Source organism: Vulpes lagopus, chromosome X (assembly GCF_018345385.1).
Source record: "Vulpes lagopus strain Blue_001 chromosome X, ASM1834538v1, whole genome shotgun sequence".
NCBI lineage: Eukaryota > Metazoa > Chordata > Mammalia > Carnivora > Canidae > Vulpes > Vulpes lagopus.
The window spans coordinates 77170074-77242162 of record NC_054848.1 but is presented as its reverse complement, the minus strand read 5'-3'; the positions used below and the strand labels follow the sequence as shown (position 1 = coordinate 77242162).

The 72089-nt window shown below is 42.0% G+C and overlaps 3 protein-coding genes across 3 annotated transcripts; all 3 read left to right on the top strand.

Moving 5' to 3' along the window:
- The first annotated feature begins 20359 nt into the window (after positions 1-20359).
- On the top strand, positions 20360-21589 carry TMSB15B (thymosin beta 15B). Its single transcript, XM_041740323.1, has 2 exons — positions 20360-20459; positions 21555-21589. Exons 1-2 carry the CDS (start codon positions 20360-20362, stop codon positions 21587-21589), a joined length of 135 nt encoding a protein of 44 aa, XP_041596257.1.
- Positions 21590-24657: 3068 nt separating this feature from the next.
- On the top strand, positions 24658-27605 carry LOC121482599 (late histone H2B.L4-like). The gene is made up of 3 exons (XM_041740454.1): positions 24658-24708; positions 27110-27208; positions 27381-27605. The coding sequence occupies exons 1-3, from the start codon at positions 24658-24660 to the stop codon at positions 27603-27605; spliced, it is 375 nt and encodes a 124-aa protein (XP_041596388.1).
- Positions 27606-37964: 10359 nt separating this feature from the next.
- On the top strand, positions 37965-40862 carry LOC121483620 (histone H2B-like; the record flags this gene model as incomplete). Its single annotated transcript, XM_041742322.1, has 2 exons — positions 37965-37982; positions 40587-40862. Coding segments are annotated over 2 exons (294 nt in total), but the record flags the coding sequence as incomplete, so codon positions are not given.
- Positions 40863-72089: the final 31227 nt, after the last annotated feature.

The window sequence follows — 72089 nt, the reverse complement described above, 5'->3', positions numbered from 1 at the left end:
TGATATTTTTACTATCTCTATAGCTTTGCCTTTTCCAGAATGTCACATAGTTGAAATCATACAATATGTAGCTTAAGATTGACTTCCTTTAAAAATATTATATTTAATATGTAAATATTAAAAAACACATTACTGCACAAACAATGGGCCAAATGAAAAATCAAACGGCAAATCAAAATGTATCTCAAAACAAAAGAAAATATAATATTCCAAAACCTATGGGATGCAGCAAAAGCAGAAGTTAGAGTGAAATTTGTGCTATAAATGCATGTATTAAGAGAAAAGGTTCAAATAAACAACTTAACACCACAAGTAAATAGAAAAAGTAAAATCTTAGCAGAAATTTAGTAGAGGAAGGAAATAACAAAGAAAAATCAAAAATAAAATAGAGGCCAGAATAAACAATAACATAATATTGAATGTAATGACCAGTTTTTCCAAGAAAACAAACAAAACAAGCTTGGCAATAGTTTAGTTACATTTAGTAAGAAAAAAAAAAAAAGAAGACTCAAAACCCGAAATGAGAAATGGAAAGCAATGCAACAGATAATCACAGAAATACAGTGTGACAATAGGTTACTATGGACAATTATATACTAATAATCCAGATAGCTTAGGAAAAAAAACAAATAATTCTTTAAAAAGCACAAGATACCAAGATTGAATCATGAATCTTGAATCCAAGAAATAGGAAATCTCCTTAAATGAATAATAGGAGTGAAAGTTGAATTAGGAATCAAAAGTCTCCCAACACAGAAAAGCCCAGGACCACATGGTTTCATTGGTGAATTCTACCAAACATTAAAAAAAAAGGTTAATGACAATCTTTATCAAAATCTTAAAAATAATGAAATAGAAGGAACACATACAAATCATTCCATGAGGCCAGTGTTACCCTGATACTAAAGTAGGATAAAAACAATACAAGAACAAAAAAGTCTAGTTTGTCTGATGGAAGTATTGATACTCTGACTTTCTTCTGACATCCATTTGTGTGATAAATGTTTCTCCACCCCTTCATTTTCAATCTGCAGTATCTTAGGTCTAAAATATAGATAGGGGTCTTGTTTTTTTAACCATTCTGACACCGTGTGTCTTTTGATTGGAGCATTTAGTCCATTTACATTCAGAGTAATTATTGTTAGATATATAATTATTTTATTACTTGTTTTGTAATTGTTTCTGGAGATTTTCTCTAATCTTTTCTTGTCTTTGTCACTTTTGGTCTCTCCTTTCCACTCAGAGTTCCCTTTAATATTACTTGCAGGGCTAGTTTAGTGGTCGTAAACTCCTTTAGTTTTTCTAAAGGAGTCTGGGAAACTCTATCTCTCCTTCTATTCTGAATGATAGCCTTGCTGGATAGAATATTCTTGGTTGCAGATTTTTCCCATTTAGCACTTTGAATATATCATGCCAGTTCCTTCTGGCTTGCCAAGGTTCTGTTGGGAAATCTCCAGGTAGCCTTATGGATTTTCCCTTGTAAGTTAAGGACTTCTTTTGTCTTGCTGCTTTTAAATTTTTTTCTTTATCACTATATTTTGCAAATTTAATTACGATATATCTTGGTATTGGCCAGCTTTTGTTGATTTTGTTGGGAGTCCTCTGCCTCCTGGATCTGGAATGTCCATTTCCTTCCCCATATTAGGGAAGTTTTCTGCTATTATTTATTGAAATAAATTTTCTGCCCTCTTTACCCTCTCTTCTTCTTCTGGGACTCCTACAATATAAATGTTATTATGTTTGATGGACTCACTGAGTTCCCAAAGTGTATTCTCTTGTTGCATAATTCTTTCTCTCTTTTGTTCAGCTTCATTATTTTCCATTATTTTGTCTTCTAGGTCACTAATTCATTCTTCTGCTTTTTCCAGCCTGCTATTCATTGCATCAAGCCTGTTTCTTTTTTTTTAAACTCTTATCTTTTTTACTTTTTTTTTACTCTTATCTCAGTGGTAAGGGTCTCACTGATGTCTTCTATTCTTTTCTCAAGCCCAGTGAGCCCTTATGATTGTTGCTTTAAGTTCTCTCTGACATGTTACTTGTATCTGTTTTGATCAGACCTCTGGCCATGAACTTATCTTATTCTTTCACTTGGGGTAAATGCCTTTGTCTTGACATTTTGCCTAAGTTTCTACCTTCTTCTCTGTGTTAGAAAAACCAGTTATATCTTCTCCTGAAAATAATGGCTTCATGAAGAAGTCATGTAGTGCCCAGGGCCTGGAGCTTCAGTGAATGTCTCTGGTGTGTGTTTTATGGACTCTGCTGTTGCATTATGGTTGCTCTATCCTTCAGGCCAGTCCTCTGTAGAGGCTCTTTTTGCCTGCTGTGGGCAGTATTTGCTCCTTGGCCTGAAGGTGGCAAATTTTAACTAGGTATGCTCTGGTCTACTTGTGAAATGAGACCTGACACCAACTGCACCAGAACTGAGGCCCTGTACTACTTTCTGGTTGGGAGACATGGTGTAGCAGGGCTTTGTGCTGGTCTTCTGGGGGAGGAACCCACTGCACTGGCACTGAGTCAAGCTTGATTGAGAAGGGCAATCCTGTCAGACCACAGAAGGATGGGGTTTGGTGCTAGCAAGTTAGGCAGCCAGCCCATGCTGCACTGCCTCCCATGGGTGGGTCTTTGTTTATGTTGAAGGGTAAGGGAGGGAAATGACACTGGCCAGCTTCCCTGTCCCTAGAAAGGTAGCTCTGTGAATCCTGCCTCCCAGGGATTCTTTCCAAGATTAGTGAATAACCTCCCCACTGTGCGCCCCATCCAGATAACTGTTTCCACACTGTCTACTCCCAGGTTGTTTGTCTCCAGGTTGGGCAATGCCCAATCCTAGTTCTATCCCAGCCAAACCTACTGACCTTTAAAATTCCAGGCTTTAAACCTATTTGCAAGAACACACGAAATTCAGCCCCTCTCATTTTCCAAGCCAATAGCTTTGAGAAAATGTTCTCCTTGTGTGTTTTCCTGTGTGCTCCTCTCTAGCCCTTCTCCTCAACCATGGCTCCTTCCCCTCTGTAGCAACCATGATCCATTTCTCCCTTAAACCATTTCTTAGCACTTCCTACCTTCTTTGATGTGGCCTCTTCTATTCCTTTAGTTGTGGAATTTGTTCAGTCTTCAGACTGATTTCTGGGGTATTTAGGATAATTTGATTGTTATCTAGTTGAGTTCATGGCACAAGAGGACCCTAGGTGGATGGTGAAGAGGACTCCACCATCTTGGGGATTGTCTAGACTGACTTCTTTCACTTAGTAATGTTCATGTAAGTTTCCTCCATGTGTTTTTGTGGCTTGACAGTTCACTTCTTTTTAATGCTGAATAATATTCCATTGTCTGGATATGTCAGTATACTTATCTGTTAATCTACTGAAGTACACCTAGGTTGCTTCCAAGTTTTGAAAGCTATGAATAAAACTGTTACAGACATCCACATGCCGGTTTGTGTGTGAAGATAAGATTTCATCTCCTTTTGATAAATACCAAGAAAAACAACTGCTGGATTTTATGTAAGCATATCTTTAATATTATAAGAAATTGTCAAACTGTCTTCCAAAGTGGCTGTACCATTTTGCATTCTTACTAGCAATAAATGAGAGCTCCTTAAAAAAAAAATGAGAGCTCCTGCTGCTCCACATCCTCATCTACATTTGGTATTATCAGTGTTTTGAATTTTAGTCATTCTAATAGGTGTGTAGTGATATCTTGTTGTTCGGTTACTTCATTTTTATTGTTGTATGTACCATTGTGTGAATATACCACAACTTATCCATGATAACTTTGAGGGGCATTCTGATTGTTTCTAGTTTTTGACTGTTGAAAAACAGTGCTACCATGAATACTCTTGGTAGTATACATAAACACAAGCATCTCCAGGATATTTACCTAAGAATGGAATTGCTGGTTTATAGAGTATGGTCACCTTCAACGTTGGTGGATTGTGCCTCATTTTTCCTAATGGCGTGTACCAGTTTACACCCTTACCAGCCATATTTACGATTTCCTATTGCTCCCCCTGCTGACCAACATTGGGTATTATCAAATTTTAATTTTTACTGATCTGTTAAGTATAAAACGGCCTCTCATAATTTATCTCTCTTGATTATTAATGATGTTGTGTATCTTTTCATATGCCTATTGGACATTAGGGTTATTATTTTGTGAATCATCTGTTCAAGACATTTGCCAATTTTTTTCTATTGGGTAGTGTGTCTTTTTAAAATTAATTTATAGGAGTTATTTATAGATCTTTACTTTAGTCCTTTGTTCTTTATATGTGTTGCATATATCTTTCCCCACTTTACCTCTATGTTTTGATAACTTTCTTGATGGTTTCTTGCAATAATAAGGGGTTCTTAATTATAGTATAGTCAAAGTTATCAACCATTTTTTTAATATATAGTGCTTTTTTTGTGTCTTTTCAAAGAAATCATTCTCTATCCCCAACAGAAGATATTCTGATATGAATATGAATATATTTTCTCTATATTAACATTGAAAATTTCTAAATTCTTGCCTTTGCACTTAGGTTTTTTAATATACATGGAATTATTTTTTGTGCAGGGTGTAAGAATATAGGCCCAATTTTATTTTTCCTTATTGCCCCAATTATCATTTGTTGAAAAATCTCTCCCTTCCTCACTCATTCACAGTGCCAACTCTGTGAAACATCAAGTGTTCATATACTCTTAGTACTATTTGAGACCTCGCTATTCTAATCCGTTGATCTATTTTTTCTAATCCTATGCAAATATTACATTGCTTTAATTATTGTAGTTTTGTAATAAGTCTTGATACCTGCTAGGGAAAGTCTTCCTACCTCCTGCTTATTCTTTAAGAGTTTCTTAACAGTTCTTATCAATATCTACAAGATAGATGCTTAGATTTTATTTTCTATAAAAATTATCATTGAGATTTTAATTTTATCAAAAGTAACTGTTGAGTTTTAATGCAAGCAAAAATTATGGTCGATATTCCAATTCTAATGTTTCTCAAAGTTTCACATTTTTCATAGTGTCTAGCATATCTTTTGTTGGATTTTTTAAAAAAGATTTTATCTATTCATTTGACAGAGAGAGCACACAAGCATAGCAAGTGGCAGCCAGAGGGAGAGGGAGAAGCAGGCTCCCTGTTGAGCAGGGAGCCCAATGTGGGGTTCGATTCCAGGACCCCGGGATCATGACCTGAGCCAAAGGCAGAGGCCCAACTGACCGAACCTCCCTGATGGCCCACGTTGGATTTTTATTAGTTGCTGAAGTTTTATTTATTTATTTTTTAATTTTTATTTATTTATGATAGGCACACAGTGAGAGAGAGAGAGAGAGAGGCAGAGACACAGGCAGAGGGAGAAGCAGGCTCCATGCACCGGGAGCCCGACGTGGGATTCGATCCCGGGTCTCCAGGATTGCGCCCTGGGCCAAAGGCAGGCGCCAAACCGCTGCGCCACCCAGGGATCCCTAGTTGCTGAAGTTTTAAAGAATTGCTAACAGTAAAGAGAATTCTCAGGAATGGGATTATAATGAGTTTCTTACAGGTAATACTCTTTTGTTTTATTTTTTTTCTGTTTTGTTTTAAAAGAGGTTACATACCTTGTATTAATAGCTTCTATGTGTTGATCCCTCATGTTGACATTCTTAATATGGTATATACCAATTAGTATAATATGCCATTATCTATACAGATGCCAATACTTTATTAAGTTTTCAAAAAAATATTTTTTAAAAAAGGAGGACCTGGGTGGTTCAGCGGTTGAGCATTTGCCTTCCGCCCAGGGTGTGATTCTGGAGTCCTGGGATGAGTCCCGCATTGGGCTCCCTGCATGGAGCCTGCTTCTCTCTCTGCCTGTGTCTCTGCCTCTTTCTCACTGTGTCTCTCATGAATGAATAAATAAAATAAATAAACAGTACACCTAAAGCAAATTATTATGTTAATTGAGAACAACTGTGGGATCGAGCACAAAAAAAAAAGCTCAAGACATCCATTTGCAAGTGCCTACTTGACATTTCTAGAGGTATCTTATTGGCATCCCAAAGTTAATATGTCAAAGATCAAACTCGCTATTTCCTCTACCGACCTGTCCCTAGTGTTTCCACTTCCAGTAGTATCATCATTTTTTGATACTTTCAGCACCAAGAGTCCTAATATATGTTAACAGCAGCATTATTTACAATAGCTATGGAAACAATCTAAGTATGTGTTGATAGGTGAATGGAAAAGAAGATGTGGTATATGTACAATGGAAAATTATTCAGCCATAGAATATTAAAATCTTGCTATTTGCAACAAGATGGATAGACCTACAGGGTATTATGCTAATTGAAATGTTAGACATATGAGGATCTTGATCCTCTTATTCACCACTGTATTTTCAGTGCCCAGAAGAGTGTCTTACACATAGTAGGTGCTCAATAAATGTTTGTGGAATGAATGAATGGTCCCTGCCCTCAAGAAATGTTTGATTAAAAATTATTCAACAATATATAATAGTATATAGAAAAGCCAAAAGATCTCTATCCTTTTTTTTTTCTACTGTTAGACCCACAGGCCTTGCTTAAGTCTTCATTATTTTATACCTAAACAACTGCCACAACTCTTTTTAACAGGACTCTTTATCACCTTCCAATTTGAACAACTTATAGGATAAAATCCAAACCACTTAACATGACATTCCAGGTTCTCCATGATCTGACATCAGTTTCCACTTTATTTCTCCCAACTTAAACATTATAAATCCTGATGTTCTAACCACACAAGACTGCTGAGAATTCCCTGTGTATGCCCTATATTACCTTTGTTCTTATTTACTCTCTGCCTGGAATTCCACTGCCTCATTTCTTCATTCACCAAGTGATACCCATATACCATGACACAACTCAATGTCATTTCCTCTATGCAGGTACCCTCGACTCTTCCAGGTAGAATTTTGTTTAATCTCCTTTTCACTTTTCCATGGTATTTAGTAACCTTGGTGTATGACTTACAATCATAGAAGTCATGGAATCTTAATATTAGACTTGGAAATAGTCTTGGTGATCATGTGGCCCACCTTTTTAATGCTATAGAAGGCCAGAGTGAGAATCCAAGACTTTTCATTTGGTTTGCCTCATGATTTTTTTGTGTACCTGTTTTATATTTTCTACTTAACAGGTCAATGGGGGCAGAGATAGGGTCTTATTCATCTTTGTTTTCTTCATGATACCTAATACTACCTATTACACATGGTGGGTATGTAATAAGTGTGTTTTAATTGACTTGAGAATTAATTCCAGGGAGATGGTTAAAGTAGAGGTAGCACTCATAATAGTTAATGTTTATTGAGTGCATGCTCTATGCCAGCTACTATACCAAAGCTTTACAAAAATTATCTCACTTATAACTCAGTCCTATGAGATAAGTACCATGACTAATTTTCATTTGTCCCAAATATCATAGCCAGTAAGCTGTAGTCCCTGGGCCAGAATCCAAATTTGTCTGATTCTAGATCTTTCACTTATAATCATTGTGCTATAATGCAAAGCAACATGGTGGAAACTCAAACAATATGAATCTGGAAGATGGTTAATGGATGAGAGGCTAATTTTTAATTTTTGAAGAACTTAACAGCTGAGTTTAGAAAGGTAGCTTGGAGCTGAATTGCGTAAGGCCTTGAATGCCAGGCATGGTATGAGAAGTCATCTCCTTTTCCCTGTTTTCCATTTGTACCAGTTTTGATCCTAATTATATTTTGAGGCCCAACTCAAACACTACTTATTGTAAGAGAACTTCCAGAATCCTCCAAATCACAATGAATTGCCCCTTACTCCATAGTACTTTGTTTATATATCTGTGATACATGATATTACTTTCTTTTTTTAAAAATATATCTTTTAAAGATTTTATTTATTTATTTATTAGAGACACAGAGAGAGAGAGAGAAAGAGGGAGGGAGAAGCAGGCTCCATGCTGGGAGCCGGACATGGGACTCTATCCCGAGTCTCCAGGATCAGGCCCCAGGCTGAAGGTGGCGCTAAACTGCTAAGCCACTGGGGCTGCTCCGATATTACTTTCTTAATATTTTGTAGATGTGTCTTTCTTCTTCACATTTTGTAAATTCCTTTAGAGCAGGCACCCTATTTAATTTACGATTATATGCCTCTCATTCCTTATTTAGCAACTAATGGATAGTAGATATTCAATAAATGTTAATTGAATTAAATGTTTCACTGGAAGAATATAGACATGAATAAGGCATAGTTTCTGCCCTTAAGAGAAGTCAACAGTCTATTGAGGGAAACAACACATTTGAGTAGCTACACTAGTGACATGTAACAAGGATGTAGAATTCAAAATCAACTGGGAAATTCAATAGAAAAAAAGTCCATTCACAGTAGTCCCCAAATCTATAAGGCAGCTAGGAAGATAACTAATGGACAAGCCATTATGCATAAAAGTGTAAAATTACACTAAAGCAAAACTTTTGAAATATCTGAAGGTAGAGAAATATGTTTGTTAAGAACTACACAGGATCTGGGATTTCACCCTATATACAAGCTAACACATGAACTTGTCATAGTTTTATGAATTCTGACATAAGACATGAGAATCTTGGGTGAGAGATGAAGGATGTCTATTACTCACAGCAAAAGCAGTAGTCAGAGCTTCATGCTAGTTTGTGCCTGTTCCCAATATCCTCCAAGTCCCATGAGGGACTCATACAGGAGCCATGATGGATCACTGTACATATAATGAATTGCATTACAGGAGAGGAAAAATGAGTTTGCTTTTGTACAAAGGAAAAGCAAGCCTACTCTTTGTCTGTGGAGAGATGTTTCCTCATCCATCAAGATTGTTTACAGCAAGCAACTCAGATAAAGAGTTCAAGGACTTGCATTTTTTGTATATTCAGCAAGAACATGTAGGGATGCTCAGGGCTCATGATGGATTGTCTCTCTCAACAATACTGCATTCGTGCATGGGAAGACTTAATGTCAGGAAATTAGCAATTCTTCTCAAATTAATCCATAAATCCGATAATATTCCAATCAAAATTAAAAGGCTCATTTTTTTGTCAGACTTGACAAATTGAGTATAAATTTGGAAAAGGCAGATATGAGAAATTGGTATATGAAAGATGTGACATTGCAAAGGGGTGAAGAAAGGATGGATAATTTAATAGATATGATTGACAATTGGTGTCCCTTATCGGAAAAATCTAGATCCATGCCTTACACAAAACAAAGTCTAGATGTATAAAAAAAACCCTAAAATATACAACCAAAAATTTAAAGTCAATTAAAAATATAGGCAAAAATCATATGTCCTCATAGCAGAGTTTCCTGAGCAAGACAACTTTTGAAGAAAAAGGTTGACATATTTGGTTTCATAAAAATTGTGTAATAAAAGACATAAACAAAGTTATAGTCAAAAGACAAGCAACAATTGGTATATTTTTTTGAAAATTAGTTGGCTATATCTACTAAAGGTGAACATATGCATGTTCTATGACCAGAAACTCCGCATCTAGATATATGCTCAAGAAAAATGCATATGTATGTTTATTAAAAGGCATGGGTGAGTATGCTTGTAACAGCACTATTTATAATGACCCACTATTTATAATAATTGTCCTAAAACTGTTATAAAAACCCAAATGTGCATCAATATTAGCATTAATAAAGTGTTATATTGAAATATGGCACATAAAAGAGAACAAACTAACTACAAATACACATGACAACGTAGATGAATCTCACAAAACTAATATTGAGCAAAAGAAGCCAGACACACAGAAGTATATGCAGAATGATTTCATGTACTTAAAATACAAAAGAGGCAAAACTGTCAGGAGAGTGGTTACCATCCTTGGGCATAGTCACTGAAAGGGGACACAAGAGAGGCTTCTAGGGGGCTGGTCATGTTCTGTGTCTTGATCTGAAGGCTGTTTATATGGGTGTCTTCATTTTGTGAATATCCATGAAGAGGTATATCTTAAGTATATATGTCCATTTTTTTCTGTATGCATATTATACTTAGATAAAATGTTTTGAAAACCTAATAGTATACTTTCTTACATACACATGGTTCTCCCACCAGTTGCATGAGTACCAAAAGTCATTTTTTCCTCAAATAGACTTATTCCATTTACACACACTTGTTGTAAACCAACAAAATATGAATGCAGAAAAAATTTTGCAAGATACACTATAGACCAATATTTAGGCTATAGAATATGTAAAGCACCCGTAAGAAGCAATACTAAAAGACAGACACAAGAAAAATGGGTAAAGGATATCAGAAGGCAATTCACATGAGGAAATATGTATGCCCAGAAAACCTATAAAAACATGCTAACCTCATGAAATAATCTGGAAAATGCATTCAAGAACCAGGGAAATGCTCATTTTCACCCATTAGATGGGTAAAAAGAAATCAGGAAATACTTATTTGCAAGAATGTGGGGAAAGTGGAAACTCTTCTACATTGCAGATATGCATGTAGATTAGTTCAATTACTGTAGCAAGCTATTTGGCAATGTAGCCAGGTTGAAGATGCACATATTCTGTCATTTAGCAATTTCACTTCCAGGAGATGCATCTTTAGAAATAATAGGAAGCTATAGCAATAATATCAATTGCAGCATTGATTGTATAGAAAAAAGGGAAACAATTTAAGTGTACACAAAAATGTCAATAAATAAACTATAGGATATTCATTAAATGGAATATTATATATCAGTTAAAATGGTTGTATATATCTTACAGTATAACCATGGGTAAGTTTAAACTACCATAATATTGAGTGAAAAGAGTGAGTTGTAGAAGATTATACACAGTGTGATATAATTTATTGTGATGCAAAAATCACCAGAAAATAGAAAAAACTATTAAATAAATGCTGATTTTTTTAAAAGATTGATTTATTTATTTTAGAGAGGGAGAGCATCAAGGGCGAGGGGCAGGGGAGAGGGAGAGAGAGAATCTCAAGCAGACTCTCTGCTTAGCACAGAGCCTGTCATAGGGCTCGATCTGATGACCCTGGGATCAGCTGAAATCAAGAGTCAGATGCTTAACTGATTGAGGCACCCAGGTGCTCCAAGCTGATTTTTATTTTTTTAATTATTTTTTAAATTTTTATTTATTTATGATATTCACACAGAGAGAGAGAGAGGCAGAGACACAAGCAGAGGGAGAAGCAGGCTCCTTGCACCAGGAGCCCGACGTGGGATTTGATCCTGGGTCTCCAGGATCGCGCCCTGGGCCAAAGGCAGGCGCCAAACCGCTGCGCCACCCAGGGATCCCCAAGCTGATTTTTATATAACAACTTGGAGTGTAAATTCCAGAATAATCAATTTTTTTAACTTGTAAAAAATATTATTTTAGTAATAATATTTAGTACACCTTGGGGCTTGAACTAATGACCCAATAGCAGGTGAAAAGATCAAGATCAAGAACCACATGCTCATCAAACCAAGCCAGCCAGGTGCCCCAGAAGGATCAAATATTTAAATATAAATAATAAAAACAAAAAAGAACTAAAAGAAAATGAGTAAATATTTTAATCATCTCAGGTTGTGAACAGTTTCTTGGAGCATGGCAGGAAAGGAGAAAAAAACAGCAAATAATTCATCTAGTAAATCTTCATTTTGTGCACAATTCTAGTTACTTGGGATCAGTGAGCGAAATAGAGATCTTTGCCTTTATGGACTTTACATTTCAATGGGGGAAGATTGAAATAAAGCAATAAACATAGTAAGTAAGTAAGTTACATAGTGTGTTGGTGATGAATGCAGAGCAGAGTAAGGCAGATAGAATAGGGATGGACAGTTTGCAGTATTAAATAGGATAGTTCAGGTAGGCCTCATTGAAATGGAGAGATTTGAGCCTTGAAGGGGGTGAGAAAGTTTAACCCCTTTGGAAAAGAGTATTCCTTCCAGAGGTATATTGCAAAGGACTTATTGCAACAATGAGCCTGGCTTGTTTGAGGAACAGTAAGGAGACCACAGATGTAACATGATGAAGTGAGCAGATGGAAAGATCAGAGATATAATGGAGAGCCAGAAAGTGTAGGGCTTTTGTAACGACTTTGGCTCTCCCTCTGAGTGGAATTGGGTACCTTTGCAGGATTTTCAGCACAGAAGTACAAGGATATGATTTATATTTTAAAATTATCACCTTCATTTTTGTGCTAAGATGCACCATAGGGGATTGAGGATGAAAACAAACTTTTTATAAGGCTATTGCTGCTATTCAGATGATATATGATGGTGGATTAGACCTTATGTGTAGCAATGGAGATAATGAGAAGTGATTGGATTTTGGATGCATCCTGAAGTACAACCAAACTGACTTCCTGATGGATTGAGGTGAGGTTTTTCCTTCTAGTCATTTTGCTCAGTGCAGAATGGCCAAAAACAAGTTGTATTGGGAAAAGGAGAAAAAGAGAGCGAAAGAAGGAAAGAAAAGAGAAAAAGAAAAAAGAAAGAAGGAAGAAAATAAGAAAAAAAAAGAGAAGAAAAAGAGAAAGAAAAAGAAAGGGAAAAAAGGGTGGGGGAAGCAATCAGAAATCAAAAAGAAAAAAAAAAAAAAAAAAACACGGGGGAGTATCTTCTGATTCTGTATACTTTAAGTCCCTTGACTTCCCCTGGAACTGGTCCGTCTAGCTGGTCTTCTGGGGGAGGGGCCTGCTGTGCTGATTTTCAGGTGTTAGCACTTGGGGGAGCTGCTCTGCCCCCTGCCTGGTGCAGGGCTCAGTGGGGGTTGTTTACCCCGTGAGGCCCCAGGAGGAACAACCGCAGTGGCGGCGGCAGCTCTGGAGTCCTGGATTCAGCCCCCACAGGAACTACAGAGCTCTCCGTCTGCAGGGCCTGGAGGCTCCGGGACGGGGCCGCTGATCTGCTCAGCTTAGGGCAGGAGCGTCCTTGCTGTCCTGGGCCCTCCTGGCCTCTGCCTGTCCCGGGGGGAGGCCGGTTCGTGGGCTGTGTCCCGGCGCCCTGTGCTCCGGCGCCTGCGCTGTTGGATTCGCGCTCCCGGCCGCGCAGCCCCCTCCGCCGAGCCTCCGCCCGAGTTCTCCCGAGCTGCTCCTGGAGCCGCGCAGCCCCCTCCGCACGGAGCCTCTTCCTCTGCCGGAGCCGCCTCCGAGCTGCTCCCGGCCGCGCAGCCCCCTCCGCGCGGAGCCGCCGCCGGAGCCCCTCCGAGCTGCTCCGGGTCCAGCCGTGCGCGCTGCAGTCTTTTAGGGAGCTCGGCCGCGGGATGTGGGGCACTCTCCCCGGGGCGCAGGTGTCTGTTAGTGTCCCAGAGAGCCTGAGGGCATCCCCGCCCTCCTGGGGTCCTGCTCTAACTCCCTGCGAGCCCCTTTCCGCCCGGGAAGATTGGTGAAGCTCCCGCTTCTCCAGGACGGAGCTTTCCTGTCCTGGGGGCACTCGCCCCGGCCTCAGCCCGGCTCCTCGCGGGGCCCCTCCCCCTTGGATGCCTTTTGTTTCTTTATTTCTTTCCCCCCCGTCTTCCTACCTTGATAGAAGCACGAACTCTTCTCACTGTAGCATTCCAGCTGGTCTCTCTTTAAATCTCAGGCCGAATTCGTAGATTTTCAGGATGATTTGAAGGTTATCTAGGTAATTTGGTGGAGACAGGTGATTTGGGGACCCTACTCTTCAGCCATCTTGCCCCTCCTCCCCCTTCCTGATGGATTGGATGTGTAGTTGGAGAGAAAGAGAGGAATTGAAATGATGTCAAGATTTCTGGCCTGAGCAGAAGGGCTGATGGAATTGCCATCAATTGAGATAGAGAAGGCTATAGGATAAAAAGATTAGGAATTCAGCCTGGGACATTTTTTTAATGTAGGCTCCACACTGGGCTTGAACTCACCACTGTGAGATTAAGGCCTGAGTTGAGATCAAGAGTCAGATGCCTAACTGACTGAACCACCAGGCACCCCTGTAGTGGACATTTTGAGTTTGAGAGGTCTGTTAGGCATCTGTGTGGAGGTGCTAACTAGGTAGTTGAATATACTAGACTGTAGTTTGGGATACAGACCTGGTCTGCAGACATGAATTTGGGGGTTGTCAGCATAGAAATGGATCTACAGACATTGGACTGGAAGAGACCACCAAGGGACTGTGAGTAGGTTGGAAAGAATAGGAATTGAGACCTTGCCTGGAGGCACTCTCATATTAAGAGGTCTTGGAGAAGAGGGGAAGCAAGTAAAGGAGACTGAGAAGGAGCAGCCAGTGAGATTAAAGGAGAATAGGGGAGTGTGGGGTTCTAGAAGCTAAGTGAAGACAGTGAACCAAGGAGGAGGGGCTCACCAGCTGTGCCAAGTGCTGCTGATAGGTCAAGACAAGGACTAAGAACTGACCATTGGGTTGAACAACGTGAACATTATTCATGACCTTGACAAGATAAATTTCAGTAGATTGGTAGAGGTGGATCCCTGACTGGAATGTGTTCCAATGATAATAGCAGGGGAAAAATTGGTAACAGTAAATAGATACAGCTATTACAAATGAGTGATGGAGTAGTCTAAGTGGATATCTGTGGTAAGAACATTCCTGACAGATGGAACAGACATTGAAAAGGCCCTAGGCAACAGTGAATGTGGCTTGTTTGAGGAACGGTAGAGAAGCAATAGCTGGGACAGAGTGAGTGAGGTGGAGAGCAGGCAGAGAGACCATCCTAGGAAAGGATGGTCAACTGGGGCTCCCTCTTGACACCAGATTGAGGTAGGTAGAATGAGGAATGCAGTTTTAGACCAGGAACATTGGTTCAAATGATGCACTCAAATATTGCACATGGAAATGTATATCATGCTGTAAAGAGATTTGCATCAAAAGAGAGCAAAGAAATGGGGTCATAGGTGGGGGAGTGGAGTCAAGAGAATGAATATATAAAAATGCATATATAATGATGAAAATGTATGTATTGTGTAAAGACAAGAAATAACTGCATGACTGTATCCTGATAGAAATGACTTAGTATAGAGCACAATATTGATGATATTGGAGATAAAGGGAAAAATATGGTAATGGTATTGTGGACTTGTGAAAGAAAGAAATCTAGTGGGAAAAGAGAGGGGCTGGCATTAGAGGAGAATCTGGAAAATGTTATATTAGTTTGCTAGGGCTGTCAAAACAAAGGACCACAAAAAAAAGAACAAAACAAACAAACAAACAAACAAAACACAAAGGACCATAGACTGGGTGGTTTAAACAACAGAAATTAATTTTTAAAAATATTTTTTAAAAATATTTTATTTATTTTAGAGAGAGGTAGGGGGCAGAGTGAGAGGGAGAAAGAGTCTCAAGCAGGCTCTGCACTGAGCATGGAGCCTGATGCAGGGCTAAATCCCAGGACCCTGAGATCATGACCTGAGCCAAAACCAAGAGTTGGCCACTCAACTGACTGTGCCACCCAGGCACCCCTAAACAACAGAAATTAATTTTCTCACAATTACAGAAACTAGAGCTCTGAGATCAAGATAACTGCAGGTTTGGTTTCTAGTGAGACCTTTCTCCTTGGCTATCAGGACTGTGTCTTCAGTCTGTGTTATCTGTGTCCTAGTCTCTCCTTAGAGAGATACCAGCTATATTGGATTAGGGTCTACCAGTAGGATCTCATTTCACCCTAATTACTTCTTAAAAGAGGTAATTGAGTCACATTCTGAGGTACTAGGGTTTAGGACTTCAACATATGATTTGGGAGGATATAATCAGCCCATAACAATCATATATGATATCAACAGGAAGGCCATATTTACAGATGCAGGTACTGGTGAATGAAGCAATATGGTGATAGGATTCTGTGGAATTATGGCTTAAATTTTCTAGTGAAATAAGAAGCATGTGAAGAGTTGGGATGTTGAGGTGGTGCTGGAAATAAGGGACAGAATAATTATAGAGTGATTGCTTGGTAGCATTCAGGGTCTGATTAACATTTGTGGTCATGCATTTAAACTGAAATTAGTCATATGGTTGTATATTTTCCTCCAACTAGGTTTAGCTGTGTGGGTTTAGGCTTCTTGAATTGTATTTGGACGTAGCCAGAGTTATGATTTTCCCAGGGAAGTAACACAAAGTGAGAGAGGGGTAGGAGAGTAGAGGGCATATGTAAATCAGTGATTATAAAAACAAGGCATGACATCTGAACTACAGAAGGAGGGGAGAGAAGACAATAAGGGAGCAAGAGATGGTGAAAATACAGTAAGGCCACTGGACTGGAGATTCTGGTGAGGTTGAAGGATAGTGGGGTCTGGATACCAAAGGGAGTGAGCTAGAAAAAGAGGAAGTGATGGTCATCGAGAGGGACGTTTGACATTGAGATTACAGAGGGGTTGCTAAAATTGCTATGACAAGGCCTAGGGTATGGCCATGTGAGTGAGTAGCTGAGATAGAGTAAAGGACAATGTCACAAAGGAGAAATGTTCAAGGAACTAAAGGTGTCAGTGTGACAGAATGATCATTCTTGAGCTCACTGGGAATTAAGATGGGACTACTACCATTGAGAGTGACTGTGCTCCAGGTGCTAAAACTTTTGAGAAATTGGGGAGGGGGTGAAGTTTGGTAGATGACAACAAAAATGAAGGCAAGTTGGTGACAAGCTGTCAAAAACTAGATGTTTTCAGGGATGTGGGAGAGGAACAGCTAAAGGCAGCAATGAGAAGGACAACCAAGAAAGACTTGACCTTCAGACTAGTATAAAGGTGTTGGGAAAGAAAAATCATCTGCTCCTCTTGAGTGGGCTTCAGGGGACATAGAATCCTCAGGAAAGATTGATTTCTGTTAGGGGAAGACAATGATGGGCACATTCAGAGAAGAAATCATAGTTATAGAGGAATTTCTGAGGGTGCATTGTGTTTTAGGAGTAGAAGAGGGGTGTGAGAAGTGAACTAAAGAGGGGATGCGGTCACAGCCTTATGGATATTAAAATGCAAGAGTTGAAGGGTGTTGTGGGGATCTTGGAGTTCTTTTGGTGACTAGCACAAATGGGGATAAAATCATTATTAAATGAGTTCTGATGGATTCAAGGTAGTTAGATTCAAGATAGATTTTGAAGTCTGGGCTACAGAGGGGTGAGTGGGTGCCTGGGACTTCCTGTTTACCCCAAGCAATGTAGAAATTCAGTGTAATACTAGAGCACTGGTCCATACAATGCTCCATATAGTTCCTAGGAATAGAGGCCACATAAATCTGTAATGATAAAAAAATGATCTAGAAACTACACTTCACATTCAGGATAGGACTACCCGTAGGGAAGTGGGAAGGTGAATGGACATGTGGTGAGGGTCAAGGGAACCTCAATTTTTTTTACAGTTTTTATTCTTAAAAAAAGAGACAGTAGGACAGCCTGGGTGGATCAGTGGTTTAGTGCAGCATTCAGCCCGGGGCATGATCCTGGAGACCCGGGATTGAGTCCCGAGTCCCACTCGGGCTCCCTGGGTGGAGCCTGCTTCTCCCTCCGCCAGAGTTATGTGTATCTGTGTGTATCTCATGAATAAATAAAATCTTAAAAAAAAAAGAGAGAGACAGTAAATACACCCAAATGTTAGCAATATTCAAATCTGAGTGGTAGAAACATAGATGTTTATTATATTTAATGCCTGGGACACTGTAGGTGCTCAATAAATATTTGAATGAGGGTGGCTTTCTGCTTTAAAAGTTTCTCCAACAAACATGCAAAACTCTCAAATGAACACAAGAGCATACAAAAGGGAATGAATGGAAAGAGGTGGGGAGGGCTTGAGAAATCCTTGTGGAAAGAGTGGTAGCTAGCTGATGATGTAGTACCACCATACATGAGCCACATGGAAAATATAGGGTGTGAGGTAAAGACATAGTCCTATCTCCCTATTACTTTAATACTCTAAAGTTCTGGGTGAGGATCCAGAAAGTGACCTTGAACATTTAGTCCTGTCAAGTAACTGCTAGATCCTTACTTTTCTCCCCCAACATGGACACTGGGTGGGGCTGCCGTCCAAAATTTCTGCTCTATCACAGATGTATTACCTCAATCTATAGATTGGTATTTATCTAGTGTCTCCTGTGGGCCAAGCAAAGTGCTAAGGATTGGGGAGATAAAGATGGATAGGTTCAGTAGATCCTCCTGTGATCACCCTAAACTGACTACTGCCATGTTCAATGGCTGAGAAAATTGAATATGTGACTTTTACATAGGAGAGCACCACCGTCACAGAAATGCTCAGCTGTGGGGATGAATGACTCTGAACTGCCCACCCTCTCAATGAGCAACTCTCCTCCATGACCTGGCCAAGGATTAGAACAGATGCCACTGAGCGTTGCTTCCAAACCATTGTGTGGTTATCACAGCGTACTTAGGCTCTCTGGCTATAAAAAGCCAGTTCTGCACGTTGGAAGCTAACTGGGAAAGAAGTGTTTGCTTATTTAGAGGTCCCAGTTACCTTGAAGGAGTGAGAAAACTTGGGAAGAAGGGAAGTGGATCCTCAGCACAAGAATAATGGGAGAGACCAGGGTCTATGTAGGCGGCTCTGTTATGACGTCATCAAGATACTGAGGCAGGGGAGAAGTCTTGAGTAGAGGTGAGACCAAGGGCTCAAGCCTACAAGACAAAGCAGGGGGTAGGGGCGAAGGGGCGGGCCTGGGATCCATCAGCCAATCAGAGATGGCTGGGGCGTGGCCTGACCCACAGCTTATCACCGCAGGGTCTCGGGTGGGAAGGCTAACCTCGTCCTGTGTGTGGAGCCGCGTGGGTCCGAAGTTCGGCTTTCTTTTGTCTTCAGGCCATCAGGTGAGGAGGACATGTGGTCCTGCTGGAGCCAGAAGACTATGGGGTCAGGAGGGCGCAGTGGCTGCGGGGCCGGGGCTGACGGTCCTTCGGGAACTGGAGGAACCGGGTTGGGACTAGCGTTTTGTAACTGCGCCTCTTGGAGAGTCCACGTTTTTGTTTTCTGCAGCGCCGCCTTCTGCACTTTACAGAGTCCTCGCTGGGTGGGTCCTTAGAAGGCCCAAAAGGGCGGCACCTCAGAACTGCCGGTACACTGTGGCTGCCAACTGGAGGATGGGAGGACGAGGAGTTTGGGGGGTGCCCGGAATGGGCCGTCTGGGGCCCGGCCCTTCGTGCTTTTCCTTCTTGTGGTCAAAAGGTGGGCTTCACACCTGACAACAATGATAGTTATCTTAAAATGTAAGCAAACTGCTCCGGACAAACGGGCCCATGCGCCCAGCCTTTTATGATTTGTTAGTCCCTGTTTCCCTCCCTCTGGAGATGGGCATCTGACAGCTCGTTAGAGGAGGGTCTTAGGGTGACCTTGATGGAAGGGAGGCATATTCAGGACTTCTGGCTGCTTGGGGGCCTCACCATTCTACTCTGGGCACTAGATGTGCCTTACCCCTACCAGGATGGGACCAGGCACGTACTGGACAAGCTCGTTTTCCAATCTCTGGGGTCTTCTGTTGTCTCAGCTCGGAAAAATCCAGGATGGTCACAGGGCGCCTCATTTCCTAACCTCTCCTTTTTCAAAGAAAACATGATGTAATAAAATCAACTCTATTTGGCTTATCCTATTCTGCTGAAGTCATTTGGTCTGATCCTAATTAGCTGTGCCTTCTTACAGCATTGACAAACCGGCGCCATAAGGAGCTATTATGAGACATGTAATTAGTTACAGCTGGATTAAATACCCTCCCTCTCTTTTTTTTTTTAATTTTTATTTATTTATGATAGTCATCACAGAGAGAGAGAGAGGCAGAGACACAGGCAGAGGGAGAAGCAGGCTCCATGCCCTGGGAGCCTGACGTGGGATTCGATCCGGGGTCTCCAGGATCGCGCCCTGGGCCAAAGGCAGGCGCTAAACCGCTGCGCCACCCAGGGATCCCTACCCTCCCTCTCTTATTGTTGCTCCTGAATCTGCTATCTTTGGGCAGATAAAGTGGAAAGAAACTAGTACAACGCTCCTTGTCTGCTGCTCCTATCCCCCCCAAAAGTAATTGACTAGAAAGTGAAGATGTTCAAATAGTGCTATCTCCTGTTACAAATTCATCAGATGGTTAAACATAGTCCTTATTTTTTTTCTTCTATCCCTATCTGCTCATGTGTTTCTATCACCTTCATTTTATCTTTGCTGTGATTTTAAGAGTCAGACATATTGACTCCAGTCTCTAGAGCATCTTGGTTTCTGGTGCGTCCTGATTCAGTGGTATTTACTGCTTATCAGAAATAGGGTAATGACATGGAATAAAAAGTATTCTAATAAAAATACGACTTTTCTAAGATCTGCTGCTTGTTTCCTGTTGAAAATCAGCAGGTAAAATACACATTAATATTAAATGTGAGAATTTTGGCTGTTACTCCTTAGTCTGAAAATAGTTCTACCAGATAGGTTTGTTAAAAGTTTTTTTTCCCCAGTCTGTCTTTTAGTCAAAATGAGTGATAAGCCAGATTTGTCTGAAGTGGAGAAGTTTGACAGGTCAAAACTGAAGAAAACTAATACTAAAGAAAAGAATACTCTTCCTTCAAAGGAAAGTAAGTTATGGGGACTTTCTAGTTGAGACAAACAACGGTGAAAGTTTATAAGTCAGTAAACAAACTCTTCTTGTAAACTTTGCCACAGAATAAGCAATTAAAATACCAATGTATTTAATGCAGCATCTAAAAATATCAAATAGTTGCTTCTTACCTGGCTTATATAAGTGGTTCTCACAAAACAGACCCTAGTAGTAATGGGAGAATTAAAAAAAAACTGGTTTTTTTCTTTTGGTTGTTGAAAAAATTACTAAAAGCCACATTAAAACCAATCTTGAGATATTGGACTCAGTATTAGAAACATTTTAGTTTTGTCCAGTTTTTGGTTATTTGCCATATTTATGCATCTAACAATTTGGGTCTGTGATCTCATCCCTAAAGAGCCATATTAACATTGTGGTTTTGGCCTTCTCTACCTGATGACAAGATGAGGTGGGATAACCAGGTTAGCTCTTGAGTATACTCAAGTGTCTCAGGGATCAAGGGATCAGTTTTGATCTCCTGACTTAGTCTGCTGGAGAAACTCCAAACCAAGAGTCACATTTTTTTTTTATTTATGATAGGCACACAGTGAGAGAGAGAGAGAGAGGCAGAGACACAGGCAGAGGGAGAAGCAGGCTCCATGCACCGGGAGCCCGATGTGGGATTCGATCCTGGGTCTCCAGGATCGCGCCCTGGGCCAAAGGCAGGTGCTAAACCACTGCGCAACCCAGGGATCCCTAGTCACATTTATTCATGTCAGCATTATTTGGAAGTTCCAAAGTCAGTCAAAATTGTCTGAAATGGTATAACTTTCTAATTGTATAAGGATAGATAAATCTGAAGAAAATGCTTCAGCCTCCTCATTCTTAAAATAATCTATGGGGAAAAAATGGCAACAGCATAGATTTACCTCTTAAATGGGAAAGACTCTGCAGTTGTAGATTTTAATGAACATTCAGGTGATGCACACACACACACACACACACACACACACACTTGGTATGGCAGCCTTTAGTGACTTGGGAAAGTGCTTTTGGGGAAGAAATTGAACTTAATCTTAGGAAAGTACCTTCTTAATGATTTGTTTATGTTTGTTTTCTTTTTTCCCCCCAGCCATCCAGCAGAAGGAGTGTGTTCAAACTTCATAAAATGGGAATTTCCTCCTAAGAGCAGATTTCAACATTTCCTGAGTGTCTCGGTTTGAGGCTTTTTCTTTTCTAAACCTATGTGCTTGTAGAGATTTTAGGCATCTTCTGATGTCTTCACACCTATGCTCCCTGGCTAAGAGGTCAGGAGTAGCCAATCTTCCCTTATATTCATTTTTAAACCTTCCATTAATGCATATATTCCAGGTGGCAAACATTGACAATAATCACATCATTGATGACCTTAGTGTATGAAGTCCTTTCACCCCCTAAAGGATAAGTTACTTTTAACCTTCTACAATGGGTGCCTCCATTGCTCCATAATCTTCATGAAGTGGCATGCATTTGCAGCTTCTCACAGTTTATATTCATTTCAAATGTAGCAATAAAATAATAAATACAGTCAATATGTTAAGCCTCCTGTGGTACATTCCTTGTGGTCTTCTAAGGAATGAAAGTACCAAGGGTACTATTTTCAGCCAAACTGAATGGTTGCAGGAAAGACACTTTGGCAGATCATTCACATGGAATAGGCTCTCTACTGTCCAGGTGCAGTGAGTCCTGACTTAGTGATGGTAGGTGCTTTTTCCTTACAGTTGGAATCATACGATTCAAGAACCTTGGAAGAAGAGGTCATGTGGACTAGTACCCTTATCTCGGAAATGAAAAAATAAGAACATCTGAAGTGATGATCTAAGGTGAATAAGAGCTGAAAATTTAGCTGGGCTCTCTTGCTTTCTTGAATGTGCTTTTAAACTTAATGGAAAGAGATGCCCAAGGCTGGTAATGGATGAAGAAGGACATAGGAGGTATATGCTAGCACACTAGCACACACTGTGCTAAGCACATCACATCTTATTATTGAGCAGAAACTCAGGTATCTAGTATCTGCTGATGATCCACAGCATTGAACCTCTGGTCTCCTTGTCCTGAACAGAATTCGCTCTCTTAATAAACCACATATTTGGTATTCATGGTGAGCATAAATGTTATGGCCTGAATTGTTCTCCCCCCACATCCAAAAAAATTCCTATGCTGAAGCCCTAACCCCCAATGTGACTGCATCTAGGGATAGGGTATTTAGGAGGTAATTAAGGTTAATTGAGGTCCTAGGGGTGAGGCCCTAATCTGGTAGAACTGTGGTTTTAAAAGAAGAGGAAGAAACACCAGAGATCTCTCTCTCTCTCTCCCTGCCATGTGAGGACATGAGGGAGTGGCCATCTGCGAGACAGGAAGAGATTTCTCAGCAGAAACTGATTCTGTAGGACTTTGTTCTGGGACTTCTATTCTTCAGAACTCTGAGAAAATAAATTGCTATTGTTTATGCCACTCAGTCTGGTATTTTGTTATGGCAACTCAAACTAATAAAATAATACCTATAAATAGGCAAGCTCAAAAAAAAAAAGAAAGAAAGAAAAAGGGATGCCTGGGTGGCTCAGCAGTTGAGCATCTGCCTTCGGCTCAGGGTGTGATCTCGGAGTCCTGGGATCAAGTCCTGCATCAGGTTCCTCACAAGGAGCCTGCTTCTCCCTCTGCCTGTGCCTTTGCCTCTCTCTCTCTCTCTCTCTCTCTGTCTCTCATGAATAAATAAAATCTTTAAAAAAAATAGGCAAGCTCTGATACCTGCCCTTAAACAATAGTTTCATCACTTAAAATTTATAAGAACCATTCACCTATAATCTCTAATTAAAAGATGTCATACACTGCATTTGAATGTATGACAATCCAGACTGTGGTCTATTAATATTCATATATTTTCCTACAAAAAGGGATTATGTAGTCTGTACCTATTTGCAACATCAAGTATTAACCATCTCCTAAGGGCTGACATCCTTAAATAATCACTGGGTTTACAGAAAGTGGAAGCTATTTTGTCTGCAAAAACATAAACTTCAAAAAGTAAAACAGTAGTTGGGTCAACTCTGATCAAATTTCAGTTAGGTAATACAATCACCAGGCTTAGTGTAGCCAGAAGATTTGAGAGTTTGAAATAACCATGTTAGTTATCAATACCTTACCTCTTGCCTGAAATTACCTGGCAGTCACTCAGCTTCTTGCTGTGACAGACTGCTTACACTGTGCCCAAACCTGCCTTCCTATACCTTCTATCCAATAGTCCTAGGACTGCATACCGGAGCCTCAAACAATGTAGTTGTCCCTCTTCCAATATTTGAAGTTAGCTATTGTATGCCTGCCTCTATACCTTCAAGGCTTCTCCTGATGACACTTCCTGATCCTTTGGATCCAATTTACATGAATGGGGAACCTGGTTACTGATGTGCTCAAGTTTGCTCATGATCAGATCTCTACATCCTGATTCTGTCATTCAATACATTTGCTTTCCTTTCAACATTGCTATTTGCAAATTTGAGAAACATTGTACATCTATGATAGATTCAGCAACCTCTGTATTTGCATATCATTTAGGCTGAATTTGCACAAGATTAGCATTATTTCAAAGGGCCTGACAATGAATTTTTTCAGGTGAGCTGGGATAAGATAATAACCCATTGTTCAGTTGCATCTGTTAATAATAGTTTCATTAACATTGATTCCATCCTGAGCAGTGTATTAAGCTGAGATGAGGGTATATGGTGGAAAGTGAAAGACATTGATGCTAAGTGAGTACTCATACAGACAGATGGGAAAAACAATTGCTCACGTACAGTAGTTTTACTCAGCATTTTTTTCATTTTCCTTTTTTATTTTTTTTAAAGTAGGCTCCAATGCCCATTGTGGGGCCCAGAGTGGGGCCTGAACTCAGGACCCTGAGATCAAGATCTGAGCTGAGATCAAGAGTGGGATGCTTAACCAACTTAGCCACCCAAGTGCCTCTCAGCATTTCTTAAATATATAATGTGGGGCTATCCTTCCAGTTAGTAGATTCACTTGCCTGTTTAACCAGAGCCATGGTTTTCCCCCAATAAGCCAACTATTAGTAGGGATTGAGATTTGGGGCCCTGAACAAACAAGGGACCAAAAATATGACACATCCATTTACTTCTCAGTCTCTAAGAATGAATACCCAGAAACACTGGTTCACACTTATCACCTGCTCCCATTTTGAGCCAATGGCTGTGGTACAGGGTCTGCAGGTTCTTCATTGGCTGAACCAGTGGAGGGTGGGTCTTGGGCTACTCTGACTGGATGTTCCCATCATCCCATGAGGCATAAACACAGGTTCTGAAGCTTTGCACTTTAATAAACAGTGTAAAAACCCCAAAAGAAAATAGATGAGAAAGCAATAGAATTCGATAAATCTGAGCTAGTTAGACTACTTACTTCAGTTCTAGGAAGCTTGAAAAATGTACTATTTTATGAACTTTTTGATTTAGCTCTTTCTGTAATGTGTTTGGATCCTTGGTTATTTATTTAAAAGAATTCCACAGTAGGGGTCATGTTGAAAGAAGTCTGTATGTGATATTTTGTTTTATGAATAATTTCCCCCCATTTGATGCTTGTAATTTATTATTTACAGCAGTAAAGCTGTTTATTTTCTTTAAAAAGTCTTTTCTGCAATGTGATACCAAATTCATTAATAATATTGGAAGTAGAATTTTTGCATCCTTCTTTATAAATGGGACTTCTCAGAAATTTGTTTAGTATGCTTTCTTCAATAGGTTTTTTTTCTTGGTATTATAGTTTCTTGAAATAAAAAAGAGAGTTTTTTTCTTCATTATCTGGAACTATTTATTAGTAGTAGAATTACCTGATCCTTGAAGGTCTTACAAGATACATCCTTGGAAGCCAGGCCACCTGGGATCACAGCCCATTGATGACCTCTATTTCTTCAATTTTTCTTTGATTAAATATCAATAATTGATTTAGTGTTATAACTTGGCTCAAATTGTAAGCTGTTTTGCATTCATACATGTAGAAATATGTTTGCATGTATCATTAAAAATATTGAAAGAGTTGAGCTTTTAATATTAAGATATTTCCCATTTTGGGATACCTGGGTGGCTTAGCCATTGAGCATCTGCCTTTGGCTCAGGGCATGATCCTGGAATCCTGGGATCGAGTCCTGCATCAGCCTCCCTGCATGGAACCTACTTCTCCCTCTGCCTGGGTCTCTGCCTCTCTGTGTCTCTCATGAATAAATAAATAAAATCTTTAAAAAAAGATTTTTCCAATTTTATTAACTTTGCTCTCCTTAAGGAGGTTTCTTAGAGGATTAGGTTAATATATATTTTTCATCCAATAGCTCTAATATATATTAGTCAATATTAGCATTTAAAGTACTTTTAGGATCTAAGTATTGATAAGATTTTTTTAAAAGATTCTATTTATTTACTCATGAGAAACAGAGAGAGGCAGAGACATAGGCAGAGGGAGAAGCAGGCTCCATGGAGGGAGCCTGATCTGGGACTTGATCCCAGGATTCTAGGATCACACCCTGAGCAAAAGGCAAGCACTTAACCACTAAGCCACCCAGGGGTCCCATTGATAAGAAAATTTTAAGCTTGGTACATGTTTAAGGATTTAAAACTGTGTCTGTAAGTATTTTCATTTCTGTAGGTGTTCTGATTTTGGATACTGTGGTTTTGCCACTTCTTTCCCAAATCATGGAGAGTTTTTTTTTTAATTTTTATTTATTTATGATAGTCACAGAAAGAGAGAGAGAGAGGCAGAGACACAGACAGAGGGAGAAGCAGGCTCCATGCACCGGGAGCCTGACGTGGGATTCGATCCCGGGTCTCCAGGATTGCACCTTGGGCCAAAGGCAGGCGCCAAACCACTGCGCCACCCAGGGATCATGGAGAGTTTTTATCAGAACTGAAGACACTAGTTAGTAAGCAGGGTTCCATGACTGTTGGAGAACTCTGGTAGCTATATCAGAGTTTCTACTCCAGCCATAGTGGCCATCCAGTAGATTATGGATTAGAGGTGAAATGGCCCACTTGTGGAACAGTCATTGTGCTAGTGTTATAATTTGGTTATGAAGGTCACAGTCTCCTAAGGGACTAAATTTGACATTCCACAATTTAGGTGATTTGAGTAATATATTTTTTAAAATATTTACTTATTTATTTGAAAGAGAGAGAGAGCACAGGAGGGAGGAGCAGAAGGAGAGGGAGAGAAAGAATCTCAAGCCAATTCCTTTTTTAAAAATAATAAATTTATTTTTTATTGGTGTTCAATTTGCCAACATACAGAATAACACCCAGTTCAAGCCAATTCCTAATGAGGGGAGCTCCACAAGAGGCTAGATTTCAGGACCCTAAGATCATGACCTGAGCAAAATCAAGAGCCAGACGCTTAACCCATTGAACTAACCAGGCCACCCTGAGTGATATATTTTAAAGTTTTCATATAGGTATCTGTCAGCTGCTATTCTCAGAAGACCTTTTGCTATTTGTGGCATCTTATAAAGATTTTCTAAATGACGTCCCAAGAAGTTTAAAGGGCTCCAGATTTCCCTTTCTGATTCTCTGATGGGATGTCAAGCTCGAGGGTATGCAATCACAAGTGACCTCCTGGCATAAATCCCCAATTTCCCCCTGTTGCATTTTGTCCAATCAGATATTGAGATTGCATGTGACATCAGGAAATGAAGCGAATATCGATGCGACAGTGCCCCTCAGCAGCCGCCATGGTTCTTCAATCCAAGCAGTTGGGAAGGTGAGCCCAACATGGCTGAACTTAGCTGTGAGACCTATTCTAAGGAATGCCTGGGCAGGAAGGTTATCACAGCAACAGAAACAAAGAGCCCAAAGCAGAAGCAGCCAAGGCAACAGTGTAGCCACCACTGACCCAACAGTTTTGCCACCAACATCCCCAGGGCTCTGAACAGGTACAGAAGGGCCTGAGCCTCTTGCAGAAGGCTGTGAGTGTCATGCATTTGACCGTTAAGGACATCTTTGAGCGCATCACCTACGAGGCCTCTCGCCTGGCTCGCTCCACCATTACCTCCAGGGAGAGCCAGACCGCCATGCACTTGTTGCTGCCAGGGGAGATTGGCAAGCACATTGTGTCCGAGGCCTCCGAGGCCTTCATCCGGTACACCAGACGCCAATGAGCAGCTGCCCCAGCTACCTTCTGACCACCCCACAAAACAAAGGCTCTTTTCAGAGCTACTTCACTTGTCTGGAAAAGACCTGTAGCTCTCCACAAAGCCACTTACTCCAGAGTTTGGCCCTATGCCATGCTGCCCATCCTTAAAGCACGTTCACCGCGGGCAGAACATGACAAAATGTTGTCAAGTCCACTTTAATATACGTGTGTGGTGTGGACCGTTAGGATTTCCTTTGACCGGGTTGCATTTTGTCACTTTCCTAAATGGCCCGTTCCTTCAGGTCAGCCTCTTCAGGCATCTTTTTGGTCACAGCTGCATGTCCACAGTGATTTGACTTGTCTTAAATATTCTCCTTCTCCCTCTTGTGTTGAGTGGTATCATCTAGAGATTTGAGTGTGTGATACAGCAATGAGTGAAGTGCTATAGCAGATCCCGAACTGACACATAGCACATTCACACTCCCTCAACAGAGCCTCTCGTCCAAATTCAACTACACACATGCAAGAGGACCCAAACACTGTGCTGAAAACTCAATCAAACGACCTCGAATCGTGGCCTACTCAAGCTCCCCACCTTGGGAAAGGCCGATTTTACTGCATTCACATTTATCTGATTCTGTTCTTTGGTAGCCTATACTCTTGCACTTTTGACCCCGAAATCTTCCTGAACCACGACTATGCATGGCTGATGGGATCGTCCAATGAGAGCAGCTGTGCTCCCAGCCTCTGCTAGCAGCAGCCAATCAGCAACTGGCAGCACATGATCCGTGGCCATTGGCCCAAAGGGTGGTGGGGTGACCAGGGCTGAACCAATAACAGCCTTCCTGGGACACCCAGCCTGGAGATTGAAGGGGGAAGGTGGCATGATTGCCTGGGGATTTCTGTTCAAGCTCTTGCTTTGAACTAGGGTGGTTGGAGTATAAGCATCCAAATGTCACGGTGGGACAAGTCCCTATTGTTTTTTGCATCCAGATAAGCAGAGGCTGTTTGGGAATTAAGGGAACTAAGATGATTCCTTCCTCTACCTCAAGTGATCTGATGGGTATGAGAACTTAGGATAATGGTAATGCGCTTTACTACCCACTGTGTTTTCTTCTTAGTGCATGCCCCCCCTTTCCTTTTCCTATAGGTACATGCTGAATTTCAAAGCAGTTCGTGATTATCCAAGTACATTTCATTTAATTTATTTCTAGCTTCCTATATCTGTGGAGACAGAAGCCACCGGGAGTTGGGAGGGGGCAGAATTCAATCCTTTGAAATTTGTTAGGAGTTGCATTAAAACTCACGATTTTATCATGTTTGCTATGTGTCCATGTGAACTTTTAAAATAAATTCTAAATAACCTTTGATTTGAATGTAGAAACCTGTGAAAGGTGTTGCTCAATCAAACAGTGAGACAAAAGTTATGGAAACCCAACTTTTTTTTTTTTTTGCCCCCCGGTAGAGAGATAAAGCAAAAGGGTTGTGACAAAAGTGGGGGCTTGCTGCATCAATACTCAAGAAAATCTACCACAAAGCCAATGCAAGGAAATCTTGGGCGTGGTACCTAAAAAATGCCATATATACATTGGGAGCAAACTTTTGGAAGTATAAGCCTTTTGCAGAGCCATATGCCTTTTCAGAGAAAGAACTGTGTACCATTTGGAAAACAAATTTTATTTCACCCGGTCACTTAATTTCTATTGTGCTAACTGCTGCTGGTTCAGAATGCCTGTGTTTTTCAATAGGACATACTGATGTTTTTCAATGTTATTCATGCACATTGGTCTCATACATGTCTTATTATGTAAACAGTCATTTTAAGAATATGAATTACTGAGGATGTGTGTGTGTGTGTGTGTGTGTGTGTGTGTGAGCTGTGGGTGTTTTGCCTGTGTAATTTCCAAATCAAATGGGAGCACTATGAAATCAACGTTAAAATGCACCTAAATTGGGCTGTGAATGGAAGACTGGAAATGCAAGTTTGAGTGACACACATGAAATCTGGGAAGGAGAAAGGAAAATGGGGTGATGTTCGTCTCAGGAATGAAGGAGGAGATGGCTGTATCCCCTGGCATTGTGCCTCTGGGTCCACAGTGATAGTCACAGTTCTGCCAGCCTCTGAACCACCTGTGAGGTCACTTACCCCCTGTCTTGAAGGATAATGCACGTTCCCAGCCACATACAACTGTAGGCCCTCTTCTTGTTTGTAGAATCCCAGTAGTAAAATAGTCTTCCTTCATTTTGTCCCATCTGTTTCCCCTTTAATCCAAACTTGCCACGTTTCTGCCAATATAAAAATCTCAGAATAAAAACACTTGTTGACTTCTTTTGCAATTCAGAGGATTCAAACCATCACACAGTAGGGTGCTCCACACATCTTTCTTGGACAACCATATCTCTATTCCTGGATTCTGTTGCGATGGTTGATTGGACCCATGTGTCACATGCCTAAGCTCCCAACTAATGGTTTTCCAGGCATACCCTTGGCCCTTTTTATTTTTTTTAAAGATTTTATTTATTTATTTATTTATTTGAGACACACACACACACACACACAGAGACAGAGACACAGGCAGATACACAGGCAGAGGGAGAAGCAGGCTCCATGCAGGGAGACTGACATGGGACTCAATCCTGGGTCTCCAGGATCAGGCCTGGGCTGAAGGCAGCACTAAACTGCTGAGCCACCCAGGCTGCCCCCTTGGCCCTTTTTCAAAGCAGGCTATCTGGATAGGTTGGAGGAGGTTGCAAACCATCATGTGCTATTTTGTCTTGGTTTCACACCATGTTCTTTAATTATTGTGTCTCCTCTGGCATTTACTATGAGCAGCAAGTAGAAACCAAGCCATGCCTTCAGCACTATGTGTGCTTAGAAATCTTGGCTTACTGTCCCAGCTTATCATGTAAAATTTCTACTCTTCATCAAACACTGGAATGCAGTTCAGCCAAATGTTCTACCACTCAACAATAAGGATGGCCATTTCTCTAGTCTCCAATAACAGGCTTCTAATTTCCATCTTCTATCTCATCAGAGCATCTTTGTCATTCACATTTCTAGCAAGATATTTTTTCAGGATGCTCTTTGTATTCTCCAAGATGATAGAGTTTTTGTCTACAGCTCTGGTCTTTTCTGTATGAGCTCTTACCCAAAGTACACTTATTGTCCATATATCACCCAGCGGTCCCTTGAAACAATCTCAGCTTGTTCTGTCACACACTCAAAACTCTGCCACTCATACCCATTACCCATTCAGAGCCAGTCTCAATGTATTAAGTGTTTGTCACAACATCATCCTACTTCCAAAACCTAAATCTGTGTTATTGTGCTGGGGCTATCCTTACAAAGTACTACAGACAGGGGAACATAAACCACAGAAATGTATATTGTCTTGCAGTTCTGGAGGCTAGAAATCCAAACCCAGTGTCTGGGAGTCAGGTTGATTTCTTCTGAAATGTGTCAGGGAAGGATGTATTCCTGGCTTCTCTCCTAAACTCTTACATGGTTGACTTCCCCCGCTGTCTTCACATTGTCTTCTCTGAATGCATATCTCAGTGTCCACATTTCCCCTTTTTATATAGACAACAGTGATTTAGATTAGGGCCTATGTTAAAGAATGTATTTTAACTCAATGGCCTCATTATAGACCTTACCTCCAAGTATGGTCCTCTTTGAAATTAGGACTTCCTCATATGAACTTGCGGGAACATAATTCAACTCACATGAGATGCGAAACCTGAATTGTACATGGGCACATGTGCTGCCTCTTCCATTATATTCATTATAAGGGGTCCCATTAGAGAACTAAGGTTTCTATTAAAATTATTTGAATGTTGCTTAATTTTATTGTATTTTTAATTTTTCTGGCTTCCTATCTCTGTGATAAAAGAAGATACTCTGATTTTAATCCTTAGATATCAATTAGGATTTCCTTAGGGACTGATATTTAGTCAATATTTTAAGAGTGACATTTGTACCTTTAAAATAATCTTTAATGTTCCTGTGCATGATAACAGTTTCATCCAAAGAAAGAGACAAATGTGGATAATCTACAAAAATCAAAAGGTTTTTTTTTTTGCATCCATATTTTCAGGAATCGAATAGGAGCATGAGTAAAACAATGTTGAAAATGCACCACATAGTCTCTAAAGGAGAGTGTAAGGGGGAGTGACCAATATGAAATCCAAGACCAAGGAAAAATGGGTTTTGAAGTTGACAGAAAAGAGGAGTACATCTGATTGTTCACTTCGGAAGGTGATTGAGGACAAAGGACATCTGGTGAGAATTCATTCTCTAATAGTGCAGTTAATGGTAATGACTAATTGAGGGAAAAGGTTTTATTACTTAAATAACAAATTATAAGCAACAACCCTGGGAAAATAGTATTAATAAGTCAATTATACCCCACTGAAACTTACTCAACATTAGCCTTGTTATAGAATTCATTCAAAAACAGAAGGGAGAACCTAAACTCGGTATAGAAGTTTCTGCATAAAGAGTTCAAGAAAGAACAGCTTAGAAGACTCCCTAGTAACTGGAGTTACTACCTTAAGACACTCAGATATATCTGATCCTACTTCTTCAAGATCTGTAAACTTTTCTCTTGGAAAATGCAAGCCTTCATGACTTGCACATCAGCATCATGAAGATAATGGAAGTATCCAGCCAAAGCAGCACAGCCATTGCTCAACTCTGAGTTAGCCAAACGGGGACATGGAGCTGCTGACTCATAGCTATTGGGCCAATGTGCAGATAGATGTGTCAGGCTGAATCCGTAAGAGTCTTATTGGGTACTCAGACTCTGAGAATGAGGGAGAAATGGGTATCATACTTTACCTGCTGTTTGCTTCTTTGTTTGATTAGTTGTATGTTTTTAATCATGATGAGGATATGAATTTCTCTTTCTTCAGTCTCATTGTCAGAGTATAGAAATGCCAAGGATTTCTGGGCATTGATTTTGTATCCTGCCACACTGCCAAAATGCTGTATGAGTTCTAGCAATCTTGGGGTGGAGTCTTTTTGGTTTTCTACGTACAGTATCATGTCATCTGCAAAGAGGGAGAGTTTGACTTATTCTTTGCCACTTTGAATGCCTTTTATTTCTTTTTGTTGCCTGATTCCTGAGGCTAGGACTTCTAGTACTATGTTGAATATCAGTGGTGAGGGTGAACATCCCTGTCTTGTTCCTGATCTTACGGGAAAGGCTCCCAGTGTTTTCCTATTTAGAATGATATTTGCTGTGGGCTTTTTGTAGATGGCTTTGAAGATGCTGATGAATGTTCCCTCTATCCCTACACTCTGAAGAGTTTCGGTCAGGAATGGATTCTGTATTTTGTCAAATGCTTTCTCTGCATCTATTGAGAGGATCATATGGTTTTTGTTTTTTTCTCTTGTTGATATGATCAATCACGTTGATTGCTTTATGAATGTTGAACCAGCCTTGCATCCTGGGGAAAAATCCCACTTGGTCATGGTGAATAATCTTCTTTAAGTAGTGTTGTTTCCTATTACCTCTTGTTGAGATTTTTTGCATCTGTGTTTTTCAGGGATATTGGTGTATAATTCTCCTTTTTGATGGGGTCTTTTTAAAATTTTTTTTATTTATTATTTATTATAGTCACAGAGAGAGAGAGAGAGAGAGAGAGGCAGAGACACAGGCAGAGGGAGAAGCAGGCTCCATGCACCGGGAGCCCGACGTGGGATTCGATCTGGGGTCTCCGGGATCGCGCCCTGGGCCAAAGGCAGGCACCAAACCGCTGCGCCACCCAGGGATCCCTTGATGGGGTCTTTGTCTGGTTTTGGAATTAAGGTGATTCTGGCCTCATAGAACGTGTTTGAAAGTATTCCTTCTCTTTCTATCTTTCTGAACAGCTTTAGTAGAATAGGTATGGTTTCTTCTTTAAACATTTGCTAGAATTCCCCTGGGAAGCCATCTGGCCCTGAACTTCTGTGTTTTGAGAGTTTTTTTGATGACAGCTTCAATTTCCTCCCTGTTTATCGGCCTGTTCAGGTTTTCTATTTCTTCTTGTTCCGGTTTTTGTAGTTTGTGGTTTTTCAGAAATGCATCCATTTCTTCTAGATTGCCATATTTATTAGCGTATAGGTGCTCATAATATGTGTTTAAAATTGTTTGTATTTCCTTGGTGTTGGTGGTGATCTCTCCTTTTTGATTTTTGATTTTATTAATTAGAGTCTTTTTTCTTTTTAATGAGGCTGGCTAATGGTTTATCTATCTTATTAATTCTTTCAAAGAACCAACTCCTGGTTTTGTTGATCTGTTCCACCCTTCTTTTGGTTTCTATGTCATTGAGTTCTGCTCGAATCCTTATTGACTCTCTTCTTCTGCTGGGTCAATCTCAATCCAGATTGACTCAATCTGTTTGCTGTTTTTTCTCCAGCTCCTGTAGTTGCAAGGATAGCTTTTGTATTTGAGTTCTTTCCAGTTTTTGGATGGATGCTTTTATTGCAATGTATTTCCCCCTCAGGACTGCTTTTGCTGTATCCCAAAGATTTTGAACAGTTTTATCTTCATTGTCATTAGTTTCCAAGAATCTTTTTAATTGTTCTCTAATTTACTGGTTGACCCTTTCATCTTGTAGCAGGAGGGTCTGTAACTTCCACATGTGTTTGAATTTCTTCCAAAGTTCTTCTTGTGATTGAGTTCTAGATTCAAAGCATTATGGTCTGAAAATATGCAGGGGACGATCCCAATATGTTGGTATCGAGTAAGACCTGATTTGTGACCCAGGATGCGGTCTACTCTGGAGAATGTTCGATGTGCACTTAAGAAGAATTTGTATTCAGTTGCATTTGGATGTAAAGTTCTGTAAATCTGAAATCCATCTAGTCCACTCTATCATTTAAAGCTCCTGTTCTTTCGAGATGTGTCTAGAAAATCTGTCATTTGCAGAAGCGCTGTGTTGAAGTCTCCCACTTTGAGTGGGAGTATTCTTGAATAGTATTGAGTATTATTATCTAAGTACATCTGAACTTTGGTTAATTGATTGATATACTTGGCAGCTCCCACATTCGGAGCGTAAATATTTATGATTGTTAGATCATCTTGTTGGATAGATCCTTTAAGTATGATATAGTGTTCCTCTTTATCTCTGACTACAGTCTATGGGATAAACTTTAATTTATCTGATATGAGGATGGCTACCCCTCCTTTGTTTTGAGGACCATTTGAGTGGTAAATGGTTCTCCCACCTTTTATTTTCAGGCTGTAGGCATCCTTACGACTAAAATGAGTCCTTTGGGCAGCCCTGGTGGTTCCACGGTTTAGCACCACCTTCAGCCTAGGGCCTGATCCTGGAGACCCGCGATCGAGTCCCGTGTCGGGCTCCCTGCATGGAGTCTGCTTCTTCTTCTGCCTCTCTCTCTCTCTCATAAATAAATAAATACAATATTAAAAAAATAAAATGATTCTTTTATACAGCAAATAGATGGGTCTTGCTTTTTTATCCAGTCTGAAACTCTGCGCCTTTTGGTGGGGTCATTAAGCCCAGTCACGTTCAGAGTTACTATTGAAAGATATGAATTTAGGGTCATCATGATACCTATTCAGTCCCTGTTTTTGTGGATCGTTTCCTTGGACTTCCTCTTTCTTTTACAGAGTACCCCTTAATATTTCTTGCAGAGCTGGTTTGGTGGTCACATATTCTTTCAGTTTCTGCCTATCTTGGAAGTTCTTTATCTCTCCTTCTATTCTGAATGAGAGCCTTCCTGGATAGAGTATCTTGGCTTCATGTTCTTCTCATTTAGGACCCTGAATATATCCTGCCAGCCTTTTCTGGCTTGCGAGTTCTCTGTGGAGAGATCTGCTATTGATACTAATACTTCTCCCCATCAAGGTTAGGGATCTCTTGTCTCTTGCTGCTTTAAGGATCTTCTCTTTATCTTTGGAATTTGCAAGTTTCACTAATTAAACATCGACGTGTTGAGCGGTTTTTATTGATTTTGGGGGGGGGGTAATCTCTCTATCTCCTGGATCTGAATGCCTGTTTCCCTCCCCACGTTAGGGAAGTTCTCAGCTATGATTTGTTCAAAAATACTCTGGTCCTCTGTCCCTTTCAGCGCCCTTGGAACCCCAATTAAACGTAGATTTTATTCTGAGGCTATCATTTATTTCCCTTAACCTATCCTCATGATCTTTTAATTGTTTTTCTCTTTTTTTTCCTCAGCTTTCTTCCTTGCCATCAACTTGTCTTCTATGTCACTCACGTGTTCTTATTCCTCATTAACCCTCGTTGTTAGGACCTCCAGTTTAGATTGTGTCTGATTTAATTGATTTTTAATTTCGGCCTGATTAGATGTAAATTCTGCAGTCATGAAGTCTCTTGATTCCTTTATGCTTTTTTTCTATAGTCGCCAGTAGTTTCTCAATTGGCTTTCTGACTTCGAATTGTAATCCAAATTCTGTAACCATGTGGGAGAGAGAACTGTTTCTGATTCTTTGTTTTGTTGTGAGTTCTTCCTTCTAGTTTTGCTCAGTGCAGAGTGGCTAAAAACAGTTGTCCTGGAAAAAGTGGGGAAAAGGGGGGATAACAAACAAACAAAAAGAAGGTGTGGTATCCTCTAATTCTATATACTGTAAGTCCCTTGACTCCCTCTGGAGCTTTCCAGTGCTGCTTGGTTAAGAACCTGCTCTTCCTGTTTCCTTCAAGCTGGTCTTCTGCAGGAGGGGCCTGCTGTGCTGATTCTCGGGTGTGTGCATCTGGTGGAGTTGCACTGCTACAGCTAGGTGCATGGTTCAGTGGGAGCTGTTTATTCTGTGAGGCCCCTGCTCCCTGGTGGCCCTGCTCAGTTCCAGGTACAAGGTGACACCAGGAGGAACAACAACAGTGGCGGCGGCCACCTCTCCAGCCCTGGAGTCAGCTCTAGCAGTAAGTACCGTAGTCTCCCAGTCTGCAGGGGCCTGGGTGCTCCTGGGGCAGGGGTGCACTGATCTGTACAGTTCGGAGGTGCCTGGTGGCAGGAGCATTCTTGTTGTCCTGTGTCCTCCCGGGCTCCACCTGTCCCAAGGGCAGTGCCAGATCCTGGGCTATGTCCCCTGCACCTTGGGCTCCGGGGCCTGCACTCTTGGAATCGCGCTCCAGGGGCTGCGCAGCCCCCTCTGTACAGAGCCACCGCCTGAGCGGCCACCGAGGTGCTCTCAGGGCCCCACCTGGCTTGCGCTCCAGCCCATTATGGAGCTCGGCCCATGGTGTGTGGAGCGCTCTTCCCCGGGGTACAGTTCCACTGTTAGTCACCTGGGGAACCTGGGGGCTCCACTGCCCCTCCTGGGATCCTGCCAGAGTTCTCTGTGAGCACCTTTCTGTCCGAGAAGTTTGGTAAAGTTTCTGCTTCTCTGGGACTGGACTTTCCTGTCCTGGTGGCTCTCGCTGCCTGGCCTTAGCTTGGCTCCTTTCCGGGGCCCCTCCCCCACTGGATGCTTATTTATTCATTTTTTTCCGTCTTTCTACCTTGATAGATGCATGAACTCTTCTCTCTATAGCATTGCAGCTGTTCTCTCTTTAAAATTCAGGCCGAATTAGTAGGTTTTCAGGATGATTTGAAAATTATCTAGGTAAGTTGGTGGGGACAGTTGACTTGGGGAATCCTACTCTTCAGCCATCTTGCCCCCTCCCTTTTTATTATTTTTTAAAGATTTTATTTATTTATTCATGAGAGACACACAGAAAGAGTAGAGACAGAGACAGAGAGGCAGAGACATAAGCAAGGGATAAGCCACTCCCATGCAGGGAGCCCGATATGGGACCTGATCCTGGGCCTCTGGGATCACACCCTGGGCGAAGGCAAGTGCTCAATCCCAGTCGTCCCAATTTTTCTTTCTTTTTTTTAAAGATTTTATTTATTTATTCATCAGAGAGAGGGAGAGAGTCAGAGACACAGGCAGAGGGAGAAACAGGCTCCATGCAGGGAGCCCGACATGGGATTCGATCCCAGGTCTCCAGGATCACACCCTGGGCTGAAGGCAGCGCTAAACCTCTGAGCCACCAGGGCTGCCAATTTTTCTTTTTTAAAAATATTTCTATTTATTCATGACACACACACACACACACACAGAGAGAGAGAGAGAGAGAGAGAGAGAGAGAGAGAGAGGCAAATACAGGCAGAGGAAGAAGCAGGCTCCAGTTAGGGTGCCCGATGTGGGACTCTATCCTGGGACTGCAGGATCATGCCCTGACCTGAAGGCAGAGGCTCAACTGCTGAGCCATCCAGGCGCCCCTATTTTAAATTTTCTTTCTCTACTGTGGATATCTGGAAAATTGGGGTAAATTTCTATTTTTCAACCATCAGCACTCATATTTGCTCAGCATTTCCACTGTGTGGGTATTTTTTAGGACCTTGGTATCTTTAAGAAAACTTTTTTCAAAAAAAAAAAGAAAAAAAAAAGAAAACTTTTTTCAAGTTAATAAATACTTGAAGTTTTTTAAAATGTTTTTATCAGTATGACTACCTCTGTGTGCTGTGTTTGGAGGCTGGTTTGTCATTTCTCCTGAGGGCCTTGATCAGTACTGAGAGCAATTGCCTCACTTTTAGGGGTACCTGGCTGTTCATATGAGAGAGTTCCTGTTTAATCTATGGTGGCTTGGCTCAGGACAGGAGTCCATTCTGAGTCATAAGAGAAATGTCCCCAGATGTCCCCTCTGAAAGTATGGCCTTGGGATATGGCAGCCAGACTCTTTCAATAAGCCAAAGCTGCAAAATCTGTAATTTTGGTGCTTAGGGTGAGGTCTTTCCAAAATGCCCCTGTTGGGGTGCCAATGAACTGATGTTTTGGCTGTCCTTTACTCTGACTAGAATATTTCATAGTATTGCTGATAGAGGCAACCAGAAGCTGACATGTTGCAGGAGACCAACTCTGGTCAGTTGATCTTATGCCTGGAAAGCTAGAATGGAGGAGAGCATCTTCAGAGAGAATCATCTGTGGTAGCTGCAGGTTCAAGGCTGTCAGGACAATGAGGAGCTTTGAGGACACTGGGAATTGACCCTGTGGGGTGGTCCCTTCTCCCTCTCCTCTCCTGCAGCAGCACCTGTTAGGTAAGCTGAGTGTATGACAATGATAGTAGTTACTTGAAAAGGTAAGCAAACTGATCTTGTCAAACCAGCCTGTGGTTCCAGCCATGTTGTGATTTATTTGTTAGTGCCAATTTTACTGCTTGTGATTATTGACATATGATTGCCTGGCAAAAAAAGGTATTCAAGTGACTGTGCCAGGATGGAGGCTTACTGGGGACTCCTTGATGCCTGAGGTTCTATTTTACTCAGGGTACTAGATGTATCTTACCTTACTAGGTTGGGGCCAGGAAGGCACATGAGAGCTCTGCTTGAGAATTTCTGGGATCTCCTGTTATCTCTCGGGAACAAACCTTAAGGTTCACAGAGCTCCAGACATTTCATCAAGTCCACAGCCAATAACCTCCTAGCCTCATCTCCTCATCTCTCCATTTGAGCAGGAAACATGGGGGAAATAAAGATTCAGCTCTGGTTCATCCCATCCTGCTGGCTCTCTCTTAGTGCTTTCACAGAAGAGTGCCACAAGGAGCTGTTAAGAGAGATGTCATTAGTTCTGACCAGATTCAATCCCTCACTCTCTTAGTTGGAGCCTCTTAATCTAATGTCTTTGTGCAGAAAAAATGGAAAGAAACTGGTCTCCTTTATGCCTCCCTTTCCTGTGTGCTACTCCCTAACTGCCAAAAGAAGTAATTCAATAGAGGGACGCCTGGGTAGGTCGGCTGGTTTCGCCTCTGAGTCTTGATTTCCATCAGGTCACGATCTCAGGGTCAGAAGACTGAGCCCCGTGTGGGCTCTGTGCTGGGCATGGAGCCTGCTCCAGACTCTCTCCCCTTACCTCTGCTCCTCCTCCCTTCCCGCTCTTTACAAAAAAAAAGAAGTGAATAGAAAGTGAAGATGTTCAAGAAGTACTAGCTCCCATTACAAATTCATTAAATGTGGGATCCCTGGGTGGCGCACCGGTTTGGCGCCTGCTTTTGGCCCAGGGCACTATCCTGGAGACCCGGGATTGAATCCCACATCGGGCTCCCCGTTCATGGAGCCTGCTTCTCCCTCTGCCTGTGTCTCTGCCTCTCTCTCTCTCTGTGACTATCATAAATAAAGAAATAAACCTCTAAAAACTCTTTTAAAAAAAACAAATTCATTAAATGCGTTGCCCAGCCCCTATTCTTTTCCTCTCTCTATCTGCTCATGTGTTTACGATCTCCACTTTATATTGACTGTTGCTTGTAAGACGCCAATACATTAATTCCAGAGCATTGGATTTCTAGCACATCCTGAAACAATGGCACTTAGTGCTTATCAGAAATAGAGTAATGATGTGGAATATAAAGTATTCCAGGGCAGCCCAAGTGGCTCAGCGGTTTAGCACCACCTTCAGCCCAGAACATGATCCTGGAGATCCAGGATCCAGTCCCACATCAGGCTCCCTGCATGGAGCCTGCTTCTCCCTCTGCCTGTGTCTCTGCCTCTCTCTCTCTCTCTCTCTGTGTCTCTCACATGAATAAATAAATAACATATTTTTAAAAAAGTATTTCATTAAAAACACGACCCATCCAAGATCTGTTGCTGTATTAAATTGAAAATATGCAGATAAAATGTACACCTTCAGTGGAATATTTGAATGTTTTTCTGAAAGGTCCCAAGTTTAAAGGACACCAGATTCCTACTCTGATTGTCCGATGTGATGTCAAGCTCTAGGATATGCAATCAGAGGTGACACAGCGGCATAGAGACCCACTTCCCTGTGTCTCATTTTGTCCATCAGATATGGAAGTTGCTTGTGACATCAGGAAATGCAGCAACTATAAAGGGACCAGCAACCCTCAGCAGGCACTATTGTCTTTCCTTCCGAGCTGTCATGAAGCTGAGCCCCACATGGCTGAGCATGGCTGTGAGACCTCTTCCGAGGAAAGCCTGGGCACGGGGGTGCCGGCGGCAGGAGAAGCCGAAGCACCAATGCCACCGCTGCCGCCGCTGCTGCTCAGTTTCAACATCTACTTCCCCAGGCTTCTGAAGCAGGTTCTCGAGGGCCTGAGCCTCTCACAGAAGTCCCTGAGCGTCATAGGTTCAGTTGTTAAGGACATCTTTGAGCGCATCGCTGATGAGGCCTCTCGCCTGGCCGGCTCCACCAAGTGCTCCACCATCACCTCCAGGGAGATCCAGACCGCCGTGCGGCTGCTGCTGCTGCCCAAAGAGATTGGCAAGCACGCTGTGTCTGAGGCCTCCAAGGCTATCATGAAGTACACCTTTAGCAAGTGAGCTGCCTCTAGATCACCTGACCACTTCGCAAACCAAAGGCTCTTTTCAGAGCCACCTCACTTGTTTCGGAGAAGACCTGTAGCTCTCCACAGCGCCACCTACTCCAGCATTTGGCCCTATGCCATTCTGCCCATCCTTAAAGCACGTTTACAGTTTATTAAACATTACCGAATGTATCCACTCTATTGCATGTCTCTAGTGAAATTTGCTCCAAGAAAAATCATGGATTTATTTTAACCACATTTCATTCAGTTGCTGGCCTAAAGTGTCATTCCTGTCAGTTGTTACCAGATAAGCCTTTACAGTTATCTGCAAGGTCAAATCTATTTGTGTAATACATTTTAAAAACTTTTTATTTTTAAAAAGATTTTATTTATTTATTCATGAGAGACACAGAAAGAGAGAGAGGCAGAGACGTAGGCAGAGAGAGAAGCAGGTTCCATGCAGGGAGCTCGATGTGGGAGTGGATCCCAGGACTCCAGGATCATGCCCTGGGCCAAAAGCAGAGGCTCAAATGCTGAGCCACCCAGGCACCCCCATTTTAAACTCTTTCCACTCTCTTCTTCCAAGAACATATAGTGAAATTGCCCAGACTTCCTTTATTTTTTTTAAAAATTTTATTTATGATAGTCACAGAGAGAGAGAGAGAGGCAGAGACATAGGCAGAAGGAGAAGCAGGCTCCATGCACGGGGAGCCCGACGTGGGATTCAATCCCGGGTCTCCAGGATCGTTCCCTGGGCCAAAGGCAGGCACTAAACCGCTGCACCACCCAGGGATCCCCAAGTTCCTTTATTTTTTAATTTAAATTTTAGTTAGTGAACATACAGTGTAATATTCAGTGATCCATTACTAACATACGATACCCAGTACTCATCACAACTGCCCTCCTTTATACTCATCACCCATCTATCCCATCACCCACCCACCTCCCTCCATCATCCCTCAGTTTGTTCTCTATCCTTAAGGGTCTCTTATGGTTTGTTACCCTCTCTCCTTTTTTTCCTTTTCCCTCTTCCCATATGTTCATCTGTTTTCTTACTTAAATTCCACAGGAGTGAGATCATATGCTGTTTGTCTTTCCCTGACTGACTTAATTTCACTTAGCATAATACACTCTAGTTCCATCTGTGTCATTAAAGAAGGCAAGATTTCATTTTTTTTTTTGATGGCTGAGTAATTGTCCATTGTCCTCTTTATCCATTCGTCAGTCGAAGGACATCTGGGCTCTCTCCATAGTTTGGCTATTGTTTATAATGCTGCTAAAAACATTGGGGTGTATGTACCCCTTTGAATCTGTATTTTTGTATCCTTTGGGCAAATTCCAAATATGCAACTGCTAGATCTGAGGGTAGCTCTCTCTCTAACTTTTTTAGGGACCTCTATACTGTTTTCCATAGTGGCTGCACCTGTTTACATCCCCATCAACAGTGCAAGAGGGTTCCCCTTTCTCCACATCCTGGCCAACATCTGTTGTTTCCTATGTTGTTAATTTTATCCATTCTGACAGATGTGAGGTGGTATCTCATCGTGGCTTTGGTTTGCATTTCCCTGATGGTGAGTGGTGTTGAGCATCTTCACATGGGTCTGTAAACCTTTCGGGTGTCTTCTTTGGAAAAGTGTCTATTCATATCGTCTGCCCATTTCTTAACTAGATTTTTTTGGTTTTGGGTTGTTAGTTTGGGAGTTTCTGGAGACTTGTCCATTTCTTCCAGGTTGCTCAGTTTGTTGGTATATGATTTTTCATAGTAGTCTCTTATAATTGTTTGTATTTCTGTAGTGTTGGTTGGGATCTCTTCTCTTTCCTTCCTGAGTTTATCTATTTTGGTCCTTTCTCTTTTCCTTTTGTCAAGTCTGGCTAAGGGTTTATCAATTTTATTAATTCCTTTTTTAAAACATTTTATTTACTTTGTCATGAGAGACACTGAGAGAGAGGCAGAGACATAGGCAGAGGGAGAAGTAGGCTCCTTGTGGGGAGCCTGACGCGGGACTTGATCCCAGGACTCTGGGATCATGGTCTGAGCCCAAGGCAGATGCTTAACTGACTGAGCCACCCAGGTGCCCCCTAAACGCACGTTTATCACATGTCACCTCTTAAGGAATTCATCTAAGTACATGACTGAGGATACAGACATAGTATGGAAGTAGCTAAATCAAAATGATAAAAAAAACAATACAATACCTACTCCAGTCTCCCTGGAAACTGAAGTTACTGTTATAACTAGTTTGTATTTCTCTGATTCTTTTCTTTTCCAGGCTATTATCCTTTGTTTTTGAAAGGTAGACCTTCATGGCCGGCAGTTATGCATCATTAGAATGATGGCAGGTTCCACTGAGGGCAGCCAAGTCTCACTCTCCTCTGAGCTAATGAACAACTTGCAGGCCCTTACCCGCAGCTGTTGACCTAAAGTTTGAGTAGGTGGACCCTGAGATGAGCCCATAATAGACTTCCTGGTGTTCATCCTTGGAGATCAAAGAGTAGATTGGTATGTTTCTTTGCCTGTTACTAGCTTTTCAAACTCTTATCACTTGTTTGTTTTTAACTATGGTGATTCAAATCCATGTTTCCAAGACTAAGGTGGACGTGTCTCCTGTCTTCTCCATCAAACTAAGAAAATGATAGAAATGAATTAAGAGCCATAAGGTGATTTGTACCTGCCCATCTTTTTCTTCAAGCTGTCTGAAGTTGAATTAATTTTTCTTTTCTTTTCTTTTCTTTTCTTTTCTTTTCTTTTCTTTTCTTTTCTTTTCTTTTCTTTCTTTTCTTTTTTCTTTCTTTTGTTTTTTTTTTACCTCAGGTGCATGAGCGTTAATACACAACCCACCCCATTGACTTGGTAGGATGAAAACCCAGTTGCCCAGTTGACTAGACCTGGGCCAATAAGATGCAGTTAATCCTAGTTTCATGAAGACAGGGTATCACTGAAGAAATGGGGAAACAATCTCTCTGTCCATTACAAATGATTAAGTTTCCATAAACTAAAGGCTCCTTTCCTGAGATGCAACCCACCACTTGCTCAGGTCACCATTTGGTTCCTCTTCACATTCTCTGGTGGAAATAGAGTTTGCAAAACCAACGCAAATCCTCATGCCCTGGGGTACCTGGAGTGGGTTAAGCCTCCAACTCTTGGTTCTGACTCAGGTTGTGATCTCAGGGTCCTGAGATGAAGCTGGGTTGGCTCCAGATTCAGCAGGGAGTCTACTTGAGATTCTCTCTCACCCTCTGCCCCTCCCCCTGCTTGCTCTGTCTCTTTGTTAAATAAACAAATAAATCTTAAAAAAAAAGATGGGGTTGGTCCTGATTCTGGATCCATTGTAGCCTTCCTCCTCTTTGATCATGGCCTGTCACTCTTGGATAAGAGCAGAATGAGTGTTAGGAGGGGAGGAGAAAGCTTGAAAAAGTGGCCACTTACTCTTTCTTCTTATTATGAGGTACTTTAAAAACAAATCCAGGATCACAGGTGAGTTTTGGTCAGTCCATGAGGAGGACATTAGTGGGACAAGAGAGCACTAGGACTCATCTCCACAGGGTCATCAATTCAGTACTTGCCATGCTGTCTGGCAACTATCTGAGGGTTGTGACATGGTCAGACTTGTCCTTCACAGCCTCTGTTGTAACCCATGATTCTTGTGAACATGATATCCAGAAACCTGTCCACAATTTAACTACCTCTGTCTCTAAGATCTTACCACAAGAGGTAATAGTGAGCAGCCCTTGGGGTACCGCAGTTAGATGGGGACCATAGGACCATGTGTGGACTCGAAGCCAGACCAGGTATTTTGTCATACACAACTGGGAATTTTTGTTTTAGGAATGAATATTGTATGCATTGTCTTTGTGCTCGTTAAAATAACGGACTGGCTTAGTGAATTCTATCCCTTCTAGGGATTCAAGTGGAGTCTTCCCAGAAAAGTGAATGGCCTTACCCAGGATCACATAGCAACTCTGGTTGCTGGTCCATCAGATGTGTTGAAAGCCTTTGAGTGTTTGAGCCTATCAGGGGTTCACAGAAACCCTTCTTCTCTGGATTAACCTGCTCGACAGGAAATACATAAATATAAAATGAAATGCAGCGTTGATTACTTCACCTACCTCAATTTCCATTGTGTGATTAATTCAAATCAAGATTTGTAAGCAAGTGCTTGCCTTGAACAAACTCCAGAAGATTGGGATGGCTTATGTATGGGGCTGCTTGTGCTTCCCCACTCCCCTCCCTGAACTCTTCCTGTGGCCTTAACCCTGCCCTATTTATAAGTCTCTGGATATGTGCTTTTGTAGGCATATGGAGAGGGATGGAGTACAGTTGAAATGTCAGGTTTTAGGGTATTCCTAAAGGGGGGGTGCAGGCACTGTGTCTCAGATTGGAGGGATCCACTACATGGGCCAGGGGCAAAAGGAGCAAGAGGAAAGGAAAACAATTCCAGAGTTTACCACTCTGGAGTAGGGAACCAAAGACTTTGTTGTATGGGCATGCCCAGTGTGTGGCCCCCAGCAGCATCTCGAGAAATGTGTGTTGCATGACACTACGTGTCAGGTTCAGGAAGCCTGCTGAGTCCTCAATACTTCCCACTGAGATATCCTGTGTGTTTTCCCTGCTTCTGCTCTTGACTCTGGGCGGGTGTGTGATTGCTTTGGCTAATGAAACATGGTGGAAGTGATGCTGTACGAATTACAGATCTACTCTTTAAGAGGAAAGGTGTCTTTTGTCTTGTTTCTTTTTTTTAAGATTTATTTATTTATTCATGAGAGAAACACAGAGAGAGGCAGAGACAGAGGCAGAGGGAAGAGAAGTAGGCTCCTCACAGGGAGCCCAATGTGGGACTTGATCCTGGATCCTGGGATCACGCCCTGAGTCTAAGGCAGACGCTCAACCACTGAGCCACCCAGGAGTCCCTCCTTCCTTGTTTCTTGAAGGCTCTGAGCTTCCATATAGCAAGTTTCCCTATCCTGCTGGAAATATAATTACGGAAAGGCTCTGTGACTCTTTGAAGAGGGACAGAGGCCCAGCTGAGCCATCCCTCTAACCAGCCCCTCCAACGCAACAGGCATGGGAGTGCAAGTTGTCTCAAACCTTGCAGATCAGCTTAGACATCATCTGACTACTGCTTAGTGACCCTGGTCTGATTTATACACTTAAGGGTCACTAACACTTTTCATTTGGACACTATATGGAATAGACTAGTGAAACAACTCCCATTCCAAACAAACACAAATACTTAAGAAAGATTATTATAAACATCATTTTAACTACTTGGATGAGCTGGAAAAAAGCCAGCAAATAACAGACAAAGGAGACTTTTGTATCAGTCCCTGATGCTTGTTAAACAAGGCATTCAATGAATAGCTGGCCTTTTTTTTTTTTTCTACAGGGACAGGGAGATGACAAGGGCACATGTATCTCTTGGCCTTGGGTCTGGCTGAGGTGTGGCAGGGTTCCTTTGAGAACCTGAAATCACAATTCTGCCCACATGTGGCTTTGGAGTCCCAACAAACACTATCAGTATGGCTCAACGAATTCTGGCAGAATCCCAGGCGTAAGGTGAATGCAAGTCAAATCCTTTCTGGAGGAACCCACCTTTAATGGAGGCTTCAAGAAGGTTCCCACAGATAAAGCCCTTTCTAACATGCTCATAATTAAAAAAAAAAAACACAGGGATGCCTGGGTGGCTCAGCAGTTAAGCATCTGCCTTCAGCCCAGGGCATGATCCTGGGGTCCCCGGATCAATTCCCACATCAGGCTTCCTGCATGGAGTCTGCTTCTCCCTCTACCTGTGTCTCTGCCTCCTTCTCTCTCTGTGTCTCTCATGAATAAATAAATAAAATCTATTTAAAAAAATAAAAATAAAACAAACTAACTAAACATGTACACCTCCAGAGACTTATCCCCAGGTGCCAACTATTTAAAATTGGTTTAACATGTTTGAGTAAAGGAGAGGATATAAACAATCTTTGGGAAGACACAACCAAATCCCAGAAAGAATCAAGTGAAATATCTGAAAGTGAAAAACAGAACCACTGGAAGAAAAGGTTCATGTCATTTTGCAAGAGCCGATTAGACCCACCAGAATAGAGAATTAGCATATGGAAAGAGAGATAAAAGAAATTATGGGTAATATCTCCTAGAAAGAGAAATAGAAAGGTAAAAGAAAGGTGAAGTGACATAAGGCATGGACCAAAAATGTGAAAAGTATATCCTGTGGGAGTTTGTGAAGGAGATACAGGGCAAATTGCAGAAGAATGATATTCAAGGAGGAATTATCCAGTAATTTTCCGGGATGAGGAGAGCCATGGTTCCCCAGATTCAGGACACACACTTGGATGCATCACAGTAAAGCTACAGAACAATGAAAACATAGGTTCATAAAACAGGGGTATATAAAGGCAAACAATGACTCTGAAACAGTTCCAATAATGGTGAAGGGTATGGGCCACGTAGAGGAGATTCTATGGCTTCAACACTTACTAACATTAGGAAGTCTTGACCAGGCATTTTACCAAAAGAGTAAGCATACAGGTACCAAAAAAAATTACACAGGAAGGGCATCATCTTCCAAGTAGTCTGAGAATTGTCAACTAAAACCACGATGAGATCCTATTTCACAGCATTGGAGCCACAAGGAATAAAAAGACTGACCATCCTAAATGTTGGTGAGGAAATACAGCAACAAGGACATCACATGCGTTGCTAGTTGGAGTGCAAGGTGGTCTGACTCCTTTGAAGAGCAACTGGACAATATTGATTAGTGTGCAGGAGATGGACACACTGCTGGCTGCAGCACTTGCACTCCAAGGCACACAATCTGGAGACCTGAGTACAGGGAGACATGTATGAGAGAGTTCTTAGCAGCTTTGTAGTCATGAACCAGAAATTTAGAAAGCATCTCATGGTCATCAACAGTAAAATGGATGAGAAACATATTCACACAATGGAAGGCTATTCAGCAAAGAAAATAAGTGAACCAGAGCTATCAATATTGTTAGGGCTGCATCTCACACAACAGTGAGAGAAAACAGCATGTTAGAGAAAAACACCTCCATCGTGATATAATTTATATAAAGCTTGGAAACATGCAGTACAATGCTACCAGTACAATTGTTTAGCAATTAATATCTATGTGGTAGAAGTTTGTGGAAATGAGAAACATCAATGTAATCTAGGCGTCACCTCTGGGAGGGGGTCGAGGAGAGGTACAGGGGGTTTCAATGGTATCTATCCTATTTTATTCCTTAAGCTGGGTGGATGGTGGATAGATGGATGTTTGGTTATATTTTTTCTATGTTTTCATTTATCCAGAATGTGCGTAAAGTTTTTCTAAATTGCAGTGATCGCCGTCAACTCTGCTGTCCCTCTCTCCCCATGTCCAGTTAGTCACACTACGTTATCAGTTTTACTCATCAGGCAGTCCCTGAATCTTTCCTCTCCACTCCATCCCTACTGCTTCTTACCAGGCCTTCATCATTGTCACCTGGATTAAGGCAACCACCTCCTGCCTCCAGTCCTGGCCCTTTCAAGTCCAGCTTCTATACTACTGCCAGAGTGATCAAATGAAAACACAAACCTGGCAGCCTGTCACTTCCCTGCAAGACTCCCCACTGCCTAGAGGACAAGGTACTGGTTCCTTAATATGGCACACCAAGCCCTTCATGATCGGGTCCCTGCCTGTCTCCCCAGTCTCATCTGCCACCACTTCCTATCTTGCATTTGAAGTCCCAGAGATGCTGAGCTACCTGCAGTTCCTGCCAGGGTGACCAGCTCCTCCCTGTTTGCCTAGAGATTTTCTGATCTCAGCATGGACAGTCCCCCATCATGGGAGCCCCTCATTCATAGGCAACATGGGACTGACCTGGTATTATTATTTTTTTTTAAATTTTTATTTATTTATGATAGTCACACAGAGAGAGAGAGAGAGGCAGAGACACAGGCAGAGGGAGAAGCAGGCTCCATGCACTGGGAGCCCGACGTGGGATTCGATCCCGGGTCTCCAGGATCGCGCCCTGGGCCAAAGGCAGGCGCCAAACCACTGCGCCACCCAGGGATCCCTGACCTGGTATTAAACCTGAAAGTCCTACATCCTAGGAAGCCCTTCAGGAACTGGCCAGCTGGGACAGTTGGTTGCCTTGTTCCCCAGCCTCCAAGCTGCTTCTTGTAGCAGAAAGCTCCTGATGTTTTCACTGCTTGAGACGTGTCCCTTTCCTCTTGTCTCCTCATTCTGAAAACAGGACTTAAAGCAAACAACAAGCAAAGTATGATGTGAAACATGAAAAATACTACAAAATCCACATCATTTATATTTTACCTCTTCCAGAAAGAGTTTCCTAACTAGCCCCTGGGCTGGGTTTGATTCCCTTCCTCTGGGTTCCTGAAATAACCTGAACACCTCTCTGTTATATCATTTAATGTATTATAAATATCTGACCAAAGCATCTGCTTCCCCCTTATAGACTCTAACCATGTTATGGGCTCTTAGCTTATTCATCTGTGATTCTCAGCACCTAGCAGTGCCTGATGTAGTGGGGACTCAGCAAATGTCTGTTGAATAAATGAACAGATGAATGCAGGCTGTGCTGTAAACCCTAACAGGAGATTTCCTGACCCTTCTTGAGGATAGCATGGCTAAAATATTGTGACTAGAGAACTGAAAATCACTTGAAAGTTGCTGTTCTAGGTTTTCCTCCCGCTATCCATCTTAAGGGGAAAAGGGAGTTTTTATCCTGTTGCAGAGAACAACAAAAAATAGTGTTCCAGGTTTGAGGTGTACAGTTTAGCTGGATGACTTCCCACAGATTTGACAGTTTTATTGCATTTCTGACAGTAGATTTTCCTCCCTTCTGGGAAGCTGGTGTGTCTGGGCAGGGGGGCACATGATAACATCCTTTATGGATCTCTAAAACCCTATGAGGTTGTGTCTAACCCGACAAAGTATAAACCCATTACTAGAAAGTTGAGTCAATTTGCCATGCCTCACATGGTGCAGGAAGCAGGTGAGCCAATATTAGACCTCTGTTCCACTTAACACCCAGCCTAGCTTCTTGCTGCTTCCCTGAATGGGGTAGGGGACAGGATGGAGTGAATAAAAGCAGATAGTGCAATTGGATACTGCTGCAGTGGGCCAGTTGAGGCAGGGGGAGAGCCTGGATATCCCAGGCTCCCTCGCTGAGGCTTCCTGAATCCTAATACCTGGGAGCCAGGGTGGGAGTAGAGTTGGAAGCCCTGGAGGTCAGCCAGAGAAGGGCTTTTCCCTCTGGCCCAAGTGAGGCCTCTGGAAGACACAGCTCATGAACCCCTGAAGCACTCACCTGTAGGAGGCCTAGCTCTACCGGACCTAGGTGAAGCCTGGCTAAGCACAGTCCCACGACCCTGAAGTGATCAGGCCCCAGGGCTGGAGGTTTAGACAGATTACTAGCCTTCTAGTCTGCTGTGTGAGGTCATAGCCACAGGTTTCCAGGTCGGTCTGAGGTCCTACCAGATTTAAGGTCTGCTGAATTAAATGACCAATCCCCTCTGCTTTCCCCATCATCACCCCTGATGCCAGAGTGTAGCAGATCTTATCTCCACACCTAATCATAGGTCCCATGACTGGCATGCTATTGGAGTGAAATGCTCAGCCTTGACTCCAAGGGAATTAAAAAACTTCCTAGGTAAATAAGCCTCTTCAAAGACACGTCCTTATTCACCACCACCACTGCTAATTTTTGGGATCTTGGAACCACCGTGGAATTTCCTGTGGTTTAGCTTGGCCCTTCACTCCACCCCCCCATCTCTTTTTTCCTGTCCAAGAGGGACCTTACCTGGGCTTGGGGACCCTCTGAATCCTGTATCTTTACTACCTGTAGGTTCTTCTCAAGCAGGCCTCCCTCTGTTAAGTAAAAGTTAAGTAAAAGTTAAAGGTGCAGGCACTCCTATTCTGGTCTCTACTTCTGTCCATCCTCCCATCCACCCATTTGTAGGCATTCATTCATTGGAGCACAGGTGCTAGTAATCTAGCACGGGAGTCAAAACTGGGTTTGATTCCTGGCTAGGCCATTCAAGAGATATGTGAGTTTGGGCAGTGGATAACCCAACCTCTCTGCGCCTCTTCTCAACAGAAAGAGTTATGCCTGCTTCTCCTGTAAAGAAAATATGGGGGCAAACACACACACACAAGAGCACCTGCCACACAGAATCTTATAGAGCTCAATTTAAAAAAAGGCTATTATGGTGATTTGTGTAGTGCTGGATACTAGAAGGTGAGGAAGGATAAGATGTGGCCCCTAACTTCTGTGACATTACAATTGAACATGGAGCTAGCACAGGCATACTCCCAAATGACTACCAGTAGAAGGCTGCATCTGGTCAAGACCAGTATGCACACATTACGGGGGAGAGGGGGGCAGGGGCATGGCGAGGGTTCAGCGAGTAAGAAGAGACAGAGGCAGGTAAGTCCCCCAGGTCTGTACCAGACACTGTACCTGGCATGCTACATGTATTCTCTCAGTTAACCCTATTCATGGCCCTTCCATAGGGGCACAATAAAGAATACATCCTGTTCCACAGTTGGAGGTATACTACTGAGGCTTAGGGAGGGAGAAGTCACTGCAGGTTGGGATGGTCAGGTAATCTTCAGAGAGGAGGTAGGATCTGAGCCAAGACTTGCAAGGTGAATGGGCCTTGGAGAAGGAGAGGGTGAGTGGGAGTGAGGAGGAACAGCTTGCCAACAAAACCCTGAGTCATCGATGCCCAAAGCTAGCAAGGTAACAAGGCACTTTCCAATTGCTCCCTAGCAACTTCCCATCACAACTGGGAGCAGTGTTATCTCTGCAATTTTACTAACAGAGTCTCAGGAAGGAAAAGTCAACCTCCCTTATCTCGCTGTCAGCCTTAAGCAAACAGATAGGGCCAAGGTAGCCAGGAGAGCAAGTCCATACAGCTGTCTGACATAAAATCCTACCCCACCCCTCCAACTGCCTGAGGGCACGAATCTCGGGCCTGAGAATAAGTATAGCCACTGTTCATTGAGCACTATGCATTATCTCACTGAATCCTCACAACAGTCTTGTAGACCCTATTGTCCAGAGGAGGAAACTGAGGTTCAAAGAGGTCAGGTCACTTACTCAAGACACCACAGCTAGTATGAGGCACAGCTGGGGTTTGAACCCAGGTCTAATCTGATTCCAAAACCTGTGCCCATAATCACTCTTGCTGTAGAGCCTGGTCCCAGTAGCTCACAGCTCTTATAGGATCCAAACAGATGCCCATGTTGACCATGTTGCGTCTCCTTTCCCTGTTAATGCGGCCTTAACACTTCTTGTCCCCAGAAAACTAAGGCACCCTAACTGCGAAGAGAATAAATTGTGAAAAAGGTGATGCATTCTCATTTTCCTCCTAACCTCTGTGCTCTACAAATCCCTAAGCCCCAAGAGATATCCTTATTCTATCCCCAGAACTTTTCCCTAGAAGGGTGTCCTCATGTCCTGATTTTGCCTGCTGTCCCAGCACAATTACGCATGACTTCCTTTTGACTTTCGAAACCACCTGCATTAATTGGAAAAGAAGTGATATGGTCACCCTACCTATGAAGAGACAAAGAAGCCTCACACATCAGGTCCTTTTGCAACCCTGACACATGTGCTGGACAATCATCTGCTGGGTAAGGGTGGGGTCTGACCTTATGGGAGGAGTAGCCAGCCTCTCCTTGAGGAGGAAATAAGGAATAAACAAAGTTGGAATGTGATTTGCAGGGGATTCTGAGCATAATCCAGCTTATTGGGGCTGGAGTGGTCAAGGAACAGAGGTAGAGTAATGCCTGGAATACGGAATGTTCCTTAGTTTGGGGGCAGGCAGGGCTGAGCACAACTGGCTCTCACAAACACAGCTGTGCCTTACATACGAGGAGCATGGAGAGCGGGACACCCAGACATAAACAGGTAAAGGAAAGACTAACTAAGGGGTCAAGCCTATTCCACTAGTGCCTGGTTTGCCTTCTATGTCCGTCTAGGTTCTTGCTGCAAATGGAGCCCAAATAAGCCTTGGGCCCTGGCTGCTTCTGGGAAATTGAAACTCCCCGGACACAGTAAGACTTCAGAGACAGTTGAAAAAAGCAAGTGGCCAAGAGTTCAGAAGTCATGAGAAACCTGAGCTCTAGTCTGTTGCTGACTATACACAGGAACAAGCCCAGGAAAGGACCCAAATGGTGTCTAGGGAAAGCCGTCCAGGAGGAAGGGATTTACTTCCAAGAATGCCAGCAGGATTTACTACTGGGAAATCCATAGAATACTATTTATGTGAATAAACCAAAAGACAAAATACACGTTAATCTCAATAGCTGCTAACCAGCATGTGTGAATGTTTTAGATACATTATGTAACCGAAAACACTTAGAAAACCAAAGAGGTTATCATGAACACATAGACCTCAGGTGAAAGCCCAATATCATGTTTGCTGATGAAATGTTGCTGTCATTCCTATTTGAGTCAGGAAGGTGACAAGAAAGCTTTCTGTCAGCATTATGATTTGAAAGCCCCTCTTCCTTTTTTTTTGGCTGTACCTGTGAGATTTAATTCAATACAAAGGTGCAGATAAACTAAGATTACTCACTAATTACTCCCTCAATTTTGCATTAGTCCAAGGAGCCAAAGTCAACTTAGGATTATATAAAGTATATTTCAGTTAGCAATATTATTTGAAAGTTTTGATAAATATTTAGGCATTAGATTGTTTTGGAAAACTTGATCATCGAAAAGAGGCTATTTTCAGTTGATCAGATTGCACTGGAATGAGTAAATCTCTAGACTCATTTCTGGTCTCAGGACAACTTTACACCTCTAAAAATTAATAGGAAGCCAAAGAAATTTTGTGCCAGTTATATCTGTCAATGTTGACTGTAACAAATCACCAGAACAGAAATTTTAATCAATTTATTTTAAAATAATATTTAAAAACCCACGACATCATGCTAGTATAAATTACAAACGCACATGAAAAAATATGTTTTGTAAAAAATGTAGAGAGAATATTGATGTTGTTTCAGATATCTGAAAAATCTCCTTAATATCTGGCCTAAAGGAAGGGGGCGGGGCAAGATGGCAGAAGAGTAGGGACCCCAAATCACCCGCCCCCACTAACTTACCTAGATAACTTTGAAATCATCCTGAAAACATACAAATTCGGCCTGAGATTTAAAGAGAGAATAGCTGGAACTCTACAGAGAGAAGAGTTTGCACTTCTAACAAGTTAGGAAGGCAGGAAAAAATAAATTAAAAAAAAAAGTATCAAGTCGGGCAGAGGCCCTGTGAGGAGCTAGGCTAAAGCCGGGGGGTGAAAACCTCCAGGACAGGAAAGCCTGGTTCCGGAGAAGCGGGAACTTTAAAAATCTGCACCGGATTCTTCACAGACAGAACGGCACTCACAAGGAACTCCGGCAGGATCCCAGGAGGGGAAATGGAGCCTCCAGGTTACCGGGATCGCTAACAGAGGAAGTGTGCTCTGGGGCAGAGCACACCACACCCTGTGGGCAGAGTACAGTAAACGGCTGGAGGACACATCTGGCGGGGACTCGGGAGAAGCTCAGGCGGCAGCTCCGGGCAGAGGGGCTGAGAAGCCCCAGGAGTGTGATTGCAGTGGCACAGGACCCGGATCCCAGGGAAACGGGGGACACAGCCCAGGATCCGACACTCCCCCGGGGATAGCCGGAGGCTGGGAGGGCACAGAACAGCAAGGACACTTCTGCCGCCAGTGCCCCCGAGCTGTGCAGAACAGAGACCCCCGCCCTCGGGAGCATCCAGGCCACTGCGGACTGGGAGACTGTGGTAGTTACTGCGGGAGCTGACTCCAGGGCTGGAGAGCTGGCCGTTGCCAGTATGGTTGTTCCTCCTGGTGTCACCCTGTGCCTGAGACGGTGTGGGGCCAACAGGGAGCAGGGGCCTCACAGGATAAACAGTTTTCACTGAGCTCGGCACCTGCCAGGGGGTGGGGCAGCTCCCTCAGGTGCACACACCTGAGAATCAGCACAGCAGGGCCCTCCCCCAGAAGACCAGATGGAAGGAAAGGGGGAGACCATTCTTGACCAAGCAGTGCTGGGAAGCTCCAGGGGAAGTCCAGGGACTTACAGTATATAGAACCACAGGATACCCCTCCTTGTTTTTGTTGTTGTTTGTTTGTTTTTCTCTATTTTTCTCTTGTTTTTCTTCCTTTTCCAGTACAACTTGTTTTTAGCCACTCTGCACTGAGAAAAATGACTAGAAAGAAGAATTCACCACAAAAGAAAGAATCAGAAAGAGTACTCTCTCCCACAGAGTTACAGAATTTGGATTATAATTCGATGTCAGAAAGCCAGTTCAGAAGCACAATTAGAAACCTACTGGTGGCTCTGGAAAAAAGCATAAAGGTTCAAGAGACTTCATGACTGCAGAATTTACATCTAATCAGGCCGAAATTAAAAATCAATTAAATGAGATGCAATCCAAACTAGAGGTTCTAACGATGAGGGTTAATGAGGTAGAAGAATTTGTGACATAGAAGAAAAGTTGATGGCAAGGAAGGAAGCTGAGGAAAAAAGAGAAAAACAATTAAAAGTCCATGAAGAGGGATCCCTGGGTGGCGCAGTGGTTTGGCGCTTGCCTTTGGCCCGGGGCGCGATCCTGGAGACCCGGGATCGAATCCCACATCAGGCTCCCGGTGCATGGAGCCTGCTTCTCCCTCTGCCTATGTCTCTGCCTCTCTCTCTCTCTCTCTGTGACTATCATAAATAAATAAAAATTAAAAAAAAAAAGTCCATGAAGAAAGGTTAAGGGGAAAAAATGACAGCATCAGAAGGAAAAATCTACATTTAACTGGGGTTCCAGAGGGTGCGGAAAGGGACAGAGGACCAGAAAGTGTCTTTGAACAAATCATAGCTGAGAACGTCCCTAACTTGGGGAGAGAAACAGGCATTCAGACAGGAGATAGAGAGATCCCCCCTCTAAAAACAATAAAAACTGTTCAAAACATTGACATTTAATAGTGAAACTTGCAAATTCCAAAGATAAAGAGAAAATCCTTAAAGCAGCGAGAGACAAGACATCCCTAACTTATATGGGGAGCAATATTAGATTAACAGCAGACCTCTCCACAGAGAACTGGCAGGCTAGAAAGGGCTGGCAAGATATATTCGGGGTCCTAAATGAGAAGAACATACAGTCAAGAATACTTTATCCAGCAAGGCTCTCACTCATTCAGAATAGAAGGAGAGATAAAGAGCTTCCAGGATAGGCAGAAACTGAAAGAATATATGACCACCAAACCAGCTCTGAAAGAAATATTAAGGGGTACTCTGTAAAAGAAAAAGGAAATCGAAAGAAATAATCCACAAAACAGGGACTGAATATGTATCATGATGACACCAAATTCATATCTTTCAACAGTAACTCTGAACGTGAATGGTCTTAATGATCCCATCAAAAGATGCAGGGTTTCAGACTGGATAAAAAGCAAGACCCATCTATTTCCTGCCTACCAGAGACTCATTTTAGATGTAAGGACACCTCCAGCCTGAAAATGAAATGCTGGAGAACCATATACCATTCAAATGGTCCTCAAAAGAAAGTAGGGGTAGCCATCCTCATATCAGATAAATTAAAGTTTATCCCAAAGACTGCAGTCAGAGATGAAGAGGGACACTATATCATACATAAAGGATCTATCCAACAAGACGACTTAACAATCATGAATATTTATGGCCGTAATGCGGGAGATACCAAGTATATCAATCAATTAATAACCAAAGTTAAGACATACTTAGATAATAAGACACTTGGAGACTTGAATACGGCGCTTTCTGCAAATGACAGATCTTCTAAGCACAACATCTCCAAAGAAACAAGAGCTTTAAATGATACACTGGACCAGATGGATTTCACAGATGTTTACAGAACTTTCCATCCAAACGCAACTGAATACACATTCTTCTCAAGTGCACATGGAACTTTCTCCAGAATAGATCACATACTGGATCACAAATCAGGTCTTAACCAATACCAAAAGACTGGTATTGTACCCTTTGTATTTTCAGACCATAATGCTTTGAAACTAGAACTAAACCACAAGAAGAAGTTTTGAAGGATTTGAAATACGTGGAGGTTAAAGACCATCCTGAGAAAAGAGGAATGGGTCAACCAGGAAATTAGAGAAGAATTAAAAAGATTCATGGAATCTAATGAGAATGAAGATACAACCGTTCAAAATCTTTGGGATACAGCAAAAGCAGTCCTGATGGAGAAATACATCACAACGAAAGCATCCATCCAAAAACTGAAAAGAACTCAAATACAAAAGCTAACCTTGCACCTACAGGAGCTGAAGAAAAAACAGCAAACAGACCCTACACCCAGCAGCAGAAGAAAAATAATAAAGATTCGAACAAAACTCAATGAAATAGAGATCAGAACTCTGGAACTGATAAACAAAACCAGGAATTCGTTCTTTGAAAGAATTAATAAGATAATTAGCCAGCCTTATTAAAAACAAAAGAGAAAAGAATCTAATAAAATCATGAATGAGGAAGGGCAGATCGCCACCAATACCAGGAAAATACAAACGATTTTAAAGACTTATTATGAGCTGTTAATACACCAATAAATTAGGGAATGTAGAAGAAATGGATGCATTTCTGGAAAGCTACAAACTACCAAAACTGGAACAGGAAGAAATAGAAAACCTGAACAGGCTGATAACCAGGGAGGAAATTGAAGCAGTCATCAAAATCCTCCCAAGACACAAAAGTCCAGGGCCAGATGGCTTCCCAGGGGAATGCTAACAAACATTTAAAGAAGAAACCATACGTATTCTACGAAAGCTGTTCTGAAACAGAAAGAGATGGAATACTTCCAAACTCATTCCATGAGGCCAGCATCACCTTAATTCCAAAACCAGACAAAGACCCCATTAAAAGGGAGAATTATAGACCAATATCCCTGATGAACACAGAAGCAAACATTCTCAACAAAATACTAGCCAATAGGATCCAACAGTACATGAAGAAGATTATTCATCATGACCAAGTGGGATTTATCCCTGGAATGCAAGGCTGGTTCAAGACTCGTAAAGCAATCAGTGTGATAGATCATATCAACAAGAGAAAAAACAAGAACCATATGATCCTCTCAATAGATGCAGAGAAAGTATTTGACAAAATACAGCATCCATTCCTGATCAAAACTCTTCCGAGTGTAGGGATAAGGGAACATTCCTCAGCATCTTCAAAGCCATCTATGAAAAGCCCACAGGAAATATCATTCTCAATGGGAAAACACTGGAAGCATTTCCCCTAAGATGAGGAACAAGACAGGGATGTCCACTCTCACCACTGCTATTCAACATAGTACTAGAAGTCCTAGCCTCAGGAATCAGGCAACAAAAAGAAATAAAAGGCATTCAAATTGGCAAAGAAGAAATCAAACTCTCCCTCTTCAATAATGACATGATGCTGTACATAGAAAACCCAAAAGACTCCACCCCAAGATTGTTTGAACTCATACAGCAGTTTGGCAGTGTGGCAGGATACAAAATCAATGCCCAGAAATCCTTGGCATTTCTATATACTGACAATGAGACTGAAGAAAGAGAAATTAAGGGGTCAACCCCATTTACAATTGCACCCAACAGTAAAAAATATCTAGGAATAAGCCTAACCAAAGAGGTAAATGATCTATACCCTAAAAACTACAGACCACTTCTGAAAGAAATTGAGGAAGGCACAAAGAGATGGAAAAATATTTCATGCTCATGGATTGGAAGAATTAATATTTTGAAAATGTCAATGCTATCCAGGGCAATTTACACATTTAATGCAATCCCTATCAAAACACTATGGACTTTCTTCAGAGAGTTGGAACAAATCATCTTCAGATTTGTGTGGAAACAGAAAAGACCCCGAATAGCCAGGGGAATATTAAAAAAGAAAACCATAGCTGGGGGCATCACAATGCCAGATTTCAGGTTGTACTACAAAGCTGTGGTCATCAAGACAGTGTGGTCCTGGCACAAAAACAGACACATAGATCAATGAAAATGAATAGAGAATCCTGAAGTGGACCCTCAACTTTATGGTCAACTAATATTAGACAAAGCAGAAAACACTATCCATTGGAAAAAAGTCTCTTTAATAAATGGTGCTGGGAAACTTGGGCATCCACATGCAGAAGAATGAAACTAGACCATTCTCTTATACTATACACAAAGCTAAACTCAAACTGGGTGAAAGATCTAAATGTGAGACAAGATTCCATCAAAATCCTACAGGATAACACAGGCAACACCCATTTTGAATTTGGCCACAGCAATTTCTTGCAAGATACATCCATGAAGGCAAGAGAAACAAAAGCAAAAATGAACTATTGGGACTTCATCAAGATGAAAGGTTCTGCACAGCAAAAGAAACAGTCAACAAAACTAAAAGACAACCTACAGAATGCGAGAAGATATTTGCGAATGACCTATGAGATAAAGGGCTAGTTTCCAAGATCTATAAAGAACTTATTCAACTCAACAGCAAAGAAACAAACAATCCAATCATGAAATGGGCAAAAGACATGAACAGAAATTTCACAGAGGAAGACATGGACATGGCCAACAAGCACATGAGAAAATGCTCTGCATCACTGGCCAGCAGGGAACTACAAATCAAAACCACAATGAGATACTACCTCACCCCAGTGAGAATGGTGAACATTAACAAGTCAGGAAACAACATATGTTGGGGAGGATGTGGAGAAGGGGAACTCTCTTGCACTGTGGTGGGAATGTGATCTGGGACAGCCACTCTGGAAAACTTTGTGGAGGTTCCTCAAAGAGTTAAAAATACATCTGCCCTATGACCCAGCAGTTGCACTGCTTGGGATTTACCCCAGAGATACAGGTGGGGCACCTGCCGGAACACCTGCACCGCAATGTTTATAGTAGCAATGTCCACAATAGTCAAACTGTGGAAGGAGCCTCGGTGTCCATCAAAAGATGAGTGGATAAAGAAGATGTGGTATATGTGTACAATCAATTTTACTCAGCCAGAGTAATGCCTGATAGAATATGAGAGACTCCTAACTCTGGGAAATGAGCAAGGGGTGGTGGAAACAGAGGTGGGCGGGGGGTTGGGGTGACTGGGTTATGGGCACTGAGGGGGTCACTTATTGGGATGAGCACTGGTTGTTATGCTATATGTTGGCAAATTGAACTCCAATAAAAAATTTATAAAAAGAAGATGTGGTATATATGTATAGAATGGAATATTACTCAGCCATTAGAAATGACAAAACCCACCATTTGCTTCGATGTGGGTGGAGCTGGAGGGTATTATGCTTAATGAAGTAAGTCAACGGAGAAGGACAAACATAATATGGTCTCATTCATTTGGGAATGTAAAAAATTGTGGAAGGGAATAAAGGGGAAAGGAGATAAAATGAGTGGGAAATATCAGAGTGTGTGACAGAACATGAGAGACTCCTAACTCTGGGAAACGCACAAGGGGTGGTGGAAAGGGAGGTGGGCGGGGGGTTGGGGTGACTGGGTGATGGGCACTGAGGGGGGCACTTGGCGTGATGAGCACTGGGTGTTATACTATATGTTGAACTCTTATCTGGCCTAAAGAATTCAGATGTATTATTACATCTACTTCTGCATGTTATTTGTTGCCATGTCAGACTTAGTGAACTTCTTGAAAACTCCACCATACACCAGTGAGAGATTGAGAGTGAAAAGGGTAAATACCATTATGAGAATATCCCCATAAAGTTGACTTACAGAAATAACTAACAGAAATGACCATTGAGGAGAGCCATGAAAATCAATGTGGATAGGAAAATTCCAATTTTCCTCAGAACAAATTGCACTACAGACATATATTAAAGTTGAATGGTAAAGTTTGTTAATGTTTCATTCATGGTACAAATGAGTTAAAGACCAGCAGAATGGCCCAGGTCCAGTAACTGAGAGAAATGGCACTTTAGGCAAGTAAATGAAAGCAATGTAGTTAAAGTAAATCGATGATTTTGCTTGGAACAAATTGCACTAAAGAGACACAATAAAGTAGAGCAGATACATTTGGTAATGTTTAATAAACGGTAAACATGCGTTAAGGATGGGCAGAATGGCATAGGGCCAAACGCTGGAGTACGTGGCACTGTGGAGAGCTACAGGTCTTTTCTCACCAAATGAGGTAGCTCTGAAAAGAGCCTTTGGTTTGTGGGGTGGTCAGAGGGCCCCGAGGCAGGTGTTCATTGGTGGTGTCCAGTGTACCGGATGATGGCCTTGGAGGCCTGGGACATGGTGTGTTTGCTAATCCCCTGCGCCAATCCCCCCCTGCCCTGCACCCCCGGCAGCAGCAGGTGCACAGCGGTCTGGATCTCCCTGAGGGTGATGGTGGAGTGCTTGGTGGAGCAGGCCAGGTGAGAGGCCTCATCAGCGATGCGGCGCTCAAATATATCCTTAAGGAATGAATCTGTGAATCTCAAGGCCTTCTGCGAGAGGCTCAGGCCCTCGTGAATCTGCTTCAGAACCCTGGGGGAGTAGGTGGCAAAACCATCTGAGCAGGGACGGCAGCAGTGGCAGTGGCGGCAATGGCCGTAGCAGCAGAGGTGGCAGCGGTGGCGGCAACAGCAGTGGTGGTGGCAATGAAGGAGGCGGCAGTAGTGGCATTGGCGCCTTGGCTGCTCCTGCTGAGGGCTCTCCTGATAGGCTGTCACCTGGCTCCTCTGTACCCAGTCTTTTCTCCCAAGAGGTCTCACAGCCGGGCTCAGCCATGTGGGGCTCACCTCCCCGACAGCTCAGAAGGAAGGGCACTGGCAGCAGCTGAAGGGCGAGGGCTCTTTTATAACCACTGCATGGCCCGATGTCACTGACAGCTCCTCTCTGATTGGACAAAATGCAAAGTCAGGAAGTGAGCAGGTCACTATGCCAGGCCATGTCACATGTGCATATGATTGCATACCCTTCTGCATCCCATCAACCAGTCACAATGGGATTCTGGCTTCCTCTAAACTTCGTGTTGCCTCTATCAGAAAGATGCCAGATAGAGTTAAAGGTCATCTGTACCACAAAATGATTTTGCCGGCCGCAGGGAACAACAAATTCTACCCCTTTTGGAGTGGCTTAACATTAATTGAGGCTTTAACAATATTCCTATAGATTAAGTTCTGAACAAGGACATAATCCAAAACCATGCCACTATCAGAAGTATCAATAAGCCAAACGGAGCACCTGGGTGGCTCAGTCCGTTAAGGTCTGCCTTCAGATCAGGTCATGATCCCCAGGTCCTGGAATGCAGTTCCGCATAGGGCTCCCTGTTCATCAGGGAGCCTGCTTCTGCCTCTCCCTCTGCCGCTCCCCCTGTTTCTGTGAGCTGGCCCACATTCATTCTCTCTCTCTCTTTCTCTCTCTCTCAAACAAATAAATAAAATCTTTTAAAATAAAAATAAAAATATAAATAAATAAAATAAAAATAAAATAAAACTATCTAGTAAAGGCTTATTATCAGACACAAACTATTAAAAATGTGTTTAACATATATAAATAAATGATACAATACATAAAACATGAGGAAGAAATATCTAATCACTTAAAGAAGCAAATTATTTTTCTGGAAACAATTATGTTGTAGACCAGAACATCATAACCACTGGAAGAAAAGATTGAAGAAATTTTAGACAGCATATGATACACAGCTGGATAGAGAATTGGTAAGTTAGAATAGACGGAAGAAATTGTGCAGAACACCTTATAGAGAGACAAAGAGAAAGGAAACTTTAAAGAGAGTCCAAGAGACTTAAGAAATGGACTGAGAAGTCATAAAGTACATGTCCTAGGAATCCCAAAAGCAATAAACTGGGTGAATTTTGGAAAATGTCATACAGAAAAAGGTCATCCATCACATTGGCTGATTTATGCCTACACCATTTGCACTTTAAGATGTCATCCAAAGCAACCAAATTGTAATTATTTCAGTTTAAGGTCCTGGAGAGAGTCAGGGCCCCATAACTAAAGTTCCTACTGCCATCAGAATGATTCTGTCATGGCCCACTGCTGGGCCATTTTCATCACTCCCAAAACCTACTGGGTGTTTTTGTCTGTGCCGAGCCACTCTGGTTTGAGCAGGAATACTCTTACCTCGTCAGCAACTGCTCTTGGAAAATCATGTGACATAACTGATGAACCATTGCCTCCAGTTCTGATAAAAAATGGATCAGAATACAAGAGAATGGTAAAATCCATTTCCTTCAAAGGCAGAATTCAAATAGAAATGGTGATCCTTATAAAATCTTTAAAAAATATAAAAATATTTAAATATTTACCTAAATTTGAAATTGTTTTTTAAAATTAGTTTCAGAGGTAGAATTTAGTGATTCATCAGTTGCATATAACACCTGGTGCTCATATAATATCAAGTGCCCTCCTTAATGCCCACCCATCACCCAGTTGTCCCTTCTCCTCACCTACCTCCTCTCCAGCAACCCTCAGTTTGTTTTCTAGAATTCAGCGTCTCCCTCTCAGTTTTCATCTTTTTTTTTAAACCATGGACCTATTTAATTTTTTTATTTGTACCATTTTTTTCTGTCACATTTTTTAATTTAAATTCAATTTGCCAACATATAGTATAACATCCAATGCTCATCTCATCACAATTTTCATCTTATTTTTCCTCCCCTTTCCCTGTGTTCATCTGTTTTGTTTCCTAAATTCCACATATGAGTGAAATCCTATGGTATTTGTCTTTCTCTGACTGACTTATTTTGCTTAGTATAATCATTTCTAGTTCCATACACATCATTGCAAATGGCAAGATTTCATTCTGTTTGAGGGCTGAGTCATATTCCATTGTGTGTATCTATATCTGTATCTGTATCTATATCTATATCTATATCTATATCTATATCTATCTATATACATATACACACCACCTCTTCTTCATCCATCCACCTGTTGATGGACATCTGGGCTCTTTCCATATTTTAGCTATTGTGCACATTGCTGCTATAAAAATTCGGGTGCATGTGCCCCGTACTATCATTATGTTTGTATTTGTTGGGTAAATACCTAGTAGTATAATTGCTGGGTTATAGGGTAGCTCTATTTGTAACTTTTTGGGGAACCTCCATACTCTTTTCCAGAGTGGCCGCACCAGTTTGCATTCCCACCAACAATGTAATGTTCCCCTTTCTCTGCATCCTCGCCAACATCTGTTGTTTCCTGAGTTGTTAATTTTAGTCATTCTGACTACTGTGAGGTAGATTCTCATCGTGGTCTTGATTTGTATTTCCCTGATAGTGAGTGATGTTGAGCATTCTTTTCATGAGCCTGGTGGCTATTTGTAGGTCTTCTTGGAGAAATGTCTGTTTTTGTCTTCTGTCTATTCCTTCACTGGATTTTTTGGTTTTTGAGTGTTGAGTTTGGTAAGTTCTTTGCAGGATTTGGATACTAGCCTTTTATCTGATAAGACATTTGCAAATATCTTCTCCCATTCCAGGTTGCCTGTTAGTTTTGTTGACTGTTTGCTTTGCTGTGCAAAAGCTTTTTATCTTGATCAACAAGGAAAGAAGGGCTTTGAATGACATACTGGACCAGATGGACATAACAGAGACATTCAGAGCATTTCATCCTAAAGCAACAGAATACACATTCTTCTTAAGTGTACATGGAACATTTTCCAGAATAGATCACATACTGGTCACAAATCAGGTCTCAAATGGTATAAAATTATTTTCTGAATATTACTTAGGTCCCCAAAGTTCCCCCATATACTTGAATTGGACGATAAATACAAGAGGTGTTGTTGAAAAAAGAGGTTGGAAAAAAAATGACTACCCTAATTCTCAAAGAAACCACCATAGGAGGAGAAAAGTAGAGTCAATAAATGGGAAATACTTTAAAATTTAAGGCACATTCTTTCAAAAACACAATAATACAGGTAAAGGCATTTCTTAAATGTATTCACATACAAATACATTACAGAAACTGAAACAAAAAAAGGGACTTAAGAAGAATTGAAGAAATTGGGGGGTCATTGATGTGTTTTGATCCCAAATGGTTAGGCAACCAAAGTCATTTCCATTTGGACCTTTAATGAACAGCTAATTCTACTGCAAATAGCACAGTTCCAATTATGAAGGGGGGAGGGGAATCTTTTTTTTTTATTAGGAAACACAATATGACGATAAAGCCAGTAAAGAAATCTTGCTATTCTTTATTTTTATAGAGTCCCATTTACACGGGAGGATACACAAATTTTACTTGAATTATTAGCAGTCAAATACTTCACTTAACTGGATGCAAGGGAAAACAGGTATGTCCACTACAACCTATGAATTTATATAATTAAATCATGATGATCAGAAGCCAGGTAGCAAACAAAGGACAGAGAAGGAGCCCTGTCAATTTCCTTCACAATCCTCAAGACTGAACCTCCTAAGAATCCTCTCATTGGCTAATCTTGGATCACCTTCCCAATCTTTGGGCCAATGGCTGTGGCTCAGGGGTGGTAAATGTGTCATAGGTTGAGCCAGTGAAGCTTAAGGTATGAGTTGTTCTCATCGCCATCTCCTTAACCGTATTCTTTAGATGCTCCTCTAAAATGGTATCAGATGGCGGAAACACTGTTCTCAAATGTCTTTTCTTCTGAGTCAAGTTTTTAAGGTAGCATTGAGATAGGGTTGGATGTGCAGGGCATTTAATCAGGACTGATAACTGAGGAAGGCACCAGACATGTATTAATGACCTCTCCTTAATCAGACATAAAATGTGGCCATCAGGGAAGTCCCAGAGCTTGGGCCAGGCAGCTCTCTGTAGCTGAGGAAATGCCTGAAAGGTGTAATGGTTATGGACTTCCAGCTGACTGCATTCTAAGAGGCCAAAGCAGAAAGTCTTCATTGAGGAGGGTTCTGGGTAGTCCATCTTTATGTCTCTCACAGCCTCATTATTAAATGATACTTTGGCTAAGTATCCAACTGCAGGTTGACAGGCATTTTCTCTCACCACATGCTTTTCTTGATTTAAAAAAAGGAGGTATACTGTCACACTGTCTAGTATTCTGTTTTCAGGCATCATGTCCTTTTGTCTGCTATTGTGCTCTCTATGCTTACATCGTAGCCTTACAATGATGTTTCCAGGTGTGCTTCCTGAACCTAGAAATTCATGATTTCCCTAAATTCTGGGGAACATACAAGACATTTGTCTTTGAATATTATTTTTCCAAAATTCACCCAAGTTTCTGCTTCTGGAATGCCTATGAGATGCCCTTCATAACTACTTACTCCATTCCCTAAGCCTCTTTGCCTCACTTTCATCCTATTTTTCTCTTTATCCTTCTATGGGGTGTTCTGTGTTATTTCGTTCACCTTTTAACCAATTCTCTCTCTCCAGTAGGTCTCCTTTGTCGTATAAACTTTCGTGGATCTTCTAATCTAGTGGTTACGATTTTCAAGACCAGGAAACCATTTGACACAATTTTTGCTAAGCAGACACTTCTTACTCATATTTTACATGTCTTGTAATTATTTATATAAATACGCTAAACATTTTTTGAAGTTGGCATTTGGTAATAATACTTTAGAGCTTTTCAGTTTGGTTTCTTGTTTGATTTTGATGAGGGTGGTTTGTTTTTGGATTGTGTGCTTGCATAGGAGGACTCTATCTGCAGGAAACTTGTAAAAACCTCAATTAAGTTTACTCCTCCAGAAAGGATTAGATGTGCATTTGCCATGTGCCTGGGTTTGTGACCAGAAACGGTTTTCATCATGCTGGTAGTGCCAACCTGAACCCCAGAGCTACACCAGGGCACTTGCATGGCTGTACATTCTCAAGGAAATGCTTATTTCCTCCCTCACTTGGAACTAAGCACTGGCAAAAGAATTTCTCTTGGCATCTCCTTTCCCCAGGAGGAAACAGTTCAGTTTTCTCAAAGGTTATAGCACCACTCCACACAAAGCTGAGTATGTAATGTGATGGGTCTTATTTGCTCAGGCCCATGGGGCCAGAGGTAAAAAAACAAAACACAAAACCAAACTTGAACATTCAAATACCCTGAGTTAAAAATACATGGTCAGCATCAAGGTAAATCATTTTAATGCTATTAATCTGAACAACTCTCCTCTGACCTGAATGGAAGTGGTGACCTGAGCTGGACTCATATCCTTCTCGTCATGTTTAAAAGCATACAACTAGTCAAAAAAAAGAAACAAACAGCAAGCAAAGTGTAATACTGGAGTCCCCCTTAATCTCAGAGGCTGAGTACCCAGTAAGACTCTTACTGGTTCAGCCTGAGACACCCAACTGCACACTGGGCCCATGCCTGTGAGTCAGCAGTTGGATGTCCCTGATTGGCTAACTCAGAGCTGAGTGAGGCCTAAGCAGCTTTGACTGGATGCCTCCATCATCCCCATGAAGCAGATGTGCAATTCCTGAAGGTTTGCATTTTCCACTTGGAAGAAATACAATCGGATAAGTAGGAGCGACTTAAGAGTTGTCACCGGTTAGTAGGGAGTCTGGTTTAGGTATTCTTTCTTGAACTCTTTCTTTAGAGACTTCTGTACTGAGTTTGGGTTCTCCTCCCTGTTTTTCAATGAATTCTATAATGAGAATAATGTTGAATAAGTTTGATTGAGGTATGTTTGCCTTACTAGTACTATTTTTCCTAGGGTTGTGGCTTACAATGTGTTACTTAAGCAACAAATCCATTTCACTCCAGTAGTTTCTTTTTTAAAAAAAAATTTTTAGATTTTTAAATTTATTTATTCATGAAAGACACACACACACACACACACACACACACAGAGAGAGAGAGAGAGGCAGAGACACAGAAGGAGGGAGAAGCAGGCTCCATTCAGGGAGCCCGACGTGGGACTCAATCCCTGGTCTCCAGGATCACGCCCGGGCCGAAGGCAACGCTAAACCACTGAGCCACCCAGGCTGCCCCATTCCAGTAGTTTCTACTATTAAGTATGCTGTTAGATAATGATGCTCACCAGGTGCTCTTTGCCCCCAATCACCTTCTGAAGTGAATAATCAGATGTGTTCACTTTCCATCCCTGTCTTCAACATCAAATCAATCTTTTTTCTCTCCACCCTAGATTTTATATCTGTCACTTACCCTCACTCTCCCAGCCTTTAGAGCCTATGTGGTCCATCTTCAACCTTGTTTTATTCATGCGTCTATTCAATTTCTGAGAATACTGATGCAAAACCCAAATAAAGTACAAAAAACTCCACACAGATTCAATTTCTTAAGATGATTTCTCACATAAAACTATATCTATATCTATATCTATATCTATATCTATATCATCTATCTACACGACCAGTAGGTCAGACCAAGATTGGCAAAGCACTGGTATGTCACATGGACAAATGCTGAGATTTTGAAATAGCAGCAATGAGCATGATAGAAATTAAGTGGCTTAGTGAAATGCTGTTTATGCAAAACCGCTCAACAATACTATCTTTCAAAATGAGCATGGTTTATAAAGAGCCTTTGGCATTCCAAATTTTGTTTCCTATGTGTATGGCAATTTGAGGCTCTACCAAGGGCCGTTTACTTTTAGTTGATTTTATGACAACTTTTCCTGATTTCCCTGCATACATTCTTTTTCTCAAATCCTTAATGATATCTTTCAAATATTTCAGAATAATAATACATAATAACCATTATGACGATGTGTCCCTATTCTAAATCCTTACTCTAATGATCCTAAGGTGAACTCTGACATTATAATGGCCCAGCAGAGATATTCCACATTGAACCAAAACAAAACAGAAACCAGACTTTGTACCCAGTACTAGAGCAGGCATTGCACACCTTCACCCTTTTGCTACTCAGAAAAGCCTTCTCTAGTATCCTTCCCTGCCCACCATCTTTCTCATGAACTTGTCTTGTTCTGATGGTACTAAATAAACTTTGTGATCTATCTCTCTGGGGGCGGAGGGGGCAGGGTTCCTATCCCTCTTCTGATAGGTTAAAAAAGAGTTTTGTTTTGTTTTGACTTTGAGAAATGGCTGTCCTTGTTATCAACTGGCAGACCATTTGGCTGAATCGTGTTCTAGTGTTTCATGCAGAGTAGAACTCTTACGTGATAAACTGAGACTGTAAGCTGAGGAGATTTCAAAGCACAAGGTTCAAGAAACAGCCCAGTTTATCCTTACTGCTATAATAAATGCCAGAGGAGATCAATTAAAGAAGGGACCTTAAAACAAAAAGAAATGATCACATAATACTTTGCAACCTTCTCAGCCTATCTAGGTAGCCCGCTTTAGGAAAAGGGCCAAGGGTGTGCCTGGAAAACCATTAGTTGGGAGCCTAGGTATGTGACACGTGGGTCCAATTGACCATCTCAGCAGAAGCCAGGAATAGAGATACAGCTGTCCAAGAAAGATGTGTGGAGGACCTTCCTGTGTGATGGCTTGAAACCTTTGAATCTAAGGGGAAGCCAACAGGTGTTTTATTTTGTGAATTTAATGCCAGCATAAATGCGGCCAGCTTGGATTGAAGGGGAAACAGATGGGACAACATGATGAAAGATTGTTGGACTGCTGGAATTCTGCAGGCAAGAAAAGGACCCACAGATACATCTCACTGGGAACATGCACTTTCTTCAGGAAAAGGGGCAAATGACCCCACAGAAGCCTCAGAGGCTGTCAGGGCTGCCACTGCCACTACAGACCCAGAGGCCCAATGGCAAGGTCTGTAGAGCCACCTTCTCCATGATTCCTGAGACCAAGGCCACCTCCTGAGTTCCAAAGGTTCAGACCACCCATGGTGTTCAGAAGAATGTACTGTAGCAGCCCTGGACAGGTGGGAGGTCACGGCAGAGAATGTGGGGATGTCGCCCTTGTGGGATCAGAGGTCAGAGCCTAGAATCAAGGAGGATTCTTTCCAGTCCTTAAAGTCTAATATAATTTTCCCTACTCATTTTAAACTTGTTCTGGGCCAATGAGCCCTTGTTTCCTTCTGATTTCTCGATTTTGGAATAGTGATGTCTATCCTGGACCTGTCCAGTCATTGTGTGACAGAAGACAAGAAGTTAACTGCTTCCGATATACATTCTCAGTTGGAAAGGGAGGTTGCCTCAGCATTAATCAGAGATGGAAGCACAACTTTTTCTGACGTACAGAATATTTAGATGATATTTCACCTTAGCATTGATGTTGGGCTGGGTGAAGCCTTTTGGTGATATTTGCATGGGATGAATGTATTGTGTATAGAGAACATGAATTCTGGGGGTCCAGAGGCTGACTACTATGGATTGAATTTTGTGCTGCTAAAATATGTATGTTGTAATCCTGACGACCACCACCACCACCACCCGCCCCCAGTCCTTCAAAATGTGAGATTATCTGGTGATAGACAATTTACTGAGGTATTCATGTTCAAGTGAAATCATTAGGGTAGGGCTCATCCAACATTACCAGTGTCCTTATAAAACGGGAGCATTCGGAGGGAGGGGCAAGATTGCGGAAGAGTAGGGACCCCAAATCACCTGTCCCCACCAAATTACCTAGATAACCTTCAAATCATCCTGAAAATCTATGAATTCGGCCTGAGATTTAAAGAGAGACCAGCTGAAACGCTACAGTGAGAAGAGTTCGTGCTTCTATCAAGGTAGGAAGACGGGGAAAAAAGAAATAAAGAAACAAAAGGCATCCGAGGGGGAGGGGCCCCGCGAGGAGCCGGGCTAAGGCCAGGGCGAGTGTCCCCAGGACGGGAGAGCCCCCTCCTGGAGCCAGGAGCTGCACCAACCTTCCCCGCGGAAAGGGGCTCGCAGGGAGTTAGAGCAGGACCCCAAGAGGGCGTGGATGCCCTCGGGCTCCCTGGGACACTAACAGGCACCTGTGCGCCGGGGAGAGTGCGCCGAGCTCCCTAAGGGCTGCAGCGCGCACGGCGGGACCCGGAGCAGCTCTGAGGGGCTCGGGCGGAGGAAGAGGCTCTGTGCGGAGGGGGCTGTGCGGCTCCAGGAGCAGCTCGGAGGGGCTCAGGTGGCGGCTCCACAGAGATGCTGCTGCGTGGCCGGGAGCACAAATCCAACAGCGCAGACCGGGAGCACAGGGCGCCGGGACACAGCCCAAGATCCAGCCTCCCCCCAGTCAAACAGAGGCCGGGAGGGCCCAGGACAGCAAGGACGCTCCTGCCCGGAGCTGAGAAGATCAGTGGACCCGCCACAGAGCCTCCAGGCCCTGCAGGCAGAGAGCTCTGGAGTTCCTGTGGGAGCTGAATCCAGGGCTCCAGAGCTGCCATAGCCACTGGGGTTGTTCCTCCTGGGGCCTCACGGGGTAAACAACCCCCACTGAGCCCTGCACCAGGCAGGGGGCAGAGCAGCTCCCCCAAGTGCTAACACCTGAAAATCAGCACAGCAGGCCCCTCCCCCAGAAGACCAGCTAGACGTACAAGTTCCAGGGGAAGTCAAGGGACTTAAAGTATACAGAATCAGAAGACACACCCACGTGGTTTTTTTTTCTTTTTGATTTCTGATTGCTTCCCCCACCCCTTTTTTTCACCTTTCTTTCTTTTTCTTTCTCTTTTTCTTCTCTTTTTTTCCTTTTTTTCTTTTTTCTTTTACTCTTTTCTTTCCTTCTTTCTCTCTCTTTTTCTCCTTTTCCCAATACAACTTGTTTTTGGCCACTCTGCACTGAGCAAAATGACTAGAAGGAAAACCTCACCTCAAAAGAAAGAATCAGAAACAGTCCTCTCTCCCAGAGTTACAAAATCTGGATTACAATTCAATGTCAGAAAGCCAATTCAGAAACACTATTATACAGCTACTGGTGGCTCTAGAAAAAAGCATAAAGGACTCAAGAGAGTTCATGACTGCAGAATTTAGATCCAATCAGGCAGAAATTAAAAATCAATTGAATGAGATGCAATCCAAACTAGAAGTCCTAATGATGAGGGTTAACGAGGTGGAGGAATGAGTGAGTGACATAGAAGACAAGTTGATGGCAAAGAGGGAAACTGAGGAAAAAAGAGACAGGCAATTAAAAGACCATGAGGATAGATTAAGGGAAATAAACGACAGCCTGAGGAAGAAAAACCTACGTTTAATTGGGGTTCCTGAGGGCGCTGAAAGGGACAGAGGACCAGAATATGTATTTGAACAAATCCTAGCTGAAAACATTCCGAATCTGGGAAGGGAAACAGGCATTCAGATCCAAGAAATAGAGAGATCCCCCCCTAAAATCAATAAAAACCGTTCAACACCTCGACATTTAATAGTGAAGCTTGCAAATTCCAAAGATAAGGAGAAG

Coding starts and splice junctions, on each gene's coding strand:
- TMSB15B (XM_041740323.1), top strand. CDS start 20,360: ATGAGTGATAAGCCAGATTTGTCTGAAGTGGAGAAGTTTGACAGGTCA. Junction 20,460..21,554: donor TACTCTTCCTTCAAAGGAAA/GTAAGTTATGGG, acceptor TTTTCCCCCCAG/CCATCCAGCAGAAGGAGTGT.
- LOC121482599 (XM_041740454.1), top strand. CDS start 24,658: ATGGCTGTGGTACAGGGTCTGCAGGTTCTTCATTGGCTGAACCAGTGG. Junction 24,709..27,109: donor ATTGGCTGAACCAGTGGAGG/GTGGGTCTTGGG, acceptor TTGTCCAATCAG/ATATTGAGATTGCATGTGAC. Junction 27,209..27,380: donor CAATCCAAGCAGTTGGGAAG/GTGAGCCCAACA, acceptor GGCTCTGAACAG/GTACAGAAGGGCCTGAGCCT.